Source organism: Rhincodon typus, chromosome 1, assembly GCF_021869965.1.
Source record: "Rhincodon typus isolate 14 chromosome 1, sRhiTyp1.1, whole genome shotgun sequence".
Classification (NCBI taxonomy): Eukaryota; Metazoa; Chordata; class Chondrichthyes; order Orectolobiformes; family Rhincodontidae; genus Rhincodon; species Rhincodon typus.
This window is the reverse complement of record NC_063332.1, coordinates 83,296,962-83,369,050: the sequence shown is the minus strand read 5'-3', so window position 1 is coordinate 83,369,050 and position 72,089 is coordinate 83,296,962. Positions and strand designations below refer to the sequence as shown.

Here is a 72,089-nt window from a genome sequence, read left to right as displayed (position 1 = left end):
TGCCCATCTCTAGCTGCACTCAGGAAGGTGGTGATGAGCTGCCTTCTTGAGTCCATGCAGGCCACCTGCTATGGGTTGACCCACAATGCCAAGAGGGAGAAGATTCCAGGATTTTGACCCAGTGACAGTGAAGGAACAGCAATGTATTTCCAAGTCCGGATGATGAGTGGCTTGGACGGGATCTTGAAGGTGGTGTTGTTCCCATGTATCTGCTGCCCTTGTCCTTCTGGATCATGGGTTTGGAAGGTACAGTCTGAGGCTCTTTGGTGAATTTCTGCAGTTTATCTTGTAGATAGTACACGCTGCTGCTATTGAGTATCAGTGGTGGAGGGAGTGGATATTTGTAGATGTGGAGCCAATTAAGTGGGCTGCTTTGTCCTTGATGATGTCAATCTTCTTGAGTGTAGTTGGAGATGCACCCATCTAGGCATGTGGGGAGTATTCCAACGCACTCTCTACTTGAGCCTTGTAAATAATGGACAGACATTGGGGAGACAGAAGGTCAGTTACTCACTATAATATTCCTAGCCTCTGAACTGCTCTTGTGCCCATCGTGTTTCTGTGGCAAATTCAGTTGAGTTTCTGGTCAATGATAATCGCCAGATGCTGATAGTGGGGGTTTCAATGATGGTAATACCATTGAATGTCAAGGGGCAGTGGTTAGATTGACTCTTATTGGTGATTTTCATAGTCTGGCATTTGTGTGGCATGAATATTACTTGCCACTTGTCAGCCCAAGCATGGATATTGTCCAGATCTTATTGCATTTGCATGTGGACTGCTTCAGTATCTGAGGGGACATGAATGGTGCTGAACATTGTGCAACCATCAGCAAAAATCCAACACTTCTGACCTTATGATGGAGGGAAGTTCATTGATGAAGCAGCTGAAGATGGTTGGGCCTAGGACACTAGCCTGAGGAAGTCCTGCACAGATGTTCTGGAGCTGAGATGACGGACCTCAAACAACCACGATCATCTTCCTATGTGCCTGGTACAACACCAACCAGTGGAGAGTTTGTCCCCTGATAACAATTGATTCCAGTTTTGCTTGGAATCCTTAATGCTACACTTGGTCAAAAGCAGCTTTGATGTCAAGGGCTTTCACTCTCACCTCACCTTTGGGCTCAGTGCTTTTGACCATGTTTGAACCAAGGCCATAATGAGGTCAGGAACTGAGTGGCCCCAGTGAAACCCAAACTGGGCAACACTGAGTAGGTTATTGCTGAGCAGGTGCTGTTTGATCGCATTGTTGATAACACCTTTCATCCCTTTACTGATGATTGAAAGTAGTCTGATAGGGCAGTAATTGGCCATGTTGGATTTGTCCTACTTTTCATGTGCAGGACCTCCTGCGTAATTTTCCACATTGTCTGGTTGGTGCCAGTGTTGAAACTCTTGGACCCACACATGTCTCCCTTAAACTAAATGTAAAATTCGACCATATTATGGTTACTGCTAATCAGGGATACTTTCACTATGCGGTCAGTAATTAATCTCATCTCATGGTCAAAGCCAGGTCTAGTATAGCTTTCTCTCTGGTTGGTACCATAATATACTGTTCTAAGAAACTGTCTCAAAAGTATTCAATAAATTCCTCATTTTGACTAGTTTTCCTGATTGATTTTTCCACTCTATATGTAAGTCAAAATCCCCTATGATAACTATTATACATTTTTGACAAACACCCATTATCTTTTCTTTGATGGCCTGTCCTACCATGTAGTTACTATTAGGCAGCCTGTTGACAACTCCCACAAGTGACCTCTTGGCATTATCATTCCTGATCTCTACTCAGATTGTTTCTATATCCCAGTTTTGCTGAATTTACATCATCCCTCTCTATTGTGCGAATATGATCTTTAATTAACACATCAGCTCCTCCACCATTTCCTAGATTCAATTTCTTCCTAAATGTCACATGTCCTTCAATATTCAGAACTGTGGCTCATCCCACAGCCACGTCTCAATAATGATCATGATATCATAGTTATTTATCTCAAATTGTTCAACTAGTTCATCTGTTTTGTTTTTCAAAATGCAATGTGCATTCAAACACAGTGCCTTAAGTTTTGTCCTGTTATTATTTTTGTAAACTACAGTCTTATTTGCTGATTTGCTCTTAGATCTAAATTCTCTGTCCCTTCATGTCATTATCTGTTTATCATTTCCCTCATTAATTCCTTCCTGTTTTGCATTTTGTCCACTTATTGATTCACCACAACTTCCCAAATTTGGATCCTTTCCCCCACTATTTCATTTAAAATCTGATCTACTTCCCTAGTTATGCGATTTGTGAAAACACCAGTCCCACTATGGTTAGGGTGTAGACTGTCCCAATGGTGTAGATGCCACTTTGCCCAGTATCAGTGCTTTTGCTCCATGAACAGGAACCCACTTCTCTTACACCAGTCTTTCAGTCACGTATTCACTTATCTAACCTTGTTTATCTTATCCCAATTTGAATATGGCTTAGATAGTAATCCAGAGATTATTATCCTTGAAGTTCTGCTCCTTAACTTGGTACCTAGCTTCTCATACTGGCTGTCTAGAACCTCTTTCCTAGATCTACATGTGCCACTGCATCTACATGGACCACGACAACTGGATCCTTCAGGTCTTATTACAAGTTCTCTAATCCAGAGCAGATATCCAGCAGACAACACAACCATCTGGACTCACACTCATTGCTGCAAAGAACAGTCATTGCCCCCGACTGTGCTGCCTCCTAATATCCATACATTCCTTTTGGCCTCCCTTCTTGAAGGCTCCCTGTACAATGAATAGTGCCTTAGTCATTTTATTTATCCCGCCCACAGCTCCCCACTCTCAAACAATCAAGCTGAGAGAACTTCCTGGGCAGGGTGAGGCATATGGGAGGTTCAGAAAGTTAAATTGTATTATTTTTAATGCAAGGAGCCTGACTGGTAAAGTTGATAAACTTGGAGCATCAATCAGTATGTGGGCATATGATATTGGTACAATCACTGAGAGAAGGTTGAAGGAAGGACAGGACCGGCAGCTCAACATTTCGGGGTAGAGAAGTTTCAGGCATGATAGGGGGGATAATAAGAGAGGTGGAGCATTGCACTATTGATAAAGGAAGAGGTATTAAATGTCTTATCAGGCATAAAGGTGCGTGAATTCCCCAGGGCCTGATGAGATTTATCCCTGGCTGCTATGGGAGGCAAAGAAGGAGATTGCTGGGGCTTTGGTGGACGCATTTAATACTCTGTTGGCCACAGGTGAAGTGCCAGATGACTGTGGGACAGCTAATGTGTTCTTTGTTCAAGTAGAGCATTAGGGATAGGCCAGATAATTACAGACTAGTTAATCTGATGTCAGTGGTTGGAAAATTATTGGAAAAAGTTCTGAGGAGCAGGATTAGTAAGCACTTAGAAAAGCAAGGATTGATGAGGGACAGTCATCACAGATTTGATAGAGGGAGATCCCATCTGACTAATTTAGTTGAGTTTTTTTTTTGTAAAACTGAAGAAACGTATTGATGAGGGTAGTGCCATTGATGTGATTGACAAGAACTTCAGTTGGCCTTTGACAAGTTGCAAGAGCCCATGGGGTCCAAGGCAAGTCAGTAACAGGATCCAAAATTGGTTTACCAACAGGTGATGGTGATTTGTGATTGGAAGCCTGCTACAGGGATCAGTGCTGGGACCCTTGCTGTTTGTTATGTACATTAACAACTTGAATGTGAATGTAGAAGGTATAATTTGTAAGTTTGCAGATGACACAAAAATTGGTTGTTGATAGTAAGGAGGCTGGTTTCAGGCTACAGTCTGATATTGATCAGCTGTTAAATTGGGCAGAGCAATAGCAGATGGAGATTAATGCTGATAAGTGTGGGATGATGCAGTTTGGGGTCTAATAAGGGAAGGATATACACAATGAATGGTGAGTCCTTAGGGAGTACTGGAGATCAAAGGGGCCTTGGTATACGAGTATAGTCGGTCCTGCCACAATGTAATAGTTGCGTTCCTGTACAACATCTTGTTTTAGAAAATCGTATTATAGAAATAATGGGGCCTATGGGAAAAGTGGGGTTAGGGGCAGACCACCAAAAAAAATCACTCAAAATTGCTCAAAAATCACTCAAAAGCCTAACATAAAGGATAGCTCAATTTGCATAAATATTTAATTTGTATCTAATAATGAAATAAAAGTAAATTTAAAACTTTACCCTGAAGAAATGTCAAGATGACTTGATGGGGGAGGAGATTGTAATGTACCCCTCACAGAAAGCACTTCACGCGAAATGATCACGTGATGCTGGTGTGGAGACTCTTTCAGCGCTAACATTGAATGTATTCACGAAAAGCTGTGATACGATCCTGTAATGTCAACGCCCATTCCTCCAAGCACTGATGGAATCACGTTATAGCCAACACAAGTTTGCATTTTAGGAATAGCATTGCCCTATTCGTCAATTGCATTACAACCAATTCGCATTGACGGAACACGCGTTATAGCGGAACTGACTGTATGTTGATCCCTGAAGACGTCAGCATAGATAGACAGGGAGGTGAAGAAGGCATATGGGAAGCTTGCCTTCATTAGCTGGAGTGTAGAACATAGCAACAAGAATTCTGGTTAAAACATTATAAAACATTGGTTAGGCTACAGATGGAAAATGGTGTGCGGTTCTGGTCACCATACAATTGGAAGGACATGATTGCACTGGAGACGGTGCAGAGGAGATTCACCAGGATGTTGCCTGGGATGAAAAGTTTGTTTTCCCTGGAGTAGAGGAGGCTGAAGGGTGTTCTGATTGAGTGGATCATGAGAATCTTTCCCGCATGGCAGACATGTCTAAGTGTAGAGAGTATAAGTTTAAGTTGGGGAGTGAGACGTTTCGAGGAGAGTGGAACTGAGGGTGTGGTGGATACAGGTAGTCTCACAATATTTAAGAAGCATCTGGATGAGCAGTTAAAATGTGAGGACATAATTGGCCATGGACCAAGTGCAGACAAATGAGATTGGTGTAGCTTGGTGTTTGTTGGTCAACGTTGACATGGTGGGCTAAAGGCCCAGTTTCTGTGCTGTATGGCTGAATGATTCTATGTTTGGACAATTGCAGAGGCTGGCACTCCTGTATTCCTGTCCTCTGGGTCCCTTTCCTGTCTCAGCCACAGTTGTACCTACCTGTCCCCGACCACTCACCATCTCAGAACACACTGTTGCACAAGGTGTGACTGCCTCTCATTCTGCAGCTTTCAGAGATCAGCTGTACTGTGATTCTTAATGAGTCTTTGATTAAAGAAAATCCTTCTCAAAGACTCATTGAAAGTCAACTATATGTCCATATGAATCTGTCATTCATCAGAAACTTCTTTAAAGAATTCATCTAATTGGAAATGGCTATCTTATTTTTTTTTCAGAAGTCATATTGCCCTTATTGACCTTCCCTCTGTCAAAGTAATTGTACAGAAAATTGTCAATGCTCCTTTATAAAAATATTCTTATAACTGACTTCAAGCAAATAAGCCTATAACTTCCATGTTCTGGCTTGTCGGTGCTTTTTAATGTTGATGTAGTGAGTCTCTCCAGTTATTAGGAATAATGCCAGACATGAAGAAATTATCAAATATATTAATAAGGAGCTCACTGAGTACAGCTTCCATTTCTTCCAGCTGTCTTGTGTAAATGTTGTCTGGATCAGCAATACAATCTGATTTGAGACCTCTTATGTGCTCCTGGACTACTGATTTCCAGCCATCTCTGGTAACAATTTCTGTTGCCTTTAAGCTTAGTACAAATTCTTTCATGAGTGTCCTGAGGGATTTTACCTTTAAATCTATAAAAGTATTTTGGTTTAAGTCTGATTTGTCCCTGTGTTTGACCAGTCACCATTGACATTCTTTAAAAAATGTCCTTTTTAACTTCAGTGATGTACAGAGTGATGTACATTTTAGTGTTATACTCTTGTTAAAAAAAAAACATTATGCAGTAATATTGGTAATAGCCCTGCCTTAACAGTAACACCAAGTTGACCTAGTTAAGTCCTCTGCCATTTTTGTAAATTCAACTCTAGTGGAATCAAGGACTAGCATTAATTTTTAGCAATTTTTCTGTGACTAATGTGGTTAAATCTAGTAATACAGTGCTAGTTGTTACATATCCATTTAATATTGATTCTAGTAACCTGTCCAATTTTTCCTGAAGTGTTTTGTATTGTTCACCAGATAAACTAATGTATCATCAACCAATTTTGAGTTCATACTCTTTATTTTTAAATCCAGGAGCAAAAGTGAACCCAGAACTCACCCTTGGGACATTATAGATTTTTTTTATGTACAAGCAGTACCCAGTTGCCCAAACTCTTTGTTTCTTGTTTGTCAACCAATATTTGATCTGTTACATTTTCTGTTATATCATATACATAGCTTTTTTTCTAACAAGCCTCTCATTAAGTATTTCATTTAATAGTTTCTGAAAATCCAGAAGATTTACTGCATTTCCATTATCTATCTGATTAATCACTTCTTAAAATAAAAGCGAATTTAATTTAGCAAATATACCTTTGATAAATTTGTAAAAGAAATTGAAAATCCTCAAAACATTCAGCAAGTCAGGCAGCACTTAGGGAGAATTTTGGTGACACAGTCTTTGACTCGAAGTTTGAAGACTGTTTGTTTCTTATATAGTGAGTCTTTTTGAACATGAGTCTTTGACCCAAATTTCCAGCATTTTTGTATTTTATTTTGTTTTAATAAATCCACGCTGTCTTCCCTCAACTAACCGATACATTTCTAAGTGCGCCCTTAATTTGACTAAGAATTTCAAAAGTTTGTAAACAACTGAGATTAAGTTAACTGGTCTATGTTGTCCAATTTATCATCTGATCCCCTCCCCCTACAAATATACTGATATGGCTACTCTTCTATCCCTTGTGCTCAAAATCACAGATATAGGCCACAAGGACAGACTTCTACCCTTCCCTTGTATTTGGTATTACCTTTTTTTGTCTATCATTTTCTGATCTCTTCAGCTTTAAAGCATTTTAAGAAAGGAAGTTTTATCCCATGGCACCCAACAAACTTTTTCCTCTTTATTGCTTTTCATCCAGATATATCTGATGGTTGGCCTTGGTGTAAAAATGTGATTTCCTCCTCTGCCATTTTTCACTCTTCTCTATTTGATCACCCGATGATTTTTTTTCTCCATTTGAAGATTTTTTTAAAGCGTCACAAAGTCTTACTTAAACGATCTATTATAATAACCTATGGAACAATCCATTCATGCCAAAGACTCACTGTTTACCTTACTCCTCACCAGCCTGCTTCTGAAATTTTCAGCCACTTGTTTATTTGAGGACTGCATCTGAAACTTCCAGCCAGACTGTTACATGTGACTAGTTACATGTGATATTCAAATGAATTGACTGTACATAATATTGTAGAATTAGTGCTGGACTAGACTAGAAGGAAAAAAGAACTCCATCCCTACAGCTTAACATCAGGCAGGTTGGCACAGTGAAAATTTGGAGTAAATATTTAAATGAACTAAGTGTTTGTAAGGCAGCCTCATTGTTCCTACCAAAATGATCCATTCTTTCCACTCATTTTCTCTTCCTTCCTCACTGTCCTAGTACCCGGTTTCCTCCTTACATTTTCTGCCCTTTTTCTCCACTTAGGTCCAATTATGGTCATGTCCCTGCTTTCTAAATTTGCTTAACGTGATGATGACATTTGAACTTAAATAGCCCTCAACCTCCTACATTCCAGTGAAAAAAGTTCCAGCCTTTCCAGTCTATTTTTATATCTGAAAACCTCCATTCCCGGCAACATCCTGGTAAATCTTTTCTGAACCCTCTCCTGTTTATTAATATCCTTCCTATAACAGGGTGACCAGAACTCCAGAAGAGTTCTGTACAACTTCAACATGATGTTCCAACTCCTAAACTGAAAGGTCTGAGCAATGAAGGCAAGCATGCTAAATGCCTTCTTAACCCCCTTGTTGGTGACACAAATTTCAAAGAATTATGTGCCTGAACCACAAGGTCGTTCTGTTCGACAACACTATCCAGGGTGCTACCATTAATTGTATAAGCCCTGCACTTGTTTGTATTACCAAAATGCAATACCTCACATTTATCCAAATCAAACTCTGTCTGCCACTTCTCAGCCTTTTGGCCCAATTTCTTTGCATTCTTAGATAATATTCTTCACTGTCCACTATGAAATAAATTCATGAAGCCCGTCATCCTAGCACCAAGTCACCCTTTATTTACACATGCATAATATATGACACTTATCCAGCTTGATCAGAGCTGGCTCCTAGAGTGACTGGAAACCCTGAGACTCCTGTTTATACCTGTCAGCCAGGATTCCATGATTGGACCAGGTTAACATCCCCAGTTATAGAACACATATTCTATGCCCTGGCTGACCTCATTCCAATCATTACATTCTTCCCCCTCTAGGTCCTGGGACGTAGGCCCATTCTTTTTCCTGTAGCTTCTCATGGGGCATTTTCGGACCGGCTCCAATTCTGAATCTGCCTTGGATAGTGGCAGCGTGTGCCACACCATAGCTCACATCTTGTGCCTGGAGCATCTTGGAAGAAATTCATCTTCTTCTTCAGGAGGTAATGATATTGAAGCTGCGACATCTGCTGTGTCAATCGCGTCCTGACAAATTTCTTTGACGATAGGCGGAGGGGGAGAACTAGGGTTCTGACAGCTTTGCTGGACATTCTGAGGAGCCAGGTAAGTTTTGCTTCTGCCCTGTTTACAAAGTTGCAGCTTTCATGTGGTCCATTCATTCAGAGGCGCCCTCTCAGACCTGAACCTTGTACACCACTGGACCTGACGTCGCGTCAACCCTGGCTCTTATCCATGCAGGGCCATTCCCATGGTTTCGACACCAAACTTTGATCCCTGAAGTAAATTGTCTCTCTTGCTTAGCGGAGTCTTGTGTCCACTATTGGGGTTCCTGATGCCATTTCACCCTGCCCTCCCTCCAGGTCCAGGAAGACCAGGTTCTACCTCCTGTGAAGCCTTCTCTCCATTAGCAGCTGCGCTGTAGCTGTCCCTGTAGTTGCATGAGCGGTAGTCCTATAATCAAGTAGGAAGCAGAACAGTTTGGTATCGAGTGAAGCTGTATGCTGTTACTTCTGGCAAAGGGACGAGATCTTGGAATTAGCAGATAAATCACAATGGATTAAATTTGCTTACACAGTGGAAGTAAAGAGTGGAATACAAATCCACAAATCATTGTTAGTTGTAATACAGATTAATAAAGCATAACAAGAATGAAACAAGCACAAGTTTTATTTCGAGAGATAGGATTAAAAACAATGGATGTAATCCCAAACTTGAATTTGACCATTTGCAAAGTATTATATGTATTTCCAACTGCCAGTTTATAAAAAGGAAATGGACACACTTGAACGGGTGCATAACGAAATTTCCAAGTATGAAATCAGAATTGTTAGGCTATACCAATCAGGAAATAATGAATAGCTGGTTCCTTTTCTCTGTAAGAGAGAAGGCTGGGAGAAAAAGGGGCAGGGGAAGGCTGAGGGAGGGGACATGACATTTTGAAGAGTTATGATTGAGTAGATACAACAAATGTGTCTCCCATTTGAGGTGATGAGCAAAACTTTAAGTCATCAAAGGAGGAATCTTACCTCAAAGTCAAATAAGAAATTCAGGAAGAAACATTTTATCTAGAGTGTGTTTGCACTGTAAAATGTACTACAACAGGAAATGGGTAAGGGGATAGTTGAGGTACATTTAAGCAAAAGCCGAATGTTTCCATTATGCAGAAAGGAATAGAGAGTTTTGCTGATAGAGGTAAATAGGAAGGATGTGAGTTGCATGAAGCATAATGCCAGCGTAAATTGGTTGGGCCGAATGGTCTGTTTCTGAGCCGCATATTCTACTTAATCTGTTTAATCTCAACATGGAAAGTTTAAAAAGTTGTGAACAATCAGGAAATAATGACTAACAGTATACTCCATGCATTGACTTTTGCATTAGCGCATTTTACAAACTATTTAGGTTACCTCAATAACAGGATCAATACACGAACTAACGATACTGAGCTTGTGATTACACTCAAGTCAGGGCTTTCGCATCAAACAGTTACATCATGAAACCTTTCTATTTAAAATGGGGCTGGCTTCACAAATGGCTGTGAGGTGGCAAATCACATCAATAGACCATAGAACATAGGACAGCACAGCACAGTACAGGTCCTTCCACCTATGATGTTGTGCCAACCTATTATCCTACTCTAAGATTAAACTACCCTGCATACCCTACATTTTACTATCATCCATGTGCCTATCCTAGAGTCGCTTAAATGACCCTAAAGTATCTGATTCCACTACCACCGCTGGCAGTGCATTCTATGCACCCACCACGCTCTGTGTAAAGAACCTACCTCTGACATCTCCCCTATACCTTCCTCCAATCACCTTAAAATTATGCCCCCTTGCGATAGTCATTTCCGCCCTGGGAAAAAGTCTCTGGCTATCCGCGGTATCTATGCCTCTCATCATCTTGTACATCTCTATCAAGTCACCTCTCATCCTTCTTCGTTCCATTGAGAAAAGCCCTAGCTCTCTCAACCTTTCCTCATAAGACCTGCCCTCCAGTCAAGGCAGCATCCTGGTAAATCTCCTCTGCACCCTCTCTTAAGCTTCCGCATCCTTCCTATACTGAGGCGACCAGAACTGAACACAATATTCCAAGTGTGGTCTAACCACAGTTTTATAGAGCTGCAGCATAACCTTGCGTCACTTAAACTCAATTCCCCTGCCAATGAAAACCAACACACCATATGCCTTCTTTACAACCCTATCAACTTGGGTGGCAACTTTGAGGGATCTATGGATGTGGACCCCAAGATCCCTCTGTTCCTCCACACTGCCAAGAATCCTGCCATTAATCCGGTATTCTGCATTCAAATTCGACCTTCCAAAATGAATCACTTCACACTTTTCCAAGTTGAATTCCATCTTCCACTTCTTTGACCAGTTCTGCATCCTGTCAATGTCCCGTAACCTACAACAGTCCTCCAAACTACCCACAACTCCACCAACTTTAGTGGCATCGGCAAACTTACTAACCCACCCTTCCACTTCCTCATCCAAGTCATTAATAAAGGTCACAAAGAGCAGAGGTCCTAAAGAGATCCCTGCAGAACACCATTGGTTACCGAGCTCCAGGCTGAATACCTTCCATCTACTACCACCCTCTGTCTTCTATTGGACAGCCAATTCTGTATCCAGACAGCCAAATTTCCCCGAATCCCATGCCTCCTTACTTTCTGAATGAGTCTACCATGGGGAACCTTATCAAATGCCTTGCTAAAGTCCATATACACCACATCCATTGCTCAACCTTCATCAATGTGTTTTGTCACATCCTCAAAGAATTTAATAAGGCTTGTGAGACATGACCTGCCCCTCACAAAGCCATGTTGGCTATTTCTAATCAAACTGTGCTTTTCTAAATAATCATAAATACTATCTCTCAGAATCCTCTCCAATAATTTACCCACCACAGAAGTAAGACAGACTGGTCTGTAATTCCCAGGATTATCCCTATTCCCTTTTTTGAACAAGGGAATAACATTTGCCACCCTTCAATTAACTGGTACTACTCCAGTGGACAGTGAGGACATAAAGATCATCACCAAAGGCACAGCAATTTCTTCTCTCACTTCCCATAGCAACCTTGGGTATATACTGTCTGGCCCAGGGGACTTATCTATCCTCATGTTTTTCAAAATTTCTAGCATATCCTCCTTCCTAACATCAACCTGTTCGAGCATACCAGTGAGTATTCATTAAGGAACTCCCCTACCTCCTCTGACTCCAGGCACTGATTGGCCCTACCCTCACGCTGGCCATCATCTTGTTCCTCACGTAAGTGTAGAATGCCTTGGGTTTTCCTTAATCCTACCCATCAAGGCTTTTTCATACCTCCTAGCTCTCCTAAGTCTATTCTTCACTTCCTTCCTGACTACCTTATAACCCTCTAGTCCTATCCAATCCTTCCTTCCTCAACCTTGAGTAAGCTTCCTTCTTCCTCTTGATTAGATGTTCCACATATCTTGTCATCCAAGGTTCCTTCACCTTATCATCCTTTCCTTGCCTTAGTGGGACAAACCTATCCAGCACTCATGGCAAGTGCTCCCTAAACAACTTCCATATTTCTGTCGTACACTTCCCTGAGAATATCCGTTCCCAATTTATGCTCTGCAGTTCTTGCCTAATAGCATTGTAATTTCCCCTCCCACAAATTAAATTCTTTCCCATACCGTCTGCTCCTGTCCATCTCCATGACTATAGTAAAAGTCAGGGAGTTGTGATCACTACCATTGAAATGCTCTCCCACCGAGAGATCTGACAACTGGCCTGGTTCGTTGCCAAGCACCAAATCCAATATGGCCTCCCCTCTGGGTCAGCCTGTCTACATATTGAGTCGGAAATCCTTCCTGAACGCACCTGACAAAATCTGCTCCATCCAAACTATTTGCATTTCGGAGGTTCCAGTCGATATTAGGGAAGTTGAAGTCACCCATGACAACAACCCTATTACTTCTGCAACTTTACAAAATCTGCCTCCCAGTCTGTTCCTTGATGTCTCTGTTGCTATTTGGGGGGTCTATAGAAAACTCCCAACAAAGTGAATGGTCCTTTCCTGTTTCTGACTTCCACCCATACTCAGTGGAGAGACCCTCCCTATTTCTTTTGAAACATCTAAACTCTGGAACATTCAACAACCATTCCTGCCCCTGGTTATCCAAGTCTCCGTAATGGCCACAACATCATAGCTCCAAGTACTGATCCATACTCTAAGTTTGTCACCCTTTTTCATTACACTTCTTGTGTTAAAATAGACACACTTCAACCCATTGCACTGACTACAACTTTGCTCTATCAACTATCTATCCTTCCTCACAGACTCTTTGCATGCTGTATCTACCTGTACACCAGCTACCCCATCCTCTGATCCGTAGCTCCATATCCCATCTCCTGCCAAACTAGTTTAAACCCTCCCGAAGAGCTCTCAGCAAACACTCTGCCCAGTATATTGGTGCCCCTCCAGTTTGGGTGAAACCCATCCTTCTTGTACAGGTTCCACCTTTCCCAGAAGGTATCCCAATGATCCACAAACCTGACGCCCTCCCTCCTACACCACATCTCTAGCCATGTGTTCAGCTGCGCTCACTCTCTATCCCTGGCCTCACTAGCCCATGGCACCAGTAGTAATCCTGAGATTACTACTCTGCTCGTCCTGCCTTTTAGCTTCCAACTTAACTCCCTATATTCACTTTTCAGGTCCTCATCCCGTTTCCTAGCTAGTCATTGGCACCGATGTGTACCATGACTTCTGGCTGTTCACCCTCCCCCTTAAGAATCCTGTAGACTCTGTAGACTCAATCCAAGATATCCCTGACCCTGGCACCCGGGAGACAACATACCATCCGGGAGTCTTCCTCGCTACCACAGAATCTCCTGTTGGTTCCCCTAAACGTTGAATCTCCTATCACTATCGCTCTCCTATTCTCCCCCATTCCTTTTGAGCCACAGAGACAGGCTCAGTTCCAGAGACCTGGCCGCTATGGCTTTCCCCTCCAACAGTATCCAAAACGGTATACTTATTATTGAGGGGAACAGCCACAGGGGATTCCTGCACTATCTGCCTATTCCCTTTCCCTCTCCTGACAGTCACCCAGCTACCTTTTTCCTGTACCTTGGGTGTGACCACCTCCTTATAACTCCTCTCTATCACCCCCTCAGCCTCCCGAATGAGCCAGAGTTCATCCAGCTCCAGCTCCAGTTCCCTAACACGGTTTGTGAGGAGCTGGAGTTGGGTGCATTTCTTGCAGGTGAAGTCAGAATGGACACTAGTAGTGACCCTTACCTCCCACGTCCTACAAGAGGAGCATGCAACTGCCCTAGCTTTCATTCCCTCTATTCTAGATTGCCAAAGAGATAAAAAGGGAAAAAAAAATCTTCCCCTATCAACCCTCCACACACAGTCTTTTTTATCAGTGAGAGGAGGATGGGTGGGAGACACTACACGTGTAGTGTTATAACAAGGTGTAGAGCTGGATGAACACATGTAGTGTTTCGGGTTTAGCCACTGACTGAATATATTAGTTCACTTACCCGGCTGCTGCTGGGCTGTCACTCTCACCACTCCTGCTGCTGAATCAACATTTCCAAATGCTTCCATTCTCCTGCAGCTGTGAGCTTTTGTCTCTAGGTATACTCTCACTAATTAAGTAGGCCACAACTCCTGCTCCCACCGCTGTTATCTGGAACTTTCAGTAAAGGAAGTAAAATGAAATAAAAACCAAAAGAACAGTGGATGCTGTAAATCAGGAACAAAAACAGAAGTTGCTGGAAAAGCGCAACAGGTCTGGTAGCATCTGTGAAGAAAAAAATTAACGTTTTGGGTCCGGTGACCCTTCCTAAGAACTGATGGTGGGGGCGGGGATTATCATATAGCCTGCCATTACACACTACTTGTTGTTAGTCACTAACAGTCCCCATTAACAGCTAATCACCCTGCTAACCAGATTGTTATCAACTATTTTGTCTATCCAACTGTTCTTCTCTCTCTTTGGGCTCGATCCATTATCCTATCGTTTATTCCCTACCCTATTCCCCTCCCTGTTTTCTGTATATAAACCGACAGTTTTCTAGCTACTAACAGTTCTGAGGAAGGGTCACTGGACCTGGAAATGTTTACTCTGATATTTTCTTCACAAATGCTGCCAGACCTGCTGAGCTTTTCCAGTAACTTCTGTTTTTGTTCCTAAAAGTAGATATTTGAATTAAGTGTTTTCTGATGAAGGGTCTAGGCCCGAAACATCAGCTTTCCTGCTCCTATGATGCTGCTTGGCCTGCTGTGTTCATCCAGCTCTACACCTTGTTATTTCAGATTCTCCAGCATCTGCAGTTCCTACTATCTCTGATTTGAATTAAGTAGTTAGTTGCTGTAACAGAAAGAATGCAGCAAAAGAAGGTCAGCAGCAGTTCATCAGCAAGCAAGTTAATGACTGTGTGAATTGCTGTTTGTATTCATTGGCTGTGGTCCATGTCTTTCTAAACTGTTCATGTCTGAAAGCATTCCTCCTGGACTTTTCCTGATCTGGAAATGATTTAGAAACTGATAATTGGCTTCTTTTTGTAATAAAAGGCCTCTGAATTTTTACAAGATTTGAACGCTGTTTGCTTCTCCCAAAGGGGTGTAAATGTCCCTATGATTGCCATCCTGGATTTGTGCTACGTTTAGGCTCTTGGATCAGAGTAGATTTTCCCCATGTCCAATTTTAACATGCACTTTGATTGTTGGAGGAGAAAGCTGAAACAATGATATTAGTGGTGGTTGAATTTGATTGAAGCAGTTAGAGGCATTTTAAGGATCAGGTCTTAGTTATACAATTGGTGAGCTGCACAATGACACCAGATTCAGACCACTGCAATCTCAATCATTTCACAACAAAGTAAGTCTGGGAATGAAAGGTGAGTGGGTCACACTTGCAGGAGCGGGTGTGGGGTGATGTCCAATTTGCAGCTGTTTAAAATGATGTTTATGGAGCTTGCTACCACTCCTCCCAGCACCAGCCAAATAAATTCAAGTTTGAGGTTCAACTAGGGGCCTGCTTTGCCCTGTTAACAGAGAGACCAGTCAAAGAATAGACAGTTCACATTCCAACCACTTCAGTCCTAAAGTGGCAAGTTCCTGTGTATGTTATAATCATATTGCAAGGCCCTATCTCCTAATCTAGGCAGGTTCCTCAGTGTACAACACTGGCAGCTGGTCAATCATCTGTACTGATTTAATGAAAAACTCACCCAACTCCAGTTTGTGGCTATCCTCGACCCATTTCTGTCAATTCTGAAATGTTACAATTGACTCAATAGAATATTACAACACAGGAGGTCTTATGAGCCATCATCATTTTGTGCTGGTTCACTGAAAGAGCATTGCATAAGAGGTCCTGAGTGCAGAGATGCCATACAATGTACTCTCCCTGCATATTCTATTTTAAAATCAAATATTTATCCATTTCAAATCAAAACCACTTGGCTTCCAATGTTGTTTCTGTGCATTGTATATGTTTTTGCCACTATGCCAAAAGATTGAAGGTTTCAGGTCCACTCTAGGATTTGAGCCCAGACATCTGGACTGACACTTCAGTACTGAGGGAGTGCTGCACTGTCATCTTTCTAACACAATGCTAAACTATGGGCCCCATTTGCTTTTAGTCAATAGAAAATATCACAAGGAAGGGGAATTATTTCCATGGACTAACCCCAACATTTAACCTACAATCAACATAAAAAAATGATCTTGTCATTATCATACTGTTTGTGAGAGCTTGCTCTGTGTAAATTTGCTGCTGTGTTTCCTACGTTACAACAGGGACCACACTTGACAAGTACTTCATTGGTTATAGAGTGTATTGAAATAATGTAAGGTCAAATTGGCATGTCCTAAATTTGTGAAAACTTTCATATAAATGCAAATTTTTTTCTTTTAATCCTTTTTGCCATAACAAAAACAATTGTTTTGAGTTTTTCTCATTTGCCTCTTTAACTAAAATAAGAGGCATAAATTATTTGATTAATAGACCTCATTTGTAATGCCTGTAGACTCCTTGCAGCTTAAAATGCTGCTCCATGTGATCCTCCCTCCCAATGCATTGGACACTGTTCTTACAGTCAATAGAAATCCTAATGCCCAGGACACTCTACTCACCATGAATAGAGATCCTAATGCCCAGATCATTGTTCTCGCCATAAATAGAAATCCCTGATGCACAGGACAGTGCCCTTTTTGTTAATAGAGAGCCTAATGGCCAAAACAGTATCTCCTTCATAAAGAGAGAACCTAATACCCAGGACCAAAAATAGAGATTGCTGGAAAAGCTCAGCAGGTCTGGCAGCATCTGTGGAGAGAAATCAGAGTTAACGTTTCAGGTCGAGTGACAGTTCCTCAGAACTCAGTTTTCTATTTTCATATTCCATTTTTCAATCTCTATTTTTGTTTCTGATTTACAGCATCCCTGATTCTTTCTGTCTTTAGTTAGTATTTAATTCACTGCCACTTCTCTTCTAGGCATACCCCTCTCGAAGAAGTTCTGCTCCTCTCTTTGAGAGGATTTCTGTTCCAATCATTTTTCTGGTTCACTGACATTAATTTTGCTGTCACTTCTGGTGATTGACAAAATATTTGCTGGAACTTGTCTCCACAGCCACATCACATTCTTCGGTGACTGCCTCCGGCACAGGCACACCAGTTCTGAGGGTTACTCAACCTGGAACATTAACTCTGATTTCCCTATGCAGATTCTGCCAGTCCTGCTGAGCTTTTCCAGCAATCTCTATTTTTGTTTCTGATTTACAGCATCTGCAGTTCTTTTGATTTTTAGCTAATACCCAGGATGTGTGTCCTCTTCATAAATAGGGAGTGTGTTGCTCAGGACAGTGTGTAAGTAGACAGCCTGATGCCCAGGGCAGTGCGGAAATAGAATCTGATGTCGACAATGGTGTGTACTAAAAAGAGAGCCTGATGCGCAGGACTCTGTCCTCTTCATAAGTTGAGAACCTAATGTCCAAGACTCTATCCTCTTCATAAATAGACAGTCTGATGCAGGGGACACTGACCCCTTCGTAAATAATGCCCAGGACAGTGTCCTCTTTGTAAATACATACCCTAATGCCCTGAACAGTGTCCTTTTCATAAATAGGAACCCTGATGCCCATAATCATATGTTTAAAAAAGAGTCTGATCTCTAGAGTACTAACCTCTTCATAAACAGAGAACCTAATGCCCAGGATGGTGTGAGTAGAGAAACTGATGCCCTAGATAGTGTTCTCATCATGAATGGAGAGCTTTGATGCCGAAGACGTTTTTTTAAATTCGCTCATGGGACATGGGCATTACCATCTGACCAGCGTTTACTTCCCTTCCATAGCTGCCCAAGAGGAGGCGGTAGTGAGCTCCCTACTTGAACTGTTGTATTCCCTGTACTATAGATAGTCCTGCAATGCCCTTAGAGAGGGAATTCTAGGATTTTGACCCAGAGACAGTGAAGGAACAAAAATATATTTCCAAGTCAGGATGGTGAGTGGCTTGAAGGGGAACTTAGGGGTGGTGGTGTTCCCAAATATCTGCTGCCTTTGTCCCTCTAGATGTTAGCGGCCATGGTTTTTGAAGGTGGTGGCTAAGGAGCTTTGGTGAATTTCTGTAGTGAGTCTTGTGGACAGCACACATTGCTGCTACTGAGTGTTGGTGGTGGAGAGAGTGGATACTTGTTGATGTGTTTTGAATCAAGCGGACTGCTTTGTCCTGGATGGTGTCAAGCCTCTTGAGTGTTGTTGGAGCTACACCAATCCAAGCAAGTGAGGAATATTCCATCACACTCCTGACTTGTGCCTTGTAGTTGGAGGACAGGCTTTAGGGGAGTCAGGAAATGATCCGGTCTTGTAGCCACTGAGTTTATTAGGCAAGTCCAATTGAGTTTCTGGTCAATGGTAATCCCCAGGGTTATTCGTGGGTGATTCAGTGGTAGTTACCTGGTCATTGTGGAGCATCCTCCTGCAGTGAGTTGTTTAATTGTCCACCACCATTGGCGATAGGATATGACAGGACTACAGAGCTCAGATTAGATCCGTTGGTTGTGAGACTCTAGCTCTGTCCAGCACTTGCTGCTCATGCTGTTTGGCATCCAAGTAGTCCTTTTCGGCAGCTTCACCAGGTTGACAGTTCATTTTTAGGCATGCCTTGTACCGATCCTGATATGCCCTCCTGCATTCTCTATTGAACCAGGTTTGATTCCTTGGCTTGATGTTAATGGATATATGGAGGCTATGCCAGGCCATGCTAGCTGGTTACAGATTGTGTTGGAGTACAATTTTGCTGTTAATGGCTCTCAGCACCTCATAGATGCCCAGTCATGAGTTGCCAAGTCTGTTTGAAATCTGTCTTATTTAGCACAATGCCACACAACATGATGGAGGTCTCAATGTGAAGATGGGACTACAAACATTGTGTGGTGGTCACTCTTATCAATACTGTCATGGATAGATGTGCCTGCAGCTGGCAGATTGGTCAGGATGACATCAAGTATGTTTCTCCCCTTTGTTAGTTCCTTCACTACCTGCTGCAGATGCAGTCTAGCAGCTATGTCCTTTAGGACCCGACGAGCTCAATCAACAGTGTTGCTGCCAAGCCACCCATAGTGATGTGCATTTAAACCCCCAGCAAGAGTACACTTTGTGCCTTTGTCGCCCTCAGTGCATGAAGTGTTGTTCAACATGGAGGAGTATCGATTCATCAGTCGAGGGAGGTTGGTGCATGGTAAATCAGTAGGAGGTTTCTTTGTCCATGTTTAACCTGAAGCCATGAGATTTCATAGTGTCCAGAGTCAATGTCGAGGACTCTCAGGGCAACACCCTCCTAAATGGATCTCATTATGCCGCCACCTCTGTTGGGTCTGTCCTGCCGGTGGGACAGGACATATCCAGGATGGGGATAGCGGTATCCGGGACTTTGTAAGGTTTGATTCTATGAGTATGACTATGTCAGGTTGTTACTTCACTGGTCTGTGAGACAGCTATCCAATTTTGGAACTAGCCTCAGATGTCAGTAAGGAGGACTTGCAGGGTTGACAAGACAAGGATCGGTGCTGGGTCCACTGCTTTTCATCATTTGTACAAACGATTTGTATGTGAATATAGGAGGCATGGTCGGTAAGTTTGCAGATGATACCGAAATTGGTGGTGTAGTGGGCAATGAAAAAGATAATCTCAGAGTGAAACAGGAACTTGGTTAGAGAGGCCAATGGACTGAGGAGTGGCAGGTAGAGATTAATTTAGATAAATGTGAGGTGTTGCATTTTGGTAAGGCAAACCAGGGCAGGACTTACACGCTTAATATTAGGACCCTGGGGAGTATTACCAAACAAAGGCACCTAGGGGTGCAGGTGTATAGTTCCTTGGAAGTGGAGTCACCGGTAGACAGGGTGGTGAAGAAGGCATTTGACACACTTGCCTTCATTGGTCAGAACATTGAGTTTTGGATTTGGGATGTCATGTTGTGACTACAGAGGACATTGGTGAGGCCATTTTTAGAATACTGCATACAATTCTGGTCACCCTTCTATAGGGAGGATGTTGTTAAACTTGAGAGGGTGCAGAAAAGTTTTACAAGAATGTTCCTGGGACTGGAGGTTTTGAGTTCTTAGGAGAGGCTGGAGAGGCTGGGGCTATTTTCCCTGGACCATCAGAGGCTGAATGGTGACCTGACAGAGGTTGAAAAAATCATGAGGGGCATGGATAGGCTGAATAACCAAGGTGGGGTGTCCAAAACTAGAGGGCATAGGTTTAAGGTGAGAGGAGAAAGATTTAAAGAGGACCTGAAGGGTAACTTTTTCATACAGAGGCTGTGCCTGTAAGGAACAAGCTGCCAGAGGAAGTCGTGGAGGCTGGTATGATTACAACATTTAAAAGGCATCTGGATGGGTTTAAAGGAATATGGGCCAAATGCTGGCAAATAGGACTAGGTCAGATTGGGATGTCTGGTCTGTCAGGATGAGTTGGACCAAAGGGTCTGTTTTGGCGCTGTGTGTCTCTGTGACTCTATGCCCTTCCCCCTTTTCACCCAACGAGATTTAAATGTCAAAAATGATTGACAGCTGTAGTAACCAATACTTTTCTGAGCTTCCTTGAGATCTTGTATAACTTTAAATTAAATTGCAGCAATTTTCCAGTTATAAGTATCAGAGTATTGCAATCAAAATTCCTCACAAAACATTCCAATGATCTGACTAATTGCAGGTCAGTGACCTTTTAAATTGCAATGGAAATGACTATTTCAGGCTAGAGCATTCATAGCAAGTGGGCAGAGACAGTGCTTAGCAGTCTGTGTTGTCCTGTCTCAAAATGGCATTTAATAACATCATCGGATGCATATTTCCATTTTCTAATGAGGGAAGGCTGTTTCTGGGAATAACATGGGTGCCTGATGGGAGGTTGAAAAGAAATAAATGTTTTCTTTGGTGTATTGTCCTTGATGCGGCAAAACAAAAATCAAGATAGGAGAGAGATCAAAGGCAAGGAGGCAAGGGCTTCCACCTTTGTCAATTTGCGAATCTTCCACACCTTCTCTTAGTCACACGACCAAGAATCTATGAGATGTGGCCAGCATTTTGCTCACTGGTGCCTCCAATTCCATATCATCAGAAGATATGAGCTCAGTGAGAAGGCTATTTGTAACATGCAGTGGGAGTCTACAAGTGCCCAAAAGTCCCTTGTTGCTGTAAACTCCTGTGCCTCTGTCATCAGGCAGGTCTGCTCAGGGTCTGCAGCCTATTTGCACCATATGCAGATGGTAGAGGCAATACCCACTCTGTCTACCAGATCCCATCTGATCAGAGTTACGTAACTCTAACGCAGTCGGAACTCACAGCACTGGGAGTATCAGCTGCTGTCTCTTTCTGCTCCTCCCCTTCCCAGAACTAACATTCCTCCCACCTAATTCCTCCCGCTGCATGTTGGCGACTTTGTAAAGGATGGACAGGATTTCCACACCGAATAGGGGCAATTGAAAATTGCAGTCCAAAATTTTTGAACCAGTCTGTTGGACTCCCACCAGAATTTTGGTAGAGATCGACTGAATGGCTTATAAATTAGTCTCAATTTTTCACTGGTATCTAACCAATGCTTTGTACCTGTTTAAGATTATCTCTTTGATTTTGTATTCAGCAGTCCTAGTTCCTCTTTTCTTTACAGATTTATTCAATTTATTCACCTATTTGTAAAGGTTTAAGTACCCAAACCAATAATTCCTTTACCGCACCAAATTTTACAATTTACTGCAGATTTTGCACTTCAGTGAATTTCTTTTGGCATCAGACTTACTTACCTGCTTACATTTAAAAGTTTCACTCACGTCTCTTTCTCCAAATTTAACAGTCTTTCTCCGCTTATTTATTGTGGTAGTATGCAATGAAGACATTTCAATTATTTTATACTATAGGACTAAGACATTGACCATAGAATTTTATCCTATAGGAACTATAGGCAGCAGAGTCCAGGAATTATCTTTGTGGCTTTCCTTTGCACCTTTTCTAATGTGCCAATATCCTGAATCAGATATGGTGGCTGAAATTGAATGTAATATTGTCAGTAAAATATTACTAATATTCACAGTCATAATGCTGTTGAACTTGCAATCCATATTATTGGGAAAGTAAGAACACATTCTATTTGTTTTACAAACTTTCACAATATAGCTTAGGTTGTTTCACATTTATATTTCTACTTATATACTCACCAAAATTATTTTTATAGTATGATGTCAATTACTGGCTACTCAAATAACAATCATAGTTTCATAACATGTGGTTGGATTGGGATTCATGTGCATAGAGTCCAGAAAATTAGAAACTTCTCCTGCCACAATCTTTAAACCAGCTCATGCCCAGGATATTCACCCTTGCACATTACAGTCATACAGTTGATGCATGGAGTTATTCATAGCACAAAAAGTTTTCAGCAGATTTTGGCAGAGGCTAGGAATCCTATAGCAAGTAACTTACCTTCTGACTCCCCAAAGCCTGTCCACCAGTACCTCTCACTTTCCTGAATGAGTGCAGCTCCAACAATATTCAAGAAGTTCAGCACCATCCAGTATAAAGCAGCCCACTTGATTGGCATCATATCTACAAATATCCACCGCCTCCACTGTCGATGATCAGAAGCAGTTGTGCAGGCTATCTACAAAATGCACTGCAGAAATTTACTAATGCTCCTTAGACGGCACTTTCCAACGCCATGACACCAGTGAAAAGGACAAGAGCAGTGGATGCATGGGAGCACTACCACCTGCAGCTTCCCTTCCAAGCTTTATTAACACATATAACTTTCCAAGACATATTAACACCAGTAAAACTCTGGAGGCCTGTGTTCAAATCCTGCCATGGAAGATTGTGAAATTTGAATTCAACTTTTAAAAATCTGGAATTAAAAGTCTGTGAAAGACTGTTGGGGAAAAGCCCATCTGGTTCATTAATGTCCTTTAGGGAAGGAAACTGCCATCCTTACCTGGCCTGGCCTATATGTGACTCCAGACCCATAGCGATGTGGTTGAATCCTAACTGCACTCTGGGTAATCAGGGATGGACAATAAATACTGGCCCAGCCAGTGACACCATCATCTCATGAATGAATAATAAAAAAAGTCTCACAACTGACCATAAACTTCTAATAACCCCATCAGGATTCTGAACAAATACTTCTGGTTTAGAACTTACACTGAGGTAACCTTTTTTTCAAAAACTTTTCTGACCTAACTGTTTGTTGCAGGAGATCTGTTTCCTTACTTCTAACATGAACCAGGGCTCCTACAAATTCAAACCAAATTATGTTCTGATCTTTGGGTGTTTCGCCTAAGATAAAAAAACTTGATACTTCTAACTGAAAGCAGCCTTATTCTCCTCAATGTTTATTCTAGCTACCTCTATAGCTCTTGAAATGCAAGCAAATTAGCATTAACAGTCCAGGAACCGCTCAGCACAGTCACATATTCACGTACGTTCAGCAAGTGGTAACTTCTGCAGTTGCTGTAAGTCTCAGGATTGCAATACAGTGCCCACAAAGTCACATTTGTGCATTGATAGGACTTTGCAATATGGGATTGCCTACTGTTCTGGCAAAGCCACATGCAGTCTCCACCTGCTTCTCTCTGGTCAGAGACAATAAAATGAACCATCTCCTATCCTGGCATTAAGAGTGTCTCTCACCTCTCTGATGCAGCAGAAGATGGTGAAAAGCATCACATAAAAGCGATACAAGGCTGGGTGGGAGGATGAGCTCTGAGGAGGATGCAGAGATGCTTCAGTGTAACTTGGGCAAGTTGAGTGAATGGGCAAATCCATGACAGGTGAAGTATAATGTGGATAAATGTGAGGTTACCCACTCTGGTGGCAAATAAAGAAAGACTTACTATTATCTGAATGGAGATTCATTGAGAAAGGGAGGAGTGTAATGAGGCCTGATCAGTCACTGTAAGTACGCATGCAAGTGCAGCAAGTGTGAAGGATGCACATAGTATGATGGCCTTCACAGTAAGAGGATTCAAGTACAGGAGCAGAGTTATGGAAGGTGTGCAATGAATTCCTGGGATGGTAGGACTGACATTTGCCGAGAAGCTAGATCAGTTAGGTTTATATTCACTGGAATTTAGAAGAATGAGGAGGAATCAAAGAAACCTATAAAATTCTAACAGGACAAGACAGGCTGAGCACAAAAAGTATGTCCCTGATGACTGGGGAGTCCAGAACCAGGGGTCACAGTTTAAGCATAGGGATTGGCCATCTAGGATTGATATGAGGAGCAATTTCTTCACCCTGTGCATGCTGGAAATCTGAAATAAAAACAGAAATAGCTGGAGAACCTGAGCAGGTCTGGCAGTATCTGTGGAGGGAAACCAGAGTTAACATTTCAGAATCCAGTGATCCTGGACTTTGTGAAGAAGGGTTACTCGACTTGAAACTTTAACTTGGCTGTTTCTTCACAGATACTGCCAGACCTACTCAGTTTCTCCAGCTATTTCTGTTTTTGCCCTTGACCCACTTACCTGACACACGTACCTTCGCTCAGTCATTGCCAAAGTGGTTTTGAGCCTTTCAACATTTTACTTGCAGAATACAGCAGCCATTGCTGTAAAAAGGTAATGTGGCTTAGGCAAAATTTCATTGCCAGTATGGATTGTTAGGTTGTGTTTGTTGGGACAGATCCGGTATTGGAAGACAGGCCTGAAAAATAATGTGAGGGGACGATCGTAAATTTTTAATCTCATTTGGATTGGAAATAGGGATTCTGAACCAAGATGCTTTGCCTACATCATTAAAAGTGGTTTGGATTTATCACCATAGAATCCCTACTGTGTGGAAGCCGGCCATTTGGCCCATCAAATCCACACGAACACTCCAAACAGCGTCCCACCCAGAGTCACGCCCCTACCCTATACTATCCCTGTAACTCTGCATTTCCCATGGATAGCCCACCTACTCTGCACACTATGGGAAATTTAGCATGGCCAATCCACTTAATCTACACATCTTTGGGCTTTTGGAGGGAACCCACACAGACATGGGGAAAACCTGCAAACTCCACACAGTCACCTGACGGTGGAATCAAACCCAGGTCCCTGCCGCTATGAGGCAGCAGTGCTAACCACTGAGTTACCTTGCCACACTGTTGCAATCCTTGTATCTGATTACTGACTTTCTCCATTATTTTTGTCCTTATGTTTACTTACTACTCTTAAAATTGGAAATGTGTTTTAGAGCGCATTATAGACCTAGAGGGTAAGAGCAGAAAGAATTGAATTAGCCAATGGAGCAAGTGAAAAAAAAAGTATTGAAAATGATTTGGAAATTGGGAGAAAAATGGTAAAGCTTTAGTACTGAATAGTGGCTGAAATAATAATCCTTATCACTGATGTTAATAAGAAGTGAAACAGGTGTGAAGTTATATATGCAAAATCAAAGAAAGAAGATCCTAAAGGAAGCTGGTGAGATAGGATATGGTCAGACCAAGAAGGTAAAAGATCTTAAATACATTTCAATATGGCACAAGAATCTGCTGCATTCAGAAGGAGGAATATGAAAGTCAAGATGTTGATTACAGCATTCTGAACAAGTTCCAGTTCATGCAAGGTGATAGCATGGGAGACGTGCTTAACAACATTATAGACGTCAGGTTTTGAGGTGGTAAGGGGGTGAATTAAGATCCAACAGTAGAGGAGATTCGGCGATGTAAACAAGCCATGTCTGAAAGTGTTACCGGCCCATTATGGACCGTTAACCTTAAAGGAAAAATTTGACACCTGTCATTTAACTGATTAAACTATACCACAAATGGTACAGTTTTCAATTAAACAAACTTTATTGTATATCAAAAATAATTAAACAAAGTAAAGACTACTAATACTGTAATTTATTTTTACATTTTATATGTTGTGAAATAAGTTTTAATTTTTACTTACACCAAAGAGTTTCTTATGGAATCTTGAACTTCATTTTTCCTGGGACAAAAAGTATGCCACAGACCTCTGGAAATGATTTTGATTCTCCTTGATACTTTAGCTTTCTCCATGGTACATGATTTATTGGGAAACTCTGAGGAAAGGTCACCAGATTCAAAACGTTAACTCTGTTTTTTTCCTTCACAGATGCTGCCAGACCTGCTGAGGTTTTCCAGCAACTTTGTTTTTGTTCCTGATTTACAGCATCCGCAGTTCTTTCGGTTTCCATTAGGTTTTGGTTCAATGACTCTCCATTGTCTTCAAAACATCATGCCAGTGGATTCTTCAACCCCTTATGTTGATTTTGGACATAATTAGATTAATTTTCCCAGCTGTTTCTGTAACTTTTGTGCAGCTTTTTCCTAGTTAACTATTCAAGCTGATTTATTTCCTCTACTAGGCTCTGTGAGGATCACTGTAGTACCTTCAAACTTGGCACATTTTCAAAATTCATTCCCTTTCACAATGTCTAAACTGTGCACAAGTGTCTACACACACACCATAATAACAAAAAAAGTTGGTAGCTTCTCAGCTTAAAAGTATGTCTGACTAATATTCATTTCCTTTTAGCTCTTTAACTACTTCTATCTGCTCCCAAATTGAACTGCTTGCTTCTGTCAGTAAACACACATAAACAAATTAAACAGAAGGATCTTCTCACCAAGGCTCAACCCTGACTAACTATCTCTTGGAAAGATGGTCTGCTTTGGGATCGACTCAAACAGAAATGTAAAGAAATTCTTTCACTTTCAACATAATTCTTTGGCCACAATTTTAATGGTGGTGAGGTTTGCTTTGTGACTGCCCAATGAGTGGACAATGCCAATACCATCGCTACCTATAATTGCTGCCCCACAGCCATTGGCTGGAGATGAGACTTGTGTCCATTAATTAGAAGGAAGTCCCACCTCAATCTGATTGGCAGCAGCTCTCTCGGCCCAGTGGTGCTAGCAGATGCAGTGGATAACTCTGGGACTACAAGCAGTCTCCTTGTCTAAGTCCCAGGAATCCAGGATGAGGTAAGTGGACCTCAGGTCACCAAGGGGAGGTAATTCCTTGAGGCTTGGGGATGTGTGTGAGGAGTTGAGGGTGAGGATGTTGAAGGCAAAGCTGAGGGAAGGCATTATCTGCAACAGGAAGGCCTTGTGGGACCGGAAACACAATGTTGAAAGGAGGCTGTTGAAGGATGTACTCCTCCCCCACCCATCCTTCCCCATCTATGGCCTGACCAGAGTCACATTTCATCTACACACTCATCCCTGAACTCTTCCTGCCAGACTGAAAGTTGAGGTGGCGCTGGAAACAGCTCTTACATCATTATCAATTGACTGCTTATGGGTCTAAATAGGTGAAATGTGGTCCATCCTAGGCCTCACCTGTCCCATTATAAAATGTTGGAAAGTATTGGTTGGGTGGAAGGCCAGTGGGAGGTCTATTTGAGAAATGTTATACCCTGTTCCCCTCCACCTGTGAATTCATTGGTAAGGGAATGTGATATTCTGTCCACCAGCAGTCATCGGTCTAGAAAGAGAGAGTGGCCCTATGGTTTGGTGACACTGTGGTGACTTCCCTTACCTTATTGCTAATGGAATTTTATGACTTTTTTCACTTTCCCAGGCTAATAAGCTTAGAGATGGAACATCCATTATTCAAGTTTTTTTTTACTGTCAACTTGGACTTTGCAAGACAACAGAAGTTACATTGTAAGTGTAAAAAACCCAGACTGGTTTGAATTGCATTAACATCGGTTTCATTTTCACCACTTTATCAAATGGATGTCCCAATTTTCTACAGTTAAACTTCAACCCATATAACTAAAAGTACTATACCAAAACATTTGAATTACAAACCAGACTTATGTCACAAAGCATGATAGAATGTAATCTCTTGGTCAACTCTTGGGAGAAACCTAATCCTTAGATCAGACAGTATTTCAAAGTTTCAGATCATTAAATTTAGCAGAAACTTCAATCAAAGAGGTTAGATGGATTGGAAGAGCAAAGCTATATAGTTCCTAAATTGAAGGTGATGATTCCAGTTTTGGCTATGTAGAATTTTATCAATAAGAATGTCAGAATAGCAGTTGCACAAACACTGACCTTAGAGTGAAAACAAAAGACTGAAAGTATTAAGCTGGGTATTATCACTGTAAAGACTTTGTTGACTGTGTAGACATGAGAGGAGAAGCCACGTGAAGATCCATAATATTATTACAGAGACACTTATGAAGGACAGAGTAGAGTGGAAATATGCTGTGAAGAAACATCTAAGGACAATTGAATGACGACATTGTCAAAACAGCAATGAGGTCAAAAAGGATAAAGAGGTACAGTGCAGAATATGTCTCTTTGACCAAAGCAGCCACGGTATAAAGAATAGTAGGAGGGGTGGGTGTGTAGTTATGAGGCAATAATACATTGGAGAATTTTAGAGACAAAAAGAAGATTTGAGATAGGTTGATAACAGGATAAAAACTGAAAGAATTGCGATGCTGTAAATCAGGAACAAAAACAAAATTGCTGGAGAGGCTCCGCAGGTCTGGCAGCATCTGTGAAGGAAAAAACTGAGTTAACATTTCAGGTCCGATGACACTTCTTCAGAACAGGATAATGGGAATGGGTTAAAAGATAGAGACAAAACTGGATGATGATGATTGGTGGATGCGATTAACAAGCAGAGGAATGAAAAGGGGAATTTGGATGATAAAGTGGAGATAAGGAGGATAGTTGATGGTGACATAGTGGATTTTGCAGATTGGGGACTTCAATGATAACACCATCTTAGTTGTGGGAAAATCAGTGGGATAATGGATGGGAGTAGTTTTGGAAGAGAAGAAATGATAGGAATGCCTGACTCCCCAAAGCATGTCCATCCACAAGACACAAATCAAGAGTGTAATAGAATACTCCCCATTTGCTTGGATGAGTGCAGCTCCAGCAACACTCAAGAAGCTTGACACCATCCAGGACAAAGTAGCCCGCTTCATTGGCACTACATCCACAAGCATCCACTCCCTTTACCATCGATGCTCAGTAGCAGCAGCGTGTACTATCTACAAGATGCACTGCAGAAATTCACCAAAGAGCCTCAGACCGTACTTTTCAAACCCACAACCACTTCCATCTAGAAGGACAAGGAAAGGAGATATATTGGAACACCACCACCTTCAAGTTCCTCTCCAAACCACTCACCATCTTGACTTGAAAATACATTGCCGTTCCTCCACTGTCGCTGGGTCAAAATCCTGGAATTCTCTCCCCAATGGCATTGTGGGTCAACCCAAAGCAGGTGGACTGCAGCAGCTCAAAAAGGGAGCCCACCACCAACTTCTCAAGGGCTACAACAGAAGGCCAATAAATGTTGGCCAGCCAGCGATTTCCACATCCCACAAATGAATTAAAAAATTACAGTTAAGGGATACAATAAGGCAGCCATGTGACTCAGAAGATTCAGCACAAATAAATTCATGAACTCCATGGGATCTTTGAATTTAGAATGTGAGGCAACTGTAGATCATGGAAAAGGGAACGACAAAATGTTTCCTGATAGTAAAATATAGAAATTTTGAAATTGCTGCTGCTATGAAGGATAATTTTAGAATAACAGTAGATTATGCCAGAGAGAGGAGCCATGGCAATTCCTCAGCTGTTCAAGCCAGATTTAGCAATGAACTATAAGATCAGTCACATGCCAGGTATGGTGAGGAAAAGATACAGAAATGCGATAGAATAAATAGCTCCAGTTTAAGACATGGCACAAACACTAGGATGAATGCACTGTTTATGTATTGTAATTTCAATAGCTCATAATTTTGATTTAATTCACTGATTGCTTGAGACAAGCATACTTCATGGCATTCTGTTGAATTGTAAAAAAATGATTATGAGATGATTGACTTAGTGGAGGCTAATATGTCCAGTTTTTTTCTGGTTTAATCTATATTTTCTAATTTTCTCCCCTGCTTCACTGAAGGTATTGACTTCAGCTGGGGTCTGCTGCTGAAGTGCTAGCTGCTCCAATACCTTGCCCAAGGGATCACTCTTCACAGAGGCTGATTCATTTAACCAACAATAAGATGAAAGGACAGAATAACATTTTTTACTCACTTATTTCAACTGCTTTTCATAATGCTCCTCATTCACTGAAATTAACATGCAACATGATTGTTATTAGTGGAATAAATGCACTCTCATCCAGATTGTTCTTGGTTAACCCCACACCTAAAAAGCAAATATAGCTTGCATTTATACATCATGCTCTGAACAGAATAAAAGCAAAAGAAAAAGCATTCAATGTAGTGAAGATTAGTGGGGAGTCATAGGATTGAGAAACCTTTAAAAACTAGCAGAGGATAACTAAAAAAGCAATAAGTGGGGGAGAAGATGAAATATGAGGGTAAGAAAGCTAATAATATAAAAGAAGATTGCAAGGGTATTTTTAGATTTATAAAAGGTAAGAAAGAGGTAAGAGTGGAGATTGGACTGCTGGAAAATGAGGCTGGAGAAGTAGGATGGGGAACAAAGAAATGGAAGAGGAACTGAATAGACACCTTGCATCAAACGTCACAGTGGAAGACACCAGAGGAATACCAGAACTTCAAGAAAGTCAAGGGACAGAGGTGAGTGTAGTGGTCATCACTAAGGAGAAGGTGCTGGGGAGCGGAGTGACCAAATTTCCTGGTTTGGAAGTACCAGACAGGGCAAAAGAGGGAGGAACAGAGAAAAAGAGTGAGGGAAGGCTTAAGTGTTGATAGTGAACAAAGAATTGGTCACCTCCTAATGGGGAAGAAAGGGACAAGGGCAGAATTAAATTGTGTACATAAATGCATGGAGTATAGTGAACAAAATGGGGGAACTGGAAGCAAAAATCACTCTGGGGGTTAATGGTATAGTAACATTGACAGAAACATGGCTCAAGCCAGAACAGGACTGGACACTTAACAGCTCAGCATCAGACTTTTGGTCGATTGAGTTGTTGGAGGGCAATCATTTCAGTCCCAAGAATCCATGGCAAGAGTTCTTTGGGGTAGTCCTCAAACCAACCATCTTCAATTGTTTCAACAATGATCTTTCCTCCTTCAAAAGGTCATAAGTGAGGCTATTTGCTAATGATTGTACAATGTTCATTTCTTTTCACAATTCCTCTATTAATGAAACAGTCCATGTTCACTTGCATCAAGACTTGTACAACACCAAGCTTGGACTTGCCCTTTAGGAAGTGGTGACAAGCTGCCATCTTGAATTATTGTAGTTCATGTGATGTAAGTACACCCTCTGTGTTACTAGGGAGCTAGTTCCAGGATTTTGATGCAGTGACAGTGAAGGGATAACAATAAAAAATTCACGTCAGGATAACGTGAGACTTGGAGAGAAGCTTACAGGTAATGATGTTGCCATACATCATTTTCCCTTGTCCATTTAAATGGGAGAGATTGCAGGTTTGAAAGGTGATGTTGAAGGAGGCATTGCAAGTTGGTGCAGTGCATCATGCACATAGTACACAATGTTGCAATTCTAAAGGTGTGCAGAACCTGGGTGTGTATATATATATGCAGATCATTGAAGTTGGCAGAACAGGTGGAGAAAGCAGTAGATGAAGCAAACCTTGTTCTAAGCTTTATTTATAGGGATATAGAATACAAGAGCAAGGACGTAATGCTGAACCTTTACATGATTTTTGATAGGCATCAGCTGGAATACTATGTACAGTTGTGGGTGTCAGATTATAGTAAAGATCTGAATACATTGGAGAGAGTGCAGAAGCGATCTATAAGATTGGTTCCAGAGATATGAAACTTCAGTTATCGGAGTAGTTTGAAGACATCTGTTTGAAGAGAAGAAGGCTGAGAGAACTTTCAGCAGAGGTTTTCAAATCATATGCAGGCTGGATGGAATAGATAGGGAGAAGTTGATCCTGCTCATAAAAGAGAAAAAGAATGAGAGGGCATAGATTGAAAGTGATATGCAAATAAAGCAAGGATGATGTGAGAATAAACTTTTTCATTTAGCAATTAATCAAGGTTTACAATGCACTACATGGAAATGTGGTGGAGGCAGGTTTAATTAGGGCATTCAAGAGGACATTGGATGATAATTTGTATAGAAATGGTGTGCAGGAATATGGGGAAAATGCAAGAAATTGGCATTAGGTAATAGAACTGGTGATGGCACGATGGGCCGACTGGGCACTTTCTGCAGCATTACAATTCTGATTCTCAGATTTTGAGATTCTGTGAATGTTTCAGGTGGTGGATGGTCAAGCAGGTTGCTTTGTCCCATTTGGTGCTGAGTTTTTTAAGTGCTGTTGAACCTCTGCTCACCCAGAAAAGTGGAGACTATTCCATCATGCTCCTGAATCGTGCCTTGCAGTGCAACCTCTCTCCATGGCAGCTCCGACGGCATCTCCAAAACCCAAAACCACTATCTTATAGAAGGGTAAGGGCATTTAGTCAATGGAAACACCACAATCCCTAAATTCCCTTCCATATCACACATTAGTCCAATGTAGAACCATTTCATGAGTTCCGTTTTCTCCGGTTCTATGTTTTGGAATTCCCTCCCAAGCAACAATGTACCTGCACCACTGACAGTGCAGCAGTTCAATGATGCAGCTCATCATCACATGTCCCAAGGACAATTAGGGACAGGCAGTAAATGCTGGCTTTGTGAGTAACACCTAATAAATAAAAACGACAAAATGAATGTATTTTAATTACAGATTTTCATCATCTGCTTTTGTGATGTGAGATTAATTCTTTAATTGTCCAGGGATTTAGCTTGTAAACTAAAAATCAGGACCTTTAGCTTAGTAATCTCAGAACTACTCCACATGCTACTGAGGCTAGGAACAAAGTACAATAAAATACATGGCTAAAGAGCTGGTGTTCGGGTTGGGGGTAAGGTTTCAGATATGTGGATCATTGGGATGTATTCCAGGGAAAGTGGGACCTGTACAAGAAGGACGGGTTGCATCTAAGCTAGAGGAATACAATATCCTGGCAGAGTGGTTTGATAATGCCACTCAGGAGGCTTTAAATTAGTGTGGCGGGGAATGGGAACCGGAGCAACAGGTCACTAAGTATAGAGACTGGGGAAGATCTTGAGACTAAGGCAGATATCAGAAGAAGAACAGTCAGGGAGAGATTGTTGAGCTCAGTGGAACTGAAGGCTTGGACAGATTTGCTTCAACGCAAGAAGTATAACAGGTAACACAGATGAATTTATAGCTTGGATTAATGCATAAAGTTATGATATTGTTGCTTTCACAGAGATATAGTTGAAAGAGAGACAAAATTGGCAGCTTAATGTTCCAGGATATCGATGTTTTAAACGAGACAGAGGAAGAAGCAAAAGAGTTGGGGGAATTGCATTACTGGTTAGGGAACATATCATAACAATGTTGAGGAAAGACACCCTGGACGGATCTTGCAGTGAGACATTATGGGTAGGGCTCAGGAATAGGAAGGGTGCAATCACAATACTGATATTGTACTACAGACGTCCCAGCTGCCAGTGGGAGATAGAGGAAGAGATATGTTGTCAGATTCTGGAAAGATTTGAAAATAACAGGATTGTAATGGTGGGTGATTTTAACTTCCCCATATTGACTGGGACTCCCTTAGTGCCAGGGGTTTGGATGGGGATCAATTTGTTAGATGTGTTCAGGATGGGATTTTTGAAACAAAATGTGAATAATCCAATGAGGGAGGGGGCTGTAGCCGGACCTGGTATTGGGAAATGAGCCCAGACAGGTGATCAAATTTACAGTAGGGGAACATTTTGAAATAGTGACCATAATTCTGCATGTTTTCGGATATTATGGATAAGGACAAGAGAGGAAGTCGGATGAAGGTGTTAAACTGGGGCAAAGCCAACTATAACCGAATTAGGCAAGAATTGGAGAATATGGATTGGGAGTGGCTGTTTGAGGGTAAATCCATATCTGACATGTGGGACTCTTTTAAAGACCAATTGATTAGGGTGCAGGACAGGTATGTTCCTGTGAAAATGAAGGACAGGATTTGGGAACCTTGGATGACATGGGAAATCATCAATGAAAACCAATGATCTAGGCATACCTAAGATCTATGTAACTAAAAACAGACAAAGTCCTTGAAGAATATACAGAAATTGAGAAGGAGCTCAAACGGAGAGTTAGGACGGCTAAAAGGAGCTATGAAATATCCTTGGCCAGCAGGGTTAAGGAGAATCCAGGGCAAGAGGACAGCTGTGGATGGAGAAAGTAGGTCCACTCAAAGATAAAGGAGGGCCATTATGTGTGGAGCCACAGGAAACAGGTGAGATCCTTAATGAGTACTTTACATTGTTATTCACCAAAAAGAGGGACGTGAGGGATGTTGAAGTTAGGGAAAGGTGTGTGAATACTCTCGGGCAGGTCAACACAATGAAGGAGGAAGTATTGGGTGTCTTGAAATGCATTCAGGTAGGCAAGTCCCCAGTGCCAGATGGGATCTATCCCAGGATACTATGGGAGGCAAGGGAGGAAAGAGCTGGGGCCTTATCAGACATCTTTGCATTCTATTTGGCCTCAGGCAAAGTTCCAGAGGAGTGGAGAATGGCCAATGTTGTTCCTTTGTTTAAGAAGGGAATCGAGGTAATTACAGACTGGTGAGCCTGACATCAGTGGTGGGGAAGCAGCTGGAGAAGAAAGTGAGAGATAGGATTTATTCACATTTAGAAGTTAACCATTTGATTTGATTATTACTGTCACATGTACCAGGGTAAATGCTGGCTTTGTGAATAACACCTAATAAATAAAGACAAAATGAATGTATTTTAATTACAGATTTTCAGTGCTGTTTTACATGCAGATCATACTGTACAAGTACATCAGGGTAACAGAACAGAGTGCAGGATACAGTGTTACAAGTCCACTCAAAAGTCTGATAACAGCCAGGAAGTAGCTGTTCTTGAATCTGTTCATACGTGTGTATAAATTTTTATATCTTTTGCCTAATGGAAGAGGGTGGATGAGAGTTTAATCGGGGGTGGGAGGGATCTTTGATCATGTTGGCTGCTTTTCTGATGCAGCAGGAAGTATAGATGAGGTCAATGGACTTGTTAGTGATGGGCATCATGGGTATGTATGGGGAAGGTCATGGCTCACCAACTTCATTCAGTTTTTTGAGGAGGTGACAAAAATGATTGAGGGAAGGCCAATGGATGTTGTCTACGTGGACTTTAGTATGGCATTTGATAAGATACCTCATGGCAGGCTGGTACAAAAGGTAGAGTCTAATGGGATCCCAGATGCACTGGCTAGATGGATACAAAACGGGCTTGGTCATAGAAGACAGAGAGTAGCTGTGGAAGGGTGCTTTTCGAAATGGAGATCAGTAACTAGTGGTGTTCCACAGGGATCTGCACTAGGACCTTTGTTATTTGTAATATACATATAAATGATCTGGAAGAAAATGTAGGTGGTCTGATTTGTAAGTGTGTGGATGACACCAAAATTGGCAGAGCTGCAGATAGCGAGGAGGATTGTCAAGGGATACAACAGGATATAGATAGCTTGCAGATTTGGGCAAAGAAGTGGCAGATGGTGTTTAATCTGAACAAATGTGAGGTGACACATTTTGGAAGATCAAATTCAGGTGCGAATTATACAATAAATGGCAGAACGCTCAGGAGCTATGACATAGAGAAGGATCTGGGCATACAGGTCCATGGATCCCTGGAAGTGGCAACGCAGGTGGATAATGTAGTCAAGAAGGCAGACAGTATGCTGGCCCTCAACGCTGGGCATGGAATGTAAAAGTTGGCAAATTATGTTACAGCTGTATGAAACTTTAGTTAGGCCACATTTGGAATATAATAGTCAGTTCTGATCGCCACACTACCAGAATGATGTGGATGCTTTGGAGAGGGTGCAGAGAAGATTTACCAGGACATTGCCTGGTCTGGAGTGTTTTAGTTATGAGGAGAGGTTGGATAAACTTGGACTGTCTTCACCGGAAAGATGAAGGTTGAGGGGTTACCTGATAGAGTTCTACAAAATTATGAGAGGCATCGATAGGCTGGATAGTCAGAGGCTTTTTTCCCAGGGTGGAAAGGTCAGCTACAAGAGGGCACAGGTTCAAGGTGAGGGGAGGGGGAAAGTTTAGGGGAGAAGTGCAGGGAAAATTTTTCGCCCAGAGGCTGTCGGGTGTCTGGAACGCACTGGCAGTGGAGCTGGTGGAAGCAGGCATGTTAGCAACGTTTAAGGTGTATCTTGATAGATGCATGAAAAGGAGGTGAATAGTAGGATAGAAACTGCATATGGGCAATCAATAGTGGTTCTAAATAAGGATTAGGAATTGATTTGGCCAGCCAAAGGGCCCATTCCTGTCTGTATTGGATTGTTGTATTGTTATTATATTGTCTAAATTTAGTTTCACTTGCCCTAACATGAAATGCACTATAATCTAATCGGTCAGTCATCCCAAAATATGACAAAAGACAAATTCCCAGGTGCAGTATAAACTCAGAAAACCTACCCTTTAATTTTAGCATTAAAATAAATAAATAGCAATCACATTTTTTATGTAATTCAGTATTTCTTTACAACAGAAGACTGTGGAGGCTGGACCCTTAATTAACTGAAGGTTGTGATGGTTAGATTTTTTAATCAGTAATGGAATGATGAGTTATGTGAAAAAGACAGATCAGCCATCGTCTCATTGAATGGCGGAGCAGACTCGATGGGCCAAATGGCACCCACATTCAGCCAGGAATGCCGAGTGGATAATTTCTCTCAGCCCCCTCCCAAGATCCCCAACAACACAGATGCCAGTCTACAGCCATTTTGATTGATTCTACATGATGAGGAGCAACGGCATGGGATACTATAAAGACTATGGGCCCTGACAATATTCCAGCAAGATTTGTGCTTCAGAACTGTTGCACCCCTGGTCAAGCTGTTCAAGTACAGTGACAACAACACTGACATCAACTTGGCAACATGGGAAAAATGCCCAGTATGCCCTGTGCTCAAAAAGCATGACAAATCTATAATTTATTCAATAATAACATTGAGCACCGTTAACCTCACCATATTAATTCATGCAACATCAGGGCATAGGTACTAGATTGGATGTTCATGAAGCTAAATAACACAAATAATACATGGAAATAATCTATTTGATCTGTCTTTACAAGTCTAACTATAGTAGTCATGTTTGATCTCAATATCTCACCCAGAGGTTGCTCCGAATCTGCTATCTGCACTGTCCATTATCCCCAAGGATTAAATCCTGGTGAAATCTCTGTCAACAAGAAAGATTCCACTACTGCAGAAGTACAAAGTGTGTTGTTACAGTGGAATACTTCTTGTGTTACCAAGAGAGTCTGATAAGAGAGATAAGAATCAGAAACAAATTAAACATGTCACTTTCTTTTTTTAAATCTCCAACAATAATCACATTAGAAGTTATGAAACTGCACCCATGTAAAATTCAAATTCAAGATGAGAAATGTTGTAACAGAACTTTGAATGTTTTGTACATTTTAAACAGAAAGCTACAGGCGATATTTATGGTGCTACATCTTGGAAAATGGACTACTACCAGAGCTCTTCCATCCATCCAGTGACCATGGGTTTGTCACTGCTGCCACAGACCTATTGCCACCCTTCCCCTGGTCAGTCCTGGGGCTAACAGGTGATAGACAGTGAAAGGACAAACTTTGTAGTGACACCATGCAGAGGAAACTTCATCTTGAGGTAGAGTTGCAGCAATAATTTTCCTGCCTCATTTCCTGCCTATTATCTACCCCTATCCTGCTCAATTCAGGATAGGGACATCATACAAAATTCAGTTTGTAACATTCTCCAACAGCATGAATTGGTTAAAAGATCTTTAATGGTCTGCAGTGACCACGTTAGACTCTGCATTGGAAAGATATAATTTATAACTGTGCTTCATTTAATTTCTCCAAATTCAATTGAATTCAAGTGGAAGATGACAAAAAATGAATGATGGTATGCGAAAAGCTTATTGATACAGGCAAGCATTGTAATTTAGGATTTCTGATTAACTGGGAAGTTTTTTTTGCATAATAATTAATAAGGGAATCTTTAATTTAACAAATGCATTGCCTACATGTGACAGAAATTTGTTAATTATGCTTTTATAAGCACATTAAAGTCATCAATGTTTTCCAAAATTACTTCAAAATGGAAGCAATTAAATTTATATATTTCTTTCACTGACCAAAATCATAAAAAGGATGAAAAGATGTTTATGTAAAAATATGCATGTTAGTTATGTTTGAAAAATCAATAGTAAATATATATTTCAGAAACAAGACAATATAACATTATATGTTAGAGATGACTGTCTAAACCTAAATAGTAAATACATATTCTAGCACAAGCTGCAAAATACATAACATCATAAATTCATAAAACAGCAAAATAAACAAAATATTTGGGTCATAGAACCAAAGTGTTAGATATAAAATGTACAATACATATCTTAAAATTAATAAAGCATGCTATTCCACGTCTGTCTCATGGTTAAAAGATGCTGCAGTTGCAGGCTTGTTAAAATTCTGATGAAAGTTATTAATTTGAATTGTTTTGCCAATATGGCCCTTTAAACCTTTTTGGATCAATAGAAATCAAGAAGTGAGTACTGCAGCATTCGCTGAAGAATCGGTGTCATTGGATTCAAGATTTAAATTAATTTCTATTAAACTGTGCCAATGTGACTTACGGCACAGATGTCAAATCTACTAAACAGTTCACACATTCTCAGTCAAGCAACCAACACAGAAGGCAAGTGATGCAAACACAACACTCATTTTTCTCATTTTAATGCAGCCTTTTGAAAGCTGTACATTATAGTCAGCAAAGAACATCCATCATAAATAGATGTATCAAGATCATTTCCATTTTATAGAGGAAATCTGAAGTCAGTTCAAGAGATTTTTGATTCAGGCACCAGAAAAAGGTAAGTTTTATGTTTAACGTGGAGTGAAGTGGTAGAGCGAACAAAAAATGGAGAAAAAATGAGAAACCAGATGCAGAGTGGGATTGCATTATGCTGAAAGTGTAAATATGTTTTCCTTGGATATTATCACATGATTTCAACAGTATTGTAATAACAAAGCCTTCTTGGATGTATTTATTTATTGGCATGTTACATTCTTTTTCAACAAGTCTACACGATTGTATAAAATTTATAGTGTGCTTAGGTTGTACTACAGGCTAATGAAGAAATATTATCGCTTACATAATTGCAGGCATAATTTTCCAAGAGCCATTTTTACTGATTGCTGGACTTTTTCAGATATTTTCTTTCCATTATATGTGTTGCCATGCAGCAGGCTTATGCGTTGTGTCTGAGCACACACCAGCATTGACCTTTGCTGTAAGATCCACTATAGGCAGCACAAAGTCTCACATCAATTTACCAAGATTGGATGTGGCATCTTGTGGTTAATTTGATTTAGAAAAAGATGCACCTGGCCCTCCATTTCCCCAAGGGTCGGGGAGGGGGTCTGGGCCCTACAGACGTTATCCATCTGAGTGGCCCATGTGCCTTTCAAGTTCTGAACAGTTTATCTTCATTCTCCAACTTTTAACCCTTATTATACAGATGACATTCCCAATTCACATGGATATTTTTGCTTGACATTTCCTGGTGCAATCATTTACTTGGACGTATAAATAGATAAATACACATGCTCAGCAATAACTCTTGTAGATGCACACAGATAAATAGCTGCACTGATATAGTGAACACATGATTCGATAACTTATCTTATAAGGAATTAAAATAAACATAGAAATGGTTGAATAGGGATATGCTGCCTCTCTCTTTTTCCACTATATATAGAGGATGTAATGGATACCGTAAGTGAATTACATGGCAGTAATCCAATCGAGGGGTTCAGGTGATGTCATAATCCCCTGAGAGTGATACTTGAGTGGTTTATTGTCATCTGAACCCCAAGATTGGATTAGTGCCTCAGTGAATTCAAGAGACTTATTATCTTTGATAATAAAAGTAAAATACAGGCTTCTTTTTTGATGGAGAAATGGTCACAGTCGAATTTTATGCAAATTTTCTTGTTACTATTTCAAAATAAAGTCCGTGTTGTGTAATTCCAAACACCACTGTTATCAACCTAATGATACAAAATGTATCAATGTGGCCCAGTTTTCTCGGGCCAAAGAAATGTCTATAGGAGGGTCAATTCTAACTGGGTCAATATCTGTGTGTGCAGGATGGAAGCAAGCAAGAGAGGCATGTTCAATTTCAAATTGCTAGGCCTCCCTTTCATGGTATGCATTTGACTTTGGTCCAAAATTGACAGGAATGAGTTCAGAACCAGTTGATGGAAGCACGAATGGAATTTGGATAGTGGCAGAGATTGGATGGATCCTCAATAAAGAGGTGAGTTTTGGATGGTGGTGTTGCTGGTTTTGGAAGGAAGTTGGATGGACGTTGGTTTGCAGAGCCACTGCCATTTGTGAGAAGGGGAGGAAATGTCCAGGCAAAGAATGCCGAAAGTGCCCTTGTAGGATGAGGAGGGCATTTATTACTCCTAGTCTTTAAGGAAAGCTTCCAAAATTTAGCTTCGCTCTTCAGGTCACTCTGTGCAATCTGTGGGGTGTCTCTAATAGGTTTTCCACTGGTTGGACTTCCCTCAAGCTGCAGTAAAAATTGTGGTTTCACATATTATATTTCTGATAAGTTCCACCCTACTTGGCTTAATATCACCCATGGACAAAGCAAATGGAAATGGGAGAGAATAGAATGACCTTGGGCCAATGAACAGACTTGTTTGTTATTAAAGAAAAATCTGGAGAAATTAAACAAGGCACTTCAGCTACAGCTTTAAAGGTTTGTAGCTGTTTTACGAGGCTGAAACACACTGATAACTTCAATGAGAGATAGTAGGAACTGCAGATGCTGGAGAATCCGAGACAACAAGGTGCAGGGCTGGATGAACACAGCAGGCCAAGCAGCATCATAGGAGCAGAGAGGCTGACGTTTCGGGCCTAGACCCTTCATCAGAAAAGGGGGAGGGGAAGGGGGTTTTGAAATAAATAGGGAGAGTGGGAGGCGGATAGAAGAGGGATAGAGGAGAGGATAGGTGGAGAGGAAACAAACAGGTCGAAGAGGCGGGGATGGAGCCAGTAAAGGTGAGTGTAGGTAGGGAGTTAGGAAGGGGATAGGTCAGTGCAGGGAGGACGGACAGGTCAAGGGGGCGGGAACTTCAATGAGTCTGGTGAGGGACAAAAAAGCCTGTGCCTGAATAAACAACTGGAACGGACAATTTGCATATTGAAATGCTTAGACCATAAGATGTAGGGACAGAATTAGGCCATTTAGCCCATCAAGTCTACTGCATGATTTGATTATGACTGATATGTTTCTCAACCCCATTCGCCTGCCTTCTCCATTACTAATTGAGAATTTATCTATCACTGTCTTAAATGCGCTCAATGAATTGGCCTCCACTGCTTTCTGCAGAAATGAATTCCATGGTTCACAACCATTTCACTGAAGAAATTCGTCCTGTTCTCATTCTAAAGGGTCATCCTTTCGTTCTCCCTCCATTCTTAAACACGAGTGTTACATTAACATTTTCCAGTCCCCTGGGGTCCTCCCTGACTCCAGTACTTCCTGAATAATCACCACCAATGCATCCACAATCTTCTCAGCTATCTCCTTCAGAAACCTGGGATGTAGTTGATCCGGACCAGATTATTTATCCACCTTCAGATCTTTCAGTTTCCTCAGCACCTCTCCTTAGTGATGGCCACTACACTCACATCTACACCCGCAGCACCCCCCAACTCTCTTGAAGTCCTGGTATGCTGCTGGTGTCTTCCGCAGTGAAAAGTGATGCAGCGTATCTGCTCAGTTCCTCCGCTAATTCTTTGTTCCCCATTACTACTTCTCCAGCATCATTTACGAGCAGTCCAATGTCTACTTTTGTCTGTCTGTCACTTTTCATATATCTAAAAAAAGCTCATATAATCTTTCTTTGTATAACAAGCTAGCTTAATCTCCTATTTCATTTCCTCTTCTCTTATTGCTTTTATGGTTATCCTCTGCTGGTTTTAAAAGGCTTCCCAATCCTCTGGCTTCCCACTAATCTTCACCATCTTGTATGCTTTATCTTTTAATTTTATGCTGTCCCTGACTTCCTTTGTCCCTTCTGATAAGTGATACTTGCAAGGTAATAGTTGTTAAGGTATTGCTATCAATGACCATTTTTTCATGGCTGCCGTCTAAAACACAATTCATTGGCATATAAGGGAAGGAATTTAGTTACATATGAGCTTCACCATTGAGCAGTTATTAGTGGAAGCTTGAACAGAGCAGGGATGAATTATTTTCTGTCATGAGGGAAACTCATGAAGCTTAAGCAACACAAGAGATGTGGCAATGCTGGGTTGGATTTTTAAGCAGGATACAAGGCATCATTCTCGTCCTCTGCCTGCCTCGGTGTAAAGTCACAACATTGATTGACTTAAGTGCTTTTCGCCTCTCACAGGTGGAATGTTCCCACCTCTGAGAGCTGCCCACCATCAAGAGGCTAGCAGCTCTTCGGTCTCACCGGCATCACGAGGACAGGTTTGTGAGCCATGTGATAAAGCCTAATTTATCCCTCTCACAGTTAAAATGACATTGTGTCAGGATGGTACCAGCTGAGGCACAATGAGTGCTGACTCACCGGCCTCCAATTAGAGAAGGTAGTCTGAAGTGACAGGATTGGGATCTGTTTCCAATCAGGAGTTATTCCATTTTAGAGCTGGGTCCTGCAGCAGAAGCTGCAGGGATGTGTCAAGAGTGTTATATTGCAAGTCGTCTGCTTCCCAAAGGAGGAGTCAGTCTGACTTTCACAACATTTTTTTTTGCATTTCAATAGTTCACTGCAATCTCCGCCTCCTGACTCACTCCCACGACTGCAGAAAACCAGTCTTTTTTTAAATAAAGAAATAACGACCACATCAACCACTTCCCATCAAGGACATAGAAAACCAATCCTTGTTGCAGACATTTTCTAACCAATCTGTGCAGAGATGTTATTATACACCTCTGGTGTAGATGGGGCTTGAACCCAGGCCTTTCAGTTCAGAGATAGTAGGAACTGCAGATGTTGGAGAATCTGAGATAACAAGGTGTAGAGCTGGATGAACACAGCAGGCCAAGCAGCATCAGAGGAGCAGGAAAGCTGACATTTCGGGCCTAGAACCTTCTTCTTCAGAAGAAGGGTCTAGGCCCGAAACGTCAGCCTTCCTGTTCCTCTGATACTGTTTGGCCTGCTGTGTTCATCCAGCTCTACACCTTTGTTACCTCTTGGTTCAGAGGTAGGATCACTACCACTACACCACAAGAACCCACTTGAGGACCAGACTCTTCAGTTTATAATCCAGGAATACTCTTACATACAACTGAATATTTGTTTATGCATCACCAAATAAACCCATGGTATTTTTTCATTTATTACCCGCCACCAGTAAATCATCTGTGTTTACCAACTGATAAAAATTAGAAAACCAGATTTTAAATGTATTCTCCAATGGACATCAGATGCTCTTTATTGTCTCCAGAATATGGTTTGGTTCATTCTTAAAGGCAGCATACTTTGCAATATTGATGAGGAGATTGTAAACAGTGCATTCACACTAAAGATTTCTTGCACTCTTTCTGTCCCTCTTCTCTATCCTTGGCTGAAAGTATCAATCATCAATGACATTTTGTTGCATACAAGGAAGCCTATTGCACACATTTACCATGCAATAATTGTACCTTTCTGTTTGCCCCTTTTATGCCCTTACTAAAGCAGCAGGACACTTATAGGCCGACCCTCTATGAGAAGAGGTTATACAAATGATCTAGATTTATTTATTTGTCACATGGTACTAAGTATAGGAATACATAAGTACAGCGAAAAGTGCACAAAGTCTCCATTCACTAGCACTCATTTGGTTACAGAAACCAGAATTAAAAGATTTTAACAGGCCCAAAAGGTAAGCATGAAAAAAAGAAAAGTCCAGAACTCAGAGTTGAAAATCCCGTCTCTACAATGGTGCAGGTGCTGCTCCAATCGCCAGGACACCCGGGAGGCTGCTGCCATGCGAAAGGTCCGTTCTTGCCACCGTTGCTGCCTCACTGGCCTGCTCTCACTGCCAAACCGGCCCACTCTTGATCCGCCGCCACCGTCGCTCCGACACACGTTTGATTCACTGTCGCTGCAGAGCACAGCCCATGCATTCAGCTCCTGCCACATGCCTCCCAGTTGCGACCCAACTCCTTCCTGACTCCTTAGGCAGGTAGTTAAAAGGTGGGGTGGGGGGTGGGGTGGGCGTGGTGTTTTCCCTGGAATTTAGAAGCTTAAGGGGTGATGTGATCGAAGTCTTCAAGATATTAACTGGAAAAGACAGGGTAGATGAAGATAAACTATTTGCACTGGTTGGAGATTCTAGAACCATGGGTGGCACGGTGGCTCAATGATTAGCACTGCTGCCTCACAGCGCCAGCAACCCGGGTTTGATTCCACCCTCAGGTGACTATCTGTGTGGAGTTTGCACATTCTCCTTGTGTCTGTGTGGGTTTCCTCCTGGTGCTCCGGTTTCCTCCCACTGTCTAAAGATGTGCAGGCTAGATGCATTGGCCATGCTAAATTGCCCGTAGTGTTCAGGGATGTGTAGGCTAGGTGGGTTATAGGGGGATGGGTCTGGGTGGGATGCTCTGAGGTTCGGTGTGGACTTGTTGGGCCGAAGGGCGTTTCCACACTGTAGGGATTCCATGGACTAAGAGCCATAGTCTGTGATTAAGGGCCAAGCATTCAAGAGAGGTGTTAGGAACCATTTCTACACATAACAGGTGTTTGGAACTGTCTTCCACAAATGTCAATGTGTGCTGGATAAGTTAGTAATTTTAAATCTGAGATAAATAATTGTTTATTAAGTAAAGGTATTGAGGGTAATGGACCACAACAAATATATGGAGTTAAGCCATAAATCAGCCATGATCTGATTGAATTGTAGAAGAGTCTCGAAGGGCCAAATGGCCTACTCCTGTGCTATGTTCATGCGATCACAATTCAAAAGCATACTGCGGGATTCATTTGGCGAGTAACTCACCTCCTGACCCCCCATAGCCTGTCCACCCTCTACGAGGCACAAGTCAGGAATGTGAATGGAATACTCCCCACTTGCCTGGATGAGTGCAACCCCAACAACACTCAAGAGGCTCAACAACATCCAGGACAAAGCAGCCGGCTTAACTGGCACCATATCCACAAGCATCAACTCCCTCCATCACTGATGCAGCAGTGTGTACTATCAACAAGTTGCACTACAGAAATTCACCAAAGATCCTTTGACAGCACCTTCCAAACCCATGACCACTTCTATCTAGGAGGTCAAGGGCAGCAGATATATGGGAACAACACCGCCTTCAAGTTGCCCTTCAAGCCACTCACCATCCTGACTTGGAAATCCTTAACTGTCGCTCAGTCAATATCCTGGAATTTCCTCCCTAAGGGCATTGTGGGTCAACCCACAGCAGGTGGACTGCAGTGGTTCAAGAAGGAAGTTTACCACCATCAAGGGCAACTAGGGACGGGCAATAAATGCTGGTCAGCCAGTGACTCCCTCATCCCACAAATGAATATGAAAAAAGACATATTGGGCTAAAGACTGAAGGGCCCTGGAATTGATAGATTGAATGCTATGATATGAAGGAGCTTAGCTTAAAGATAGTGGGTGCACCATTGTAATCTTCCAAAGAATCTTAGATTCTGGAAAAGTTCCAGACGAATGGAAAACAACTAATGTAAATAAGGAACAAAAACAGAAGTTGCTGGAAAAGCTCAGTAGGTCTGGCAGCATCTGTGAAGAAAAAAATCAGAGTTAATGTTTCAGGTCTGGTGACCCTTCCTCAGAACTTCCGAGAAAGGGTCACCGGACCTGAAATGTTAACTCTGATTTTTTTCTTCACAGATGCTCCCAGACCTATTGAGTTTTCCAGCAACTTCTATTTTTGTTCCTGATTCACAGTATTCACAGTTCCTTCAGTTTTTAATGTAAGAAAGGTTGGGGGAAGACAATAAACAGATAGATATGGGCCAGTTAGCTTAACAGCTGTAATTGGTGAATTGTTCGAATATACTTTAAAGGATATAATGGCAGAACATTTGAAATACGTAATTTAGTCAAGCAGAGTCAGCATGGATTCATGAAGGGGAAATCATGTCTGAGAAATTCATTACAGCTCTTTGAGTTAACAGGCAGGACAGATAAAGGGGAAAGTGTAAATGTTAAATATTTGGATTTCCAAATGCCATTTGATAAGGTACTCAGGCTGCCTAATAAGGTAAGACAAAATGCTATGGTTATGGGGTTAGTATATTAGAATGAAAAGCAGAATTAATTAAAAACAGAGTTGGGATACGGGGAGGGGGGGGAATTGGGGATGTGCATTTTCAGGATGACATCTTGTAACTAGTGAAATGTCACAGGAATCAGTGCTGTGGTCACAGTTACTTGTATATATTTATGACTTGGATGAGGAAAGTGAATGTACTTTATCCAAGTTTGTAGAAGACCCAAAGATATCTAGGAAGGCAAGCAGTTAGGATGACACAAAAAGTCTACAGATGGATATCAGCAGGTTAAGTGAGTAGACAAACAACATGCCAGATGGAAAAGAATGTGGGAAAATATGACATTATGCTCTCTGGCAGGAACAGCATGAGGGCTGAACATTATTTAAATGAAGAAAGACTGCAGAAAGCTGCAGCTCAGAGGGATTTAAGTGTCCTTGCGAATGAATCACAAAAAGGTCGCTTCCAAGTTCAGAGGATAATGCAGAAATCAAATAGAAGTTTGGTCTTTATTTCAAAGAGAATAGAGTATAAAATTAGGAAGGTTTTGCTCAAATGATATAAGGCTGTAGCACAGTTTGAGATCAGTTTGGGGCCCCTTATCTAAGGAAAGGTATACTGCTATTAGTGGGATTAATTTGCTTCTGGGATTTTCTACTGTGAAATAGCTGAATTGTTTGGGCCTGTACTCATTGAAATTTAGATGAAGGAAAGATGACCTTGTAAAAAAGGATTCTTTGGGGTCTTAGATAACAAGGTGTAGAGCTGGATGAACACAGCAGGCCAAGCAGCATCAGAGGAGCAGGAAGGATAGATACTGAGAGGTTGTTTCCCCTTATGGGAGAGTTTAGGAGCAGTCTCTTAATCTCAGAGAAAGGGACGGACATTTAAAACAGAGCTGAGGAAGATTTTTTTTTCTCTGAGGGTAGTTAATCTGTGGAACTCTTTACTGCAGAAGTCTACTGAGGCTGGGTCATTATATTTAAGCCTGAGATAGATTTTTAATCAATAAGGGCATCACAAGTTATGGGGATAAGGCAGGAAAGTGGAATTCGTGGTCATCAGATCACTTATCGTCTCTCTGAATTGCAGAGCAGACTCAATGGGCTGAATATTCCACGCCTGCTCCGACTTATGATCTAATGGTTATTGAGCGCCAGAGAGATGTAAGAAGTCAAGAATTATGAACTTCAGACCCTCAGCACTCTGACACAGGCAGAAAATTTGCAATGCACATGACAATGGCATCTTCACAGATCTCCAATCTGTGATGTTTATTGACTTTTTATGGTTTGTCTAGATTAATTATTCTGTTGTATTCTTGTTAAGCTGCAATGTCAAGTGTAGAATGTTAAAGCATGATGGTTAACTTCGCAGAAATGTATCAATTTGTCAATGGTAGAACACCACAAGAGGGAACGTGAGGAATGATTGGAAAATCATGGGTCTCAGGTAGAAGTTGCAAGTTATTCACGCAACTGCAAAGTTGGAACCTTGTCACATTGGTTTGAAATTTTGGAGCTGAAATATCAAATACCATGCCTGAATTTCTTGTAGTCTTGTCCCTATTGACAACAAACCAGAAAAGGAGACAGCAAGCACAAGAGCTTTGGCCAGCCCAGCAAGAACAGCAATCTCCAGAGCCTGCTGGCCAGCCGCAAGAAAGAGAAGCAGAAGCACAAAGAGGCCCACAGGAATGGTGAGAATTAGAGTTTATTGGCTTTGCTGCAGTTATCTGCAAATGTGTGAATGACAATGCTGCAGAAGACTAAAGATATGCCTCAGAGTGATGCCAACTGATAGTCAGAGAGAGAGTTGTATAGCATAGAAACAAACTCTTCAGTCCAACTCGTCCATGCTGACCAGAAATCCTAAATAAATCTAGTGCCATTTGCCCAGCATTTGGCCCATATCCCTCTAAACCCCTCCTATTCATATACCCATCCAAATGCCTTTTAAATGTTAATTGTACCAGCCTCCACCACATCCTCTGGCAGCTCATTCCATACACGCACCACCCTCTGCACGAGAACACTGCTCCTTAGGTCCCTTTTAAATCTTTCCCATCTCATCTTAAACCCATGCCCTCTAGTCTTGGACTCCCCACCCCAGGGAAAAGTCCTTGTCTATTTATCCTTTCCATGCCCCTCACTGTTTTATAAACCTCTACAAAGGTCACCCCTTAGCCTCCAATGCTGCAGGGAAAATAACCCCAGCCTATTCAGCCTCTCCCTATAACTCAAACCCTCCAACCCTGGCAACCTCCTTGTAAATCTTGATGGATGAGGATTGGTGCTCACTAGGACCTAGTGTCAATCCTGGGTCCATGGCCAGCAAGGTCACAGGTGTTCTTAAATTTTACTCTGGCAACTCAATTCAGAGAGTGTCAGGGAATGTCAGTACCATCTCCCAGGCCCCACTCATACGTGCATCCAATGTTACCAATACCATTTTCGCAAGAGCCAACCACTTCATTGTCTTCAATTTTAAAGAAGAGAGTCGAACAGCAAGGACATTAGGATTTTCTGCCAACTTCATCTTCCCCCAAGTTCAAGATGCTAATGATTTTACCCAATATTGCTTTGACAGCCAACTGGTGGCATTTGAGAACATGATAGGATTCCATTCCCTTAACATTCAACCAGTTTGTGACCATCAATGCCATTTCGGTCATCTACATCAGATACACTTGGGGATGTCATGATTCATATGTACTTTAACACTGTCAGGTGTCTGCCTCTTTCCAAGGCCCTTGGCTTGGGTCCTTGGTGCCTGCTGCATATTGTAGAAAATGAGTTCTGAGATGATCTTCACAGTCACTGAGTGGGTTGGTGGCTGTAGTTTCTCCAGGTAATCTTCCCACTAAACCAGAGCCACTGGAGGAATTGATTCTCAGCAAGCTCTAGGAATGTCCACTGGAGTTCATAAAGACACTCAACCAGATGTCGTCTTCTTTCCTGAAGCTGCTCTGTTGCTGCTGTATGCAAAGAAAGCTCCATACTTACATTTCCCCTCTGTCTTCTTTACCACCCTCTTTCCTGCTTCTCCACCTCAGAATAAATTCCAAAAAGGGCTTCATCTTAAATATTTCGCAACTGTTTTTATTGCTTCCATTTCATTTCTGGATACTACCAGTCAAAATTCCACAGGGGTTTGCCCAATTGACCATCTTATCATCAGTGGAACCACGAGGAAATGGGTGTTAAAGGGTAAAGCCATCATGGAGCTTCAAACCTCTATTTCTTGGAAGCTCAAGAGCAGAAACAAAGGAATGAAATTTTCTCAGTAACCAAAGATCCTGAACTTCAGAATTTTTGTTGGCTCAGGCTTTGCTCTACTCAAAAAGCTCTTTGTTATTTGCTGTCGGCCACTATTTACGAGGGCAGCCAGGATACGACCTGTGATTGGCGTTGGGACAGGAAATCAGGTCGCAGGTCATTTTAATGTCATAAATATGACAACCCTAATTGATCTGAATCCCTGCGCCTCCTTCAGGCATAGTACTGCAAGGGTATGCTTAGACAGAGAGACAGAATTTTTTGTAGACAGTTTAATGGGAATCATAATCCAGCAGTGCAAGTCTTCAGCCATGTTTCTGACTGACTGCATCTTCTGATCATGTACTTCTGGACATTATTCCCAGGGAAATCAGTCCTACGTTGCAATGTAACAGGAGTGAAAGCTTCAGGAAATAAAATAACAGCTATTGCTCTCTCTGTCACAAATTTATGGTATAAACCGTAGCCTTATATTCCCGTATTAAATAAACTAACATTCAAAGATATAATAAATCAATTATCACCGAAAGACTAGGATTTTAAAGTATGTGACTAAACTAAAACTTTAAACTAAATATTGTGATTGGGGTGGGGGGTCGGGGGGTCGTTGGGGGAGGCAGTTGAATGGAAAATTATTGAACAAGTTAAAGTGGGGAGGACTCAGCAGAGATTATTAAAGTTTCTAGAACAAGTAATAGGACAGATAGTAAGGAAAACGTCAGGAATCTAACTTCAGGCATAACAGACAGGGGGACAACTATGAGAAGAGATGCAGTCAACACATGACTGAAAGTGTTGTACTTAAATGCACCCATTTTACAAAACAAGGTAAATGTGCTTGTAGTGCAGATTGAAATAGGTGGGTACAATGTTGTGGGTAAGCAGAGATGTAGCTGAAAAGGAATCAGGGCTTGGAACTAAATATCCAAGGATACACATCCTATGGAAAAGACAGGCAGATGGATAGAGGGAGTGGGGTTGCCTTCTTAGTAAGAAATGAAACTAAATCGATGGCAAGGAGTGATACAGGGTTGAAAAGCTTAGAATCTGTGTAGGTAGAGTTAAGGAACCCCAAGACCCCCGGGGGAAATTGTGTACAGGCCTCCGAGCAGTAGTCAGGATGTGGGGAAGAAAATTGAAGCTAGAAAAGGCATGTAAGAAAGGCACTATTACAATAATAATTGTGATTTCAACTTGCAGATGGATGGGGAAAATCAGATTGGTAGCGGGTCATAAAAAAATGAATTTGTGGAATGTCTACAAGTTGGCTTTTTGGAGCAGCTTGTGGTAGAGTTCACTCTAGGCAATTCTGGATTTGGCAATGTGTAATGGGACACACTTGATCAGGGAGCTTAAGGTGAAGGAACCCCTAGTTGGCAGTTACCACAATATGATAAATTCACCCTGCAGTTTGAGAGGGAGGAGCTGGAATTGAATGTAATAGTATTGCAATTGAAAAAGGGTGACTACAAAGACATGAGGGAGGAGCTGGCCAGAGTTGATTGGAAGGGAAGTCTAGCAGGAAGGAAGTGCGGCAGTAATGGCGGGAGTTTTGAGGGTAATTCAAGAGGCACAGCAGAAATTCATCCAAAGGAAGAAGACTCATACTAACGGGAGAATGAAGCAACGATGGATAACTAGGGAAGTCAAGGACAGCATAAAAACAAAAGGAAAAGCATACAAAGTGGTGAAGATTAGCAGGAAATCAGAGGATTAGGAAACCTTTAAAAACCAGCGGAGGATAACTAAAAAAGAATTCTGCGAATAAGCTAGCTAGTAATAGCTTTTTTAGACAGATAAATGACAAGAGAGGGGCCAGAGTAGACATAGACCATTGGAAAATGAGGCCGGAGAAGTAGTAATGGAGAATAAAGGAATAGAAGAGGAACTGAATAGGTACTTTGCATCAGTTTTCACACTGGAAGACCCCAGCAACATACCAGAACTTCAAGACTATCAGGAGGCAGAGGTGAGTGTAGTGACCATCACTAAGGACAAGGTGCAGAGAAAGCTGAAAATTCTGAAGGCGGATAAATCACCCAGACCAAATGGACTACACCCCAAAGTTCTGAAGGAGGTCACTGAGGAAATTGTGGAGGCATGGATGGTGATCTTACAGGAATCACTGGAGTCAGGGAGGGTCCCAAAGGACTGGAAAATGGTTAATGTAATACCCCTGTTTAAGAAAGGAGAGAGGCAGAAGACAGGAAACTTTAGGCTGGTTAGCTTGACTGGTTGGTAAGATTTTAGAGTCCATTGTTAAGGATGAGATCACAGAGTACTTGGAAGTGCATGGTAAAATAGGGCTGAGTCAGCATAGCTTCCTCAAGGGGAGGTCATGCCTAACAAATGTTAGAATTCTTTGAGGAGGTAATTAGCAAATTGACCAAAGGAGAACCAGTGGGTGCGATCTGTTTGGATTTCCAGAAGGGCTTTGCCAAGATACTGCACACGAGGCTGCTAAATAAGATAAGAGCCTGCGGTGCTAGGGGCAAGGAGCTGTCATGGATAGAGGATTAGCTGACTGGCAAAAGGCAGAGTGGGGAGAAAGAGGTCTTTTTCAGGATGGCAGCTGGTGTTGGGACCCCACAACGAATCCCATTATATATTAACAATCTGGATGAAGGAACTGAAGGCATTGTTGCTAAGTTTGCAGATGACACAAAGATAGGTGGAGAGCTAAATTGTGTTGAGTAAGTAGAGAGTTACAAAAGGACCTGGACAGGCTAGGAGAGTGGGCAAAGAAGTGTCAGATTGAATACAATGTGGAAAAATATGAGGTGATGCAGTTTGGTAGGAGGAATAGAGACGTAGACTACACTCTAAACAGGGAAAGGCTTCAGAAATCTGAGCACAAAGAGACCTGGGAGTCTTCGTTCATGATTCTCTTAAGGTTAATGTACAGGTTCAGTTGGAAGTTAGGAAGGAAATGCAATGTTAGCATTCATTTCAAGAGGGCTAGAAAGTGAAGCAGAGAAGTATTATTGAGGTTGTATAAGGCTTGGTCAAACCGCATTTGGAATGTTGTGAGCAGTTTTTGGCACCATTTCTAAGCAAGGATGTGCTGGCATTGGAGACGCTCCAGAGAGGGTTTTCAAGAATAATCCCAGGAATTAAGGTCTTGTCATATGAGGAGTGGTTGAGGTCTCTGAGTCTGTACTTGATGGAATTAAGAGGCTGAGAGAGGAGTTGATTGAAACTTGCAGAATGCTGAAAGATCTGGACAGAGTGGACATGGAGAAGATATTTCCACTACTAGGAGAGACCAGGACCTGAGGGCAGAGCCTCAGGGTGAAGGGACGACCTTTAGAACTGAGATGAGGAGGAATTTCTTCAGCCAGAGTGTTGTAAATCTATGGAACTCATTGCCGCAGAGGACTGAGGAGGCCAAGTCATCGAGTGTACTTTAGACAGAGATAGATGGTGATTAGTGAGGGGATCAAAGATTATGGGGAGAAGGCAGGAGAATGGAGTTGAGAAACATATCAGCCATGATTAAATGGTGGAGCAGTCTCAATGGGCTAAATCGCTTAATTCTGCTGTACCTTTTGGTCTTATGGGATAATGCACTTTGGTTCATTTCTGAAATATTCAAATTATTAACCATTGCAGTGCAAGTGTTCTTAGATCAAATTTATTTTTAAAATGCTCATCATTCTTATTTATTTTATGCAAACTGCATTGACGCTCTCTGATATTGGAAAGTAAAGCTTCCTGTTGTGTTTCTCATTCAAGCCATTCACTGTTGGCTTGCTGATAGTAACTTTGTGGCACTGTAGGTCTGTTCATGAGGGCGAGTTACTGAAAATATTTGTAGAGTTTACGAGAAGGAGAGAACATGTTATTCTGTGCGATCATCAAAGGATTTGTTTACACCCAGAAAATGCTATGTAGAAGGATTAGTTCTGGATTGGTTATTACCGAGTGCACTGCCATGCAACTATTTACATCATGTTTTACTCACTACATTCATGCATGCACTGAATTACATAAATGACATGTTATTTAGTAGATTTGCTAGTAGGTTAACATTCACAGTGGAAATGTTACTCAGAGGATCAAAAATAGACTGAAGCTGAGACGCAACTATGTACATCCCGCTTATTATATTTTCAGTAATTTACTGACTAATTTTGGATGTATTTAGATCTACATTTTTCCTCCCTGTAACTTGACTCTTACTCATTCCCCTTCAGCAGTGACTTCACTTTGCTGTCAGAAACTGAAAATAAAATGTTTCCTTTAACAGAGCCCTCCACTGCAGCTGAACCATTCATTATTTTTCCTGGAAACATGTACATGGGAGGTAAAAGAGACTTAAAGACCCTGTAAAAGTCGGAATAACAGGTGTTAGAATCGATCAGTAAGGAAGTTATTAGCTGGGCATGTGGAAAACTCCAGATAATTGGGTAGATCAACATGATTTTGTGAAAGGAATCTTCTGCTCCTATGATGCTGCTTGGCCTGCTGTGTTCATCCATCCCTGCACCTTGTTGTCGCAGTATTTGGGGTTCTTTGAAGGAGTAACATGTTCTGTGGATAAAAGGATCCTGCAAATAAATGTATTGCAATTAGGATTTCCAGAAGGTATTTGACAGGGTGCCTTGGTAAATGTCCAATATAGACACTCATGGTGTAAGGGTGACATATTAGATTAGATTGGATTGAAGACCAGATTGGGTGGGGTTTTTTCATTGTCAGGATATGACCGTGGAGTCCCATGGCGCTTTTTTACTGGGGCCACAGCTTTTTACAATTTATATCAATGATGGAAATGAGTGGAACAAAGGCGTGGTACCTAAATTTGCATATAACACAAAGAAAGTCACAAAAGTATGTTACATTTGAACATACAACCATACGAACAAGGAGCAGGAATACTCCATTCAACCTCTCACCCTTCTGCACCTTTTAATCAGGTCGTGGCTGTTCTGATTGTAACTGCAAATCCACTTTTCTATTGACCCTGAGAATGGTTCAACTCCTTTGCTTATCATGAATCTATCCATCTCCGTCTTAAAAATATTCAAAGATTCTGCTTCTACCAACTCTGAAAGAAAATAAAATGGCTTCATTTCTGTTTAAATGGGTGACCCTTTATTTTTAAATAATGACTCCTTGTTCTGTGTCCTTCTATAGATCACCACGATAACGTGCCAAGACCCATCACCATCTCATATGTTTCAATCTTTCTCTTCTTAACACCAGGGTTTAAAAGCCTGGCTTTTTCAACTTTTCCTCATAAGACAACCTTTCCATTCCAGGTATTTCATGGAAACCCATTACTGAAGTGCTTCAAGTGCATTTGCATTCTTCCTTAAACAAAGTGACCAATGCCATACACAGTACTCCATATGTGGTCTCACTTGTGCCCTGAATAACTAGATAAATACAACTTTTCTTACTTTATTAAAATATGGAAAGTGTTGGAGAAACTGAACTGGCAGCAGCTGCAGAGATAGAAACAGAATTATCATTTCAAAACTGTTCTTTGGAACTGAAGGAGGCTGGAAAATGTTGTTGACAAAGGTGAGGAAGGCAAGTGGAATAGATGTGAGTGTGCCCAGAGCAACAGACAAAGGGAATGCTAATGATAGTTAAAGGGATAAGTGAGATGCCAAATAAGTGGTGATGATAGGTATAAAGAGGGCAAAATTAGGCCAGTTCTGCTGAGAGAAATCCCGTGAAAACAAGACATTGGCAGAGTTGGGTGGGCAGGTCGTGTAATGAAAATGAAGAACAACGTTTATGTTCTGAAGTTGTTGAACTCAGTTGAGCCCTGAACGCTGTAAAGTGCCCAAACAGGAAATGAGGTGCTGTTCTTTGAGCTTGTATTGTATTTCTCTGGAATTTTGCAGCAGACCCTAGGATAGGAAAGTTAGCACCAGAAGAAGATGATGTATTGAAATGACAACCAATGTAAGACCGTGGTCATTCTTATGGACTGAAGGGAGGTGTTCCACAAAGCGGACATCCAATTGTTTTTTAGTCTCACCAATATTGCAAAGACAACATTGTGAACAGTGAGTAGAGTAGACTAGATTGAAAGAAGTACAAGTAAGTCATTGCTTTACCTGTATGTTGTATTTGGGGTCTTGGGCAGCGAGGAAGGTGGAAGTAAAAGGGTAAATGTTACACCTTCAGTGATAGCGTGGGAAGATATCATTGGAAAGTGGGGAAGTGTTTGGAGTGATAGAGGAGTGGACCAGAATGTAATGGAGGGAGTAGTCCTTGTGGAATACTAACAGTGGAGGGGAGGGGAAGATGTGTTTGGCGATGGCATCCTGCTGTAGGTAGCAGAAATGACAGAGGCTGATTCTTCTAATGCACCTACAAATGCGGTGAAAAGCCAGGGCAAGGGGAAGGCTGTCATGGTTCTGGGAAGGAAAGTAAGAGGTGAGGGCAGAAGTGCAGGAGATGGATTGGACGTTGCTAAAGGCCCTGTTAAACATGGGTGTGTAATCTCGATTGAGGTTACATCATCAAACAGATGTGACGGAGATGGAAAATCTGGGCGAATGAAATGGAATCCTTACAGAAGTCAAGGTGTGAGTAAGTGTAATCGAGGTAACTGTGGTGGTCAGTGGGCTTGCAATGGATCTTAGTAGACAACCTATCACAGAAATGGAAACAGTGAAGTAAAGGAAGGGAAGGGAGGAGTCATAGATAGACCAAATGAAGATAACAGAAGAATGGATATTGGAAGCAAAATTATTCATTTTTCCCATTCCAGACAAGAGTAGGAACCAGCACCATTGACATAATTGATATATTACAGAAGGAGTTGTGGGAGAGACCCCAGTAGGATTCAAATGAGGAATGATCCACATATGATCCACATACCCAACAAACAGGTAGGCGTAACTGGGACCCATGTGGGTAGCCATAGCCTCATGTTTTTAGTCGTATTCTTATTCAATTCATCTCACAATAAATGATACCATTCTATGAACTTTCCTAATTACTTGCTGTACCTGCATATTAACCTATTGCAATTCAGGCAGTATAATACCCAAATCCCTTTGCATCTCAGATCTCTGCAATCTCTCACCATTTAGATAATGTACTTATTTTATACTTTCTGCCAAAAAGGCAGTTTTACATTTTCCCACAATGCAGTCCATTTGCCAGATTTTGGTCAAATCACAACCTATCTCTAACAATTTGCAGCTTCCTTATGTCCTCTTCATAATTTACTTTTCTACCTATCTTTGTGCCATCAGCACACTTGGCAACCATACCTTTCATCCCTTCAATGAAATCACTGACATAAATTGTAAATTGTTCAGATCGCAATACTGTGGCACACTACTTATTACGTCTTGCTAACCTTATAAAGACCCATTTATGGATAATATTCTCCTTTCTGTTAGCCAGCCCTTCTTCTATCTATGCCAATATGCTGCCCATACACCTTGAGTTTTATTTTCTGTCAACATCTTTTATGTGGCACTTGATGAATTGCCTTCTGGACATTTAAATACAATATATTCATTGATTCCTCTTTATCCTTAGCATGCGTTACACCTTTAAAGAACTCTAATAGATTAGTTAAACATCACTTCCCTTTCAGAAAACCGTACTGCCTCTGTTTGACTATTAAGTGTTCTGCTATGACTTCTTCAATACTCGCTTCTAACATTTTTCCTATGGCAGATGTTACGGTAACTGGCCTGTAGTTTGCTGTTTTCTATTTTGCTCCTTTTTTAAATAAAGGAGTTATATTTACTATCTACAGTTGTTTAGAAGATTAAAACCAATGTTTCAATTATCTCATTTGCCATTTCTTTTAAGATCTTAGGACATAAGGAGAATACAAAAATATATAGATCGAGACAGTGGACAAAAATCTAGCAGATGGAGCATAATGTGGGAAAATGTGAAGTTGATTACATTGTCAGGAAGAATAAAAAGAACAAATATTACTTAAGGAGAGAATGACTGAAGAACGAAAGTGTGAGGGGTGACTGGAATCTCAAAGGCAATTAAACTGGTAACAGAAAGTGGAAAAATTTCAAGAGAGACTAGAAGAAAGGAGAAATTAAATCAAGCATCAAATTTAAGTGCAAATATGAAAATGATGTCAAAAAAACAAAGTTAAAGGCATTCTACATAAATGCATGCAGCATTTGCAATGAGATGATAATTTAAAAATACACATGGTGCTAAATGATGTGATATAATTGCTTTTACAGAAACATGGCTGTATGGTGACCAGGACAGGGAACTGAATATTATAGTATATTCAATGTTTAGGAAGTACAGACAAGAAATAAAAAGAGATGGAGTTGCACAGAAAGTGTGATACAGGACCATTAGGACGAGGAAGTAAAATACAAGTTGTCCTCCCAGGTAACAATAGCAGGGGAAGAAGCACTGGTGATCATCTCTGACCAGTGGTGATTTGGTGTTCCCATCTGCATGAAAACATAAATAATCATTGGCAGTCAAATGTCATACAATACTCAGTTGTGTTGATGTGATTCAAAAGTGCGTGAAATGTAATCATTTTCATGCAGCTAAGCTGTGACATACTTGCCTGGTCGGTACTAATTTGTATCATTTTTCTCTCCCAGGACCTTCACGTGCACAGGAGCAGTCCATACACTAATGGAGGTTGAATCTTAAGATGAGCTGATTCCTTCCGAGGTTGCATTGTCACAGGGATTACACTCACTATGCACTAACTCAGATGCTTACACAATGTAGACAAACTAGATAAGTAGTTCAATTTTCACCAGGCATCCCACACTGCAGAGTTGAGAAAGAGCAGATGATGGTGGCATGGCACCTATTGGGTCTGTAATTGAGGGCACAGCCTCTCTATGTTTTGTCCAGGCAGAGACAGATGTTGTATCCTGATGGCTACTGTTGAAAGGTATATATGAACATCCATGCACGCGAACATATAAATTAGGAGGTGAGGTAGAGCACTTGCCCTTCGAGCCTACAAGGCCATCCAACATGATCACAGCTGACCTGATCACTCCACATTCCCACTTAACCCCAATAATCTTTCATCCCCTTCCTTTAAAATATTCAAAGACTCTATTTCCTGCACCTTTTGAGAAAGCGAGTTCCAAAGATTCATGACTCTAAAGTGAATCATTGAGGAGCAGCAGAGAATGTACAATCTTCAGAATGGCCTTCTGAGCAGACAGACAATGATGCAGGGAGAATAGAGTGAAGCATCTTCAGCAAGGTTGGGATGGTGATGCAGGAAATTGCAACAGTTACTTCTTGCATGAATACAGTGGCCAACCCAATAGTACACCAAACACATGAATCAAATTAGTCCACAAATTCCTTTACCATGACTGTGCATAGTCTGGATGCTAAAATGCCTGCCACGTTTTACTTGCTTACCAGATACCTTAATGTTGATTTTACAATACATCTTTACCAAATGTTTTCTAGCACAATGATAGCAATGAGCTGTGCCTGGCCTATGAGGGTCCCAATGGGAAAAGAGGTGTTGGAGAAGGCTGAAGATACAGGAACTAATGAGATCCTTTACAATGGGCTGTTATGTAAGTGAACTTAAGCTCCATGGATGCTGCCTGACTGGCTGTGATCTCCAGCATTTTTGTTTTCGGTACAGATTCCAGCATCTGCAGTAATTGCTCCTACATGGAGTTACGCTGAGTTATTCAGGTCTGCTGAGAGCTAAGATTGCAGAAATTTACCAACTGCTGTCTTTACCAAATAAGGACAAAACATTTGGGATTTGTCACATGCTCAGATAATTCAAAATAAGGCAGATACTTGGCATAGAGCTCTGTGTGTAAAGCAGCCTGGGAAATCATTGATTTTTGAGCAGAACTCCAGAGGATGATTATTGTGATGGGGTACCCTGTGTCAGGAGGCTTGGTGAAGATGCAGAGAAGAGTTCCAGCCTGGCCAAGCAGCCAACTCTCCTGGGCAATAATATTTGGGGTTGGTTACAGAACCCAGGGTAGTGAAAGATGGTTATTGAGATATCTCTAGAAGTTAAAAGTGTGTATTATTCATTTAAGTGCTTAATAAATTAATTGATTTTTATAGAGCTCTAAGTGTATTTCACTGTATCTCCGTCAATGTTATACTGTTGTCTCACAGAGACGGGCAACAGAGGAGATAGAAGTGGAAACTCCACTCCAAGCATTAATATTTCACACCCATTACCGCACAGTCCCTGGCCCATCCTTATTCAGTAACTCAATGCTGCTTTGTATCCCAATGGTTGAGTTTGTGCCTGCAGAGATGCAGGTGGAGCAATCTTTTCCAGGACCATGACTGAGGAGAAATAGGCCAAAAGCATCTCAGCAGTCAGTACAGGGTCATTGCAAGGTCCGTGAGCTCTTTGCTGAAGATCCAGGGGTTTACCACATGAAAGGCAGAAAAGGAAGGAGCATTGTTACTTGCACCAGTGTACATGCACAAGTGAGTAGCTGAGTCGACATCATGTTCAGTATGGACCACTTTGTGCCAAAGGGCCTGTTTCCATGCTGTATTACTGAATGACTCTAAGTTTATGAGAAACATGTTATGAATTTATTTAATTTATTTAGCAAATGCAAATCCCCAATGCCATATCTCTCCACATATTATGATATTTCATGCTTTAGCAGAACCATCTAAGCTTTGTTAGTTTGCACCAGTTTCTCTATTTTTGTCTATTTCTGAGTTCTGGGTGATAAGACATCTTTTAACCTGTTGGATGGTGAATGAGAAACCATGAATTGTTGAAGGGTATGTAAGGAGTTTTTGGTTATTTGCAGGACTGCTTTGTGTCATGACCATGAGGCCTGGTGACTGGTGTGGGGTGGCAGGAAGTGTGTCCATCACATGTGATTATGACATCAAACCACTGGAGCAACTGAAGTGAACTATGTATTAATAAGTACATCTTGCTAGCACTGTACATTCCTGGTGCTTTTCTCCTCTTTCTCCTCCTCCCCCTCCTCAGAATTATCTACAGATGATAGGCATTTTGTGCCTTGTTCCTCCTGCAGGGTTAATTAATTCAAAGCTCACTGCTGCTCAATATTGCTCAGATTATGGCACACCAAATTATTCAGGACACCCTGACTAGTTCAAGGGTGTTTCCAGATCCGGTTAAGCAACTGAAGTATGTCTTCAACATGCTGACGGCCTGTCCCATTACACATCTAGTGGTGCTATATCACCATAGCACTGCTGGGTTTCTGTCAGGAATCGGCCACTATGTTTGAATTGGGTTTCACTTGTTTCCCTGCAGCCAGCCCTTACATGTCTGTGCAGGTCCGAAGTAAAAAGAACTTGATCTATTACAGGGCAACTTTAGAGCTCATCTGCAAAAATGTGGTTCCACAACAGCTGCACATTGACAGTGCCCTTGCAGATCACAAATCCTCCTGGCTATACTGGAGGACATACCTTCAGAGTGTACTATACAGATATCGTACTGTACCAGTGCTGTGGTATACTATGTGAAGTCCTAAAGGTCCTGTACTATAGCTACATTATGTTCTTAATTCTCTGCAGCAGCTTGCCAATGTTACTTTGATTGCCCCCTCCGCTCCTATGATCTGTACCACTGCAAAAGACAAAATGAGACATTTTGAGGGACAACTAATTCATCTAACGTTCATTACAAATCACAAATAATTCTGACTTGAACATTTACTATCATTCCTAAATCACTGAGGGGCCGGTATCCTAGAATTCCCTTCCTAACCCCATTGCAGGAATATCATCACCACAAGGACTGCAGAAGTTTCAAGGAGAAAGTATCCATCATTCTAAGTTCAGGCCAGCAGGTGACAGACAATAAGTGTGACCTTGCCTATAATGTCCACATCCTAAGAACAATTCATAGGAAAAAGATTGCAAGTGAAAATAACATGGCTTTTCATTATGCAGCATATACCTTGTGACGGAATGAAATTTATGGTGACTTGAATATGCTTCATATTCTTGTAGAATGAGTTTATAACATAGGAACATAATATAGTGACTGGAGGATGCTACTGAGACTTTTGAAACTGTTCCACATTTCAGTAAGAACATGGCCGATCTGGTTGTTGTCTCACCCCACTTTTCTGTCTGTACCCTTTTCTATCAAAAATCTATTTAATCCTGCCTTGACCATATCCACTGCCATAGCCATCACTACTTTCTAGGAAGAAAATTCCAGAGAATAACAAAGTTTGGGGAAAAAAAAGTCAATTCATCATCTGCATCTAGAAGGTAGACTTCTTATTTTCAAAGTGTCCCATTTTTCTATTCTTCCCAAGGGATGAAACATCCTCAATATCTAGACTACCCATGTGTCTAGAGCATCTTGATTGCAACATAAGACCATAAGACCATAAGACATGGGAGCAGAAATTAGGCCATTCAGCCCATCAAATCTGCTCCACCATTCAATCGTGGCTGATAAGTTTCTCAACCTCATTCTCCTGCTTTCTCCCCGTAACCCTTGATCCCCTTGCCAATCAAGAACCTGTCTATCTCGGTCTTAAATATACTCAATGAACTGGCCTCCACAGCTTTCTGAGGCAGTGAATTCCATAGATTCACCACTGTCTAGCTGAAGAAGTTTCTCCTTTTCTCCATTCTAAAAGGTCTTCCCTTCACTCTAAGGCTGTGCCCTTGGATCCTAGTCACTCCTACCAATGGAAACATCTTCCCAACATCCACTCTGTCCAGACCATTCAGTATTCTGTAAGGTTCAATTAGATCCTCCTCATCCTTCTAAACTCCATCAAGTATAGACCCAGAGTCCTCAAACTTTGCTCATATGTTAAGCTTTTCATTCCTGGGACGATTTTCGTGAACCTCCTCTGAACCTGCTCCAGGGCCAGAACATCTTTCCTGGGGTATGGGGCCCAAAGCTGCACACAATTCTCCAAATGTGGCTTGAGCAGAGCCATGTAGAGATTCAGAAGTACGTCCTTGCTTTTATATTCAAGTCCTCTCAAAATAAATGCCAAAGTTGCATTTGCCTTCCTAACTACTGTCTCAACCTGCAAGTTTACCTTGAAAGAATCGTGGACTAGAACTCCCAAGTCTCTTTGCACTTCAGACTTCTGAATTATCTCCCCATTTAGAAAATAGTCCATGCTTCTATTCTTCTTACCAAAGTGCATCACTTCACACTTTCCTACATTATATTCCATCTGCCACTTCTTTGCCCACTCTCCTAACCTGTCCAAATCCTTCTGCAGCTTCCCCGCCTCGTCAATACTAACTGTCCCCCAACCTATCTTTGTATCATCTGCAACTTAGCCAGAATGATCACAGTTCCTTCATCTAGACCATTAATGTATAAAGTGAAAAGTTGCGATGCCAATACTGACCCTTGTGGAATACATTAGTCACTGGTTGCCATCTTGAGAAGGACCTTTTTATTCCCACTCTCTGCTTTCTGCCAGACAGCCAATCTTCTATCCATGCTAGCACCTTGCCTCTAACACCATGGGCCCTTGTCTTACTCAGCAGCCTCCTGCGCGGCACCTTGTCAAAGGCCTTCTTGAAGTCCAGGTAGATAACATCCATTGGCTCTCCTTGGTCTACCCTGCTCGTTACCTCCTCAAAGAAATCTAACAGATTTGTCAGGCATGACCTCCCCTTGATTAAGCCATGCTGACTTTTGCTCTATTTTACCAGACACTTCCAAGTATTCAGAAATCTCATCCTTTACAATGGACTCCAAAATCTTACCCAGACCGAGGTTAGGCTAATCAGCCTTTAATTTTCCATCTTTTGCCTTACTCCCTTTTTAAACAGGGGTGTCACATGAACCCTCCCTGATTCTAGCGATTCCTGAAAGATCACCGCTAACGCTTCCACTATCTCTTCACCTATCTCCTTCAGAACTTTGGGGTGTAGTCCATCTGGTCCAGGTTATTTATCCACCTTCAGACCGTTCAGTTTTTCTAGCACCTTGTCCCTGATGATGGCCATCATACTCAGGTCTGCCCCTTGTTTCTCGTGATTTTTTGGGGTATTACTCATGTCTTCCACCGTGAAGGCTGACGCGAAGTAATTATTCAGTTCCTCAGGCATTTCCACGTAGGATCTTCATCCAGAGTGGATGTGGAAAGTAGGTATTCCTTTGTGGGAGAATCAGGAACTGAACACAGCCATTTAAAAGTAAAGGGTCACTCATTTAAGACAGAGATAAGGAGAAATATTGTTCTCACAAACATTTGTGAATATTTGGAACTCTCTCAAAAAGTGGTGGAAGCAAAGTCTTTGTATATTTTTAAGGAAGAGGTAAGCAGATTTGTGGTAAGCAAAGAAGTGAAAGGCTAGTGGAAAAGGGTGAGTATGTGGAATGCTCAGATCAGCCATAGTTTTATTGAAAGCAACAGCAGGCTTGAGCAGTCAAACAGCCTACTCCTGCTCCTAATTCACACATTTGTATGTTTTAATAAGATCACCTCTCCTTCTTCTCAACTGCAGTGGGTGTGGATCCAATTTGTTCAACTTGCCTTGATTAGATAAGCTCTTCATCCCAGAAATGTGTCCAGTGGATTTTTTCTGAACTGCTTCTGATGCAATTATATCCTTTTTTCTAAATAAGAAGACTGAAGCTATATACAATACACTGGATGTGATCTCACCAAGGCCCTGATAGTTGCAGCAAAACTTCCCCATTTTTAGATTCCGTTCCTTTGCAAAAAAAAATGCCAAAGTTCCTTTTGCCTTCCTAATCACTCCCTATACCTGCATGTTACCATTTTGTGATTCTATACCAGGACACCCAGGTCCATCTGTACCACTGAGTTCTGCAATCCGTCCATGTAAATAATTTATGACTTTTCTATCTTTCTTGATAAAGTGGACAACTTTACAATTTCCCACTTTATATGCCATCTAGGGAGGCCTTGTGGAGCAGTGATAGGGTCCCTAGTTCTGGACCAGAATTCCTGGGTTGGATTCCCACATCAGGAATTGTTGATCATGGAAGGTGCATTTGTAACATAATCAAACAGGTTGATTATCAGCCTGTAAATCCTTTGAATATACTTGATGACAAGTGGTAACAGTGGGAGAGTTCCGTTGTCAGCCATCCTGCAGAATGCAATGGCAAACCATTGCAGCACCTTGCCCATGAGGGTGGAGCAGTCCAATGGAAGTCCGTGGCCCAACATTCAGATATGAGGATAACTAAATGCAGACAGATACTCCATCTGTTATTTTTGCCCCACTCATTTAACATGTCTATAACTCTTGACAACTTATTTTCCTACCTACTTTGGTGTCATCGGCAAATTTTGCTACCATGCATTTAATTGCCTAATACAACACGTCCTTCCCTGGTGCGCTTAATGCTTTCTATGCTCGGTTCAAGCAGAATGCCAGTGGCGCGGTGTCACCTACTCCCAACAACCCCGGATGCACCTGTTCCCTCTACTATCAGTGGTTCTGACATCAATAATCATGAAGTGCTTTGAGAGGCTGTTCGTGGCCCACATCAACTCCAGTCTCCCAATCTGCCTCAATCCCTGCTATTTGCCTACCGGTGAAATAGGTCCACGGCAGACACTATTTCCCTTGCCCTACACTCAACCATGGAACATCTAGATAATAAGGACACCTACATCAGACTCTTACTCGTCAACTACAACCTTCAACACATTAATCCCTACCAGACTAATCTCAAAACCTCAAGACCTAGGTCTCGGCTGTGCCCTTTGCAATTGGATCCTCAGCTTCCTGGCACACAGACTTCAATCAGTGAAGATAGACAACAGCACCTCCTCTACAAGGATGCGTCCTCAGCCCCTACTGTTCTGCCTGTACAACCACAACTATGTGGCCAAATTCTGTACGAATGCCACCTACAAGTTTGCAGATGACATCACTGTGGTAGGCCGGATATTAAACAACGATGAGTCAAAATACAGAATAGAGATAGAATGCTTAATGTCATGGTACAATGGTAACAATCTCTCTCTCAATATCAGCAAATCAAAAGAACTGACCATTGACTTCGGGAAGAAAGGAGGAGCACACATCCCCCATCTATATCAAGGAGCTGAGGTGGAGAGGGCCGAGCATTAAGTTCCTAGGAGTGACCATAACCAACAATCTGTCCTGGATCTCCCACATTAGATGTGATGGTCAAGAAGCAACAAAAATGCCTCTTCTTCCACAGGCAGCTTAGGACATTCGATATGTCCATTAAGGCCCTCACCAACTTTTACAGATGCACCATAGAAAGCATTCTATCTGGGGGCATAACAGTCTGGTACAGCAACTGCTCTGAACAGGACTGAAAGAAACTACAGAAAGTTGTGCGCACAGCTCAGACTATCACTGAAGCCAACCTTCCATCCATGGATTCCATTTACACTTCTCATTGCTGTCGGAATGCTGCCAACACTATCAAATACACCTCCCACTCAGGTAATGTTCTCTTCCAACCTCTTCCATCAGGCAGCAGATACAGAAGCTTGAACACATGCATCAACAGGTTCAAGAACAGTTTCATCCCCGCCATTATTAGACTGCTGAATGGACCTCTCTAATTTCAAATCTAATGTTGATCTTGCTTTGTGCACCTCCTGTGCAGCTGCAACCTTGTATACCTTGTTCTGTCTTAACACCTTATGATCGGTATGTCCTTGTTTGCTGTGATCTACCTGTACTGCTCACAAAACAAAATTTTTCACTGTACTTAGGTACATGTGACTATAATAAATCAAATCAAGTCAAATCAAGTCATTGTTAGAAATTGTAAACAGTTGAAGCCCCCACTATGGCACTGCACTAGTTACAATTTGCCAATTCAAAAAGACCGATTTATCTCTACCCCTTGCCTCCTGTTAACTGACCAATTTTTTATCGATGCTATGATTATGTCCCCTGCACCATGTGCTCTTATCATGTCATAGGTAACCATGACGTTAGCACAACTGAAAGGGATGACCTGAGCTCAGGAAACCAGGATGTGGAGACAATTGTTGGGTAAAGATGATGAATGATAAAAGCAGGCTGTCTGTTGTGGGAGTGGTGTACAGGCCCCCTAACAGTAACCACGCATACAGTTGAGCAGAAAAGAAGAAATAATGGGAACTTGTCAGAAAGGCATGGTGTCAATAATTGGAGATTTCAATCCATAAATAGAGAGTGCAGGTAGCCTGGATGAGCAGTTCTTGAATCTTTTCAGTCTAGTTTCTGACAACAGTATGTTCTGGAGCTGACCTGAGAGCAGGTTATATTAGACCCGATATGATGCAATGTGAAAACATTAATTAATAATCTCACAGTGAAGGCAGTGAATATAATATCATTGAATTTAACATTCAGTTTGAGAGATGGGCAGGAATTGTGACTTTACTAAAACTTAAATAAAGGCAATTATGATCCAATCATCCTGTGTATGAATAAAGAAAAAAAATGAAGGCTGAGTTGAGTGATGCAGCGGTAGACATCTAAGTGGATATTTCAGAATACACCAAATAGATATATTCTAATAAGTACAAAAAATTCCAAGAGATGGGCCCATCCTCCATGGTTAACTCAAAAGATTAAAGATTGTTTCAAAATTAAAGAAAAAGCACATATTATAATAGAATGTGCAAAGACATGTGACACATCAGAAGATCGGACAGAATATTAAAAGCAGCAAAGAATGACTAAAACATTACTAAGGCGGGAAAAATTACTGCATCAGAGAAAAGTAGCCAACATTTTAAAAACAGAGAGTAATGATTTTTATAAATATTTTTGAAAGGAAAAAAGTTAACAAAATGAGCTATGGTCCTCTTGAAAGTGGAATGGAAAATAAGGAAATGGGATTTTAATTGAGGAGGTAATTTGCATTTGTCTTCATTGTTGAGGATACAAGTAATATTCCAGAAGTGCAATAAATCAGGAACTAGAAAAAGGGGAGGAACTCAGGAAAATTATAATCACAGGGAAATGGTGTGTTGGAGTTGCAGGCTGACAAATATTTGGGTCCTGAATGACTTTATTCAAGGTTTTAAATAAAGACTATTCTATTCTATTATGAAAAAACAAAGTTGTTAGTTAGATAGTTGATGCTTTGGTTTTAATTTCCTAAACTTTTAGTGCATGTATTGTGAAAACCTAGCTTACAATAAGCATAATATGTTATTATCTATTCAGGGGGAATTGGATACAAAGGTGGAATGATTATGCCTCAGATATATAGGGCACTGGTGAGACCACATCCAGAGACTGAATAGTACTGGTCATCAAATTTATGGAAGATTCTAAATACATTGAAAGCGGTTCAGCAAAGTTTTAAACTAAAATGGGCTGGCTGACATACCCAGAAGGTTTGGGCAGTGTAGGCTTGTATTTGCTGGAGTTTGGAAGAGTAAGAGGCACCTTGATTGAAATATATATGGTCCTGAAAGGTCTTGACAGATTAGATGTAGAGAGGATGTTTCGTCGTGTGGGAGAATCCAGAGCTGTGGGTCAATGTTCCAAAGTAAAGGCATGGCCACCTAAACAAAGTTGAGATGAATTCCTTTCTCACAGACAGTGGTGAGTCCTTGGAATTGTCTTCTTGAAAAGGTGATGGAAATGGCCTTTGAATATTTTTAGGGCAGATGTGGATAGATTCCTGGTAAGCAAGAGGTGAAAGGTTATTGTGTCATCAGGAATGTGAATTTGTGATTACAACCACATCAGCCACAATCTTACTAAATGACAGAGCAGGCTCGAGAGGAAAATGCCCTACTCCTGCTCCTTATTTGTACATTCATATTGTAATACCTGTATATTCAAATCTTAATTTCAAATTATAACTAACTTACTTTTGTCTTACTTTGTTTTTGCTGACACACTTGGGAAAATAGAAAGACGGTGAAAAATTTAGTGATTTTCTTCCAGCTCGTTCTATTTTTGATTTTGGAGAAATAGTTGCAAAATTTATTTTATTCAACATTTAACTTATATTTTAATCTTAGCTGTGAAGTCAGATAATCAGTAGCATGGTGCTGAGAATAGGTAGTTCTATTAGAGTTTTTAATGTGCTCTCATTAGCAGATTCCTCGGTTTCGATATCCAAATCTGTAAGGTTGAGTAGAAATCATGGATGACACTAATAGTACATTTTAAAATGTGATGCTTTGTTTGTAGTATCACTGGTTATGTTCACAGGATGCATTACTGCATAATTTATCACCGGCACATTCGAAAAAAAATCTGCAGCCCAGCTTCTAATCAATAACATTTTAAATGAGTCCAAAAAACCGTGTGTTGTTCTGTACTGAGGCAGAGCTGTACGATTCAAGATATTCTTTTCAGTTCAAGACTTCATACACTTCAGCAGTAATTATTTTCTTGGCCTTCTTAGGCTGCATTTAAAGCCTCGCCTCCATAGATTTCCTTTTAAAAGACCCAGAGTCTCACAATAAAGTCCGCACAATGCCTTCTAAAAGAAATCTAAATGCTGCATTCAGGCATGCTATATAATGACACTACATGATAATTGTAATTACACCAGAATGATCACTTACTGCAGATCTCTTGAACGTTATGAGGAGACAGATACCATACATACAAAGAAAAAAAATTAACTTTGCAAGTTTCAAAGTTCTTTGACTTTTGTCAATAATTGGTATCTCTTTCAAATGCTAATGCATGACCTGTGTTATGAATAACAATAGAAGTCATGCTTCATATTTTTCTTTCAGATCCTTTATGATGTAGTGTCCTGCAGCATGTGCCATTCAAGGTCAAACAAGGTTACCTTCATTTCAAATTTCCTGGAGAGATACAAGTTCTCTACACACTCTCTAAACTAGCCATCAGCAGCGGGAGAACAGCTTGTTTCAAATATGAACTGCCCTTGATCTCACCATAATGGGTAACCCTTACACCCACACTCTTCATAACTGAAAAAAACCTGTCAGAGTAACATTGGTGTATTTAGATATCAAGCATGCAGCCTGCCTCTGGCCCTGCTGTGTCCTTATTATAAGGAAGTCAAATAGCTTTTAGGACAAACATATTCAAAAGCTTGGTGACACAAAACATGTATTATGGGAAAAAGCAGGTGGTTTGAAACATCCCTCCCTAACACATGTTGAGAGGAAGAATTATAGTCTAAAAATATAGTGTAAACAGTTTTGAAGAATTCATTATTCTGCAAATGATTGTAGCCATGTGCATATTACAAGCGATGGGAGATAAAGATATTTTAAATATTCTTTGAAATAAATGTTGTACAAATTTTAATATTGTGAAGTTGGGTCAAGAGATATTACATAATTGTAACTGCTTTTCTCTTGGAAGTTATGAAAAACTATGGAATCTATCTTCTGAATTCTGAAACACTACAAATACAGGTCACAAATTACAGGCCTATTGTAATTTAAGCTGATCTCCAACTCAGGTAGATGTGGATTCTAGCATCAGTACAGACCTCTAAACCTCCACTAGGCTAGACTTTCAGAACGACAGTGAAGCAGTGATGAGTTGTTTGAGGTGCAATATTCCAAACAAAACATTAAACTTATTTTCTCTGTCTAAGATTCAATAATATTATTTGAAGAACAGTTTCTCTTAGTTTTCAGGACAACATTCTTCCCTCAGCAAAAACAGATTATGTATGAATACATTTGCTTGCTTTTTGTGGAACATTGCTATACACAAATTGACGACACCTTTCCATCTAAAGGACTGTCTAAGGGACTCTGCAATGTCACTGGTGGTGGTCAAATGGTACTCAACCAATGAAGTAATTTTCTCTTCATAAAAACACAGCTTTGAAGAACAAAAGAGATAACAAGGTGCAGAGCTGGATGAACACAGCAGGCCAAGCAGCATCAAAGCAGCAGGAAAGCTAACGTTTCGGGCCTAGACACTTCTTCAGAAATGAACAGAACAGAAAAGAACAAAAGATGGCCTAACCAATGTTCTATAAAGTTAGAATAAGACTTCCTTGCTGCTATATTCTATGCTCTGGCTAATGAAGGCCAGCATCCTGTATTGCCTTCTTTACCATCCTGTCTACCTGTGCTGACACCATCAAGGATCTATGGACATGTTCACCAAGGTCCCTTTGTTTCTCAGTACTTTCTAGGGACCCACCATTCATTGTGTTTGTCCATCCCTTATTAAACCTCCCAAAATGCATTACCTCGGAGTTAACAGGATTAAACTCCAACTGCCATTGCTCTGCCCAGTTTAACAGCTGATCAATATCAGACCATCCTTCAGATACAGACCATCCTCCTCAGTGTCAACGACGCCACCAAGTTTCATATCACCTGCAAACTTGCTAATTATACGTTCTACAGTGGGTGGCCATCCTATCCCAGGGCCATCAAATTGACAGTTGTGTTAAATGTTTATTTTCATGGCTGCATCTGATGAACCACTAGGGAACTGTGTGGGATCTCTCAGTCCCCAACACACACATACCAAGGCTGTTCCCAACACAATGTGTGTCAGATCATACCTCTTTGAAGTTAGTGCTGCTCCTGTATAGTAGGCTTTGGCAACAAAGCTGTACTCCCTCAAGTATGGCATGCTTTAGACTGTAATTATGCTGTGTCGAGAGTGCTATATCATTATGCAGTTGACATCATCAACAGAAAACATTTATATTCAATCAATGTAAAAGTTATTAGTGATCATTAGTACCACATCTTTGAAGTCTGCACCAGGAACCCTGGGAGCTGCCATTTTGCCTATGTACTTGAGAATTCTAAGGTTTCTGCTTCATTTCAAGGGCTGGATGTCCTACAAGGATGATGGTTGGCAGATAAGGACTACCTTCGACAGCCACGGCTCCAACCCCTAACTGAGATGGAATATAAATACAATGCAGCCCAATCTTCAACCAGGCCCCACTGTGGAGGAGACAGTAGGCCTGCTCAAGTTCAAGATTCTGTCTAAGCTCTGAGGCTGGAAGGCTGTGGAGCTACTCTGAGGATCGTCACACACTGATCAGTGTGCCACTAGGGAGCTACTATAAAAGCCACCAACTACACAGCATCAGTTAGAAGCAAGTAATGTCAACTCAGATCAACACAGATGGAAGTATAGAATTAGTGGTGGAAGGGAATAGAACACCAGTCAGTCAGCCTAATCTAACTGGCAATAAGGTGTCAAGCGGATAAAAGTACAACACAATATGAATTGTACACTAAACAACAGAAGCAGCGTAGTGTCCTAGGCCCAAACACATTTAGCTGTTTCATCAGTGATCTTTCCTCTTTCATAAGGTTGGAAATTGAGATATTTGCTGATGATTTCACAGGGTTCAGTAAAATTCTCTACTCCTCAGATACTGAAATAATCATGCCCACATACAGCAAGACTAAGACAACTTTCAAGAAAGATCACTGGATTAAAACATTAATTTTGTTCTCTCTCTCCAGATGCTGCCAAACCTGTTGAGTTTCTTCAGCAATTTCTG

The 72,089-nt window shown here is 41.3% G+C and overlaps 1 long non-coding RNA gene across 1 annotated transcript; it reads left to right on the top strand.

Annotated features, from left to right (window-relative positions):
• Positions 1-27,049: 27,049 nt before the first annotated feature.
• On the top strand, positions 27,050-37,671 carry LOC125482914. The gene is made up of 3 exons (XR_007261909.1): positions 27,050-27,101; positions 27,700-27,785; positions 37,598-37,671. It is a non-coding gene; the product is annotated as an uncharacterized LOC125482914 (long non-coding RNA).
• The last annotated feature ends 34,418 nt before the right edge of the window (positions 37,672-72,089 follow it).